At 43.0% G+C, this 72,089-nt stretch overlaps 1 protein-coding gene across 1 annotated transcript; it reads left to right on the top strand.

The window, feature by feature from the left end:
- Window positions 1-13,008: 13,008 nt before the first annotated feature.
- nek3 (NIMA related kinase 3) lies at window positions 13,009-43,670 on the top strand. Its single transcript, XM_080732150.1, has 13 exons — window positions 13,009-13,344; window positions 15,765-15,858; window positions 18,108-18,205; window positions 20,848-20,931; window positions 24,540-24,607; window positions 25,170-25,256; window positions 31,763-31,817; window positions 35,043-35,243; window positions 39,334-39,475; window positions 39,726-39,857; window positions 40,430-40,564; window positions 40,946-41,063; window positions 42,513-43,670. The coding sequence occupies exons 1-13, from the start codon at window positions 13,225-13,227 to the stop codon at window positions 42,577-42,579; spliced, it is 1,401 nt and encodes a 466-aa protein (XP_080588276.1). The 5' UTR covers window positions 13,009-13,224; the 3' UTR covers window positions 42,580-43,670.
- The last annotated feature ends 28,419 nt before the right edge of the window (window positions 43,671-72,089 follow it).

The following is a 72,089-nucleotide window of genomic DNA, read 5'->3' as shown; positions in this document are numbered from 1 at the left end:
AAAATTCAAACTTCAAACGGGCATAAGTCATGACTCGTTTTGTTTGAAGACATGCAACTTGTTACACGCGTGCTTTGACTCAAGCGGAAGACATCTGTGTCGTTGTTAAGTAAGCTCCGCCCTTAAATTTTCCGCCATTTTGAGCAGTTTGTAAAACTGCTCAAAATGGAATTTTCGCTCCACGTGCACAAAACTTTTTTTACGTGAACTTTGGACCAATCTCTAAAGATCTGTCAGATCGGATTTCTTTAAAATTGAAACATGCTTTTTTAATAAATTCAATGAATATTGCAGTTTTATGCAAATTATTCTTCTGCCTCTAAATCATACATGCAAAGTAACATGTTCATGGCATTTGGCAAAGATGTAGAGTGTTAGTCCAAATATCACTAAAACCAATCTTACCCCAATTGGCCAAACGGGGGCGCTATATCATTTTGAGCAGTTTGTGAAACGCTTAAACCTGTTAGGATTTCTTTAGCAATTTGCATGAAACATTCTACACACTATCTAAGGACCTTTATCTAATATGCCTATGAAGTGCACACACACACACACACACAAAAATATTATAATAATAAATATAGCTGCAAGCAGCGATAAAGTGGCCAAAGCCAAAAACACCTCAAATCATGAACACAGCCTGCAATGTGCGTGAAATCTTGCAAGCACATTCCCAATAGGTCAAGGAACAGATACCACCCTTCTCACATTGGCCTGTTATAGCGCCACCAGCGGGTCAACTTTTGCATAACAATTTTTTGGAACAAAATGGACCAATCTTTGACGTCAGTAACGTCAAAGTGAGCACTGCCTGCGATCTTGACATTTTGTGATTTTATAGCCATTGTTTTCTGGCTTGAAGCGAGCCCACAATTGTTTCGAAGGAACAATATTTGTCTAGTTTAGGCTAGTTCCTGACTCCCCCACCTGCATCGCGACTGCAGCAAGGGAGTGAGGGACAGATAGAGTAAACAGGAATTATCGATACTGTAAACACAAGCATAGTCCTATAGAAGGCTCTAAAATCTTAATGTTACAATAGTTTAAATTAATTTAGACATCAATAATTTGAGTTAGTTATTCTTAATCTTAAATCTTAACTTTAATTTCTCAGAGACATTTTAAAATGTCTTAAAAGTACTTAATATTACAGAAAACAGAACTGGTCAGTAACATAGTCAAAGATAAAAATATTGTTTCTCAATTTCCAATGGCTTGGCGCAAAGCCATGAAAGTGAGAGACCTAAATAAACACAGTATTATCGGTACAGTGAACATAACAGTAATAAACTGACAAATACTGACCCTTCATAGGGTCCAGCCATAACAAGCTATAACCACAAACTGACTATGAGCACGGTTTTAATCAGGCTGCCTAAAAAGCTCGCCCTAGGTTATAAGCCAAACAAATAATGACCATTCATAGGGTCCAAACAAACTGACAAAACTTGTGGAAGACGACGACAAAAAACTACGGTACCGAAAAAAGTTAAAGTATGGAACTCACTATTTATCTCTGCTTCCTCATGGCAATGAGAGGGAGAGAAACCAAACAGGAAATAGTTAAAAATAGATTTAAGGTGTTGATCACCACCTTGAAACGTTGTAAGATGAAACAAAAGAGTTTTACGACCATCTGTATCTATAGATAAGGGTTTATTTACGACGCGTGTCAAACCAAAACATTATTTAGGAGATTTCCGACTCCTCCGACGGAGGGAGAACACATAATTCAAAATCATCTCAATTATCATTACATTAACATCGTTAATTCAAAATTCAAAGACACGACACGTTACGGGGGTTAAGTAAATATGTACTTATCTTAATCACTTAGGAATTTGCCGAGCGTGGAGATCCCAAAGCACCGCACACGGAGAACATCGGTGGAGATATCCAACCCTTCGTCACACGGTCCGGTGCTGATGGATGTCCACGCGGGTCCACATTAATCCAAAACTCAGATAACACTGTTGTCTAAATAAAAACCTTTGTCTGAAAATACAGAAATGTAGGATTCCAGCTTTGGCTGGTTCTTTTAAAGCGTGTCGGAGCATTTTGGCCAGCCCTGGTGAGAGAAGGACCGTACCGGTCCTCAAGTCCCCCCCTGGCTGGTCAAACGCACCGCAGCTTTTCCAGTCGAGAAGGACCATTATTATTAGATAAATTAATTAAAGATAAATATGGATCTCTAAATCCATAGTGAAAATAAAACACAGAGACCAAAGGACGTATCTTAGATTGCTGTATTGAGGAGAGACAGACAAGGTAGACAGACAGTTCTAAATCTCTCCCCACCCTAACGGTAGGTCGAGCATTCTCTCTCTCCCAAAATGGAAGTTTAACATGTATATAAAGAGTACAGTTATGACAGTATAAGATCGTGGGACTTATTCATTGGTTCCCAGATCATAACAAGGAAGTAGTAGGAAGAAAGTGCCACGTAGTGTTTTCCACCACTAGTGACTTATATCAGACAGAGGAAGACAGTGAGTCTGGTGACATACAGTATAAACCAAAACATGATTCTATTCAGGGCATTCAAAGTTATTATGACCTTTAATCAGTTTGCCTGAACCTACAGTATGCGACCAAAATGTGGTCTCTTATATACTGTACGTTCAGTTCATATTATGCCTTTATATGGTCATATGAGACTCATACACAAACCAGAATTATGTATCATAATTCTTATCTTATCACTGCTACTCAAAGATTTGCCATTTCAGATCATGACAAGTGACAAGCCAGTGGGCCAATTACTGTACATGAGTTATATTTCGTCGTTGTCGGGTGGAAACCTTGTATGTCCAAAACCATTTAAAAAATGATTTAAACTAGTGAAAACGTATAGGTTCCGGACGGAACCATGTTTATTTAATACCGGAGGACAAGGTCCCCCTATGGGATAACAGCGCCATCTGGCGCTGCAACAGAGTAAAACTCATAAGCTCCCGTACGAGAAATATCATTTGTCGGGAGGGCTGTCAATCACAAACGAGGGCACCGCCCCCGAGTGTATATAAGCCCTGTGGGCTATCATAACTTCCTCTAAAGCCGCACCTCTGCGCCCGCAACTAGCGAACCGAGGGGCTTTATTCGGGGGACCTTGTCCTCCGGTATTAAATAAACATGGTTCCGTCCGGAACCTATACGTTTATTGTCATACCTCCAGACAAGGTCCCCCTATGGGACTCATACACTCCCCGAGAAGCCATGAACCGACAAGACTGTCGTGCACACCGACCACACCCGGAAGGAGGTCCCGTCAACCGACGTGACCCCTTTCAGGACTGATCCGACCCAGACCCACAGGGCCTGGGCGTGTTCAGACAGAAAAAGACCCTGACAGACCGAGGCCTGCCTTATGCACTAAGGGCAGACACAGGTCCACCTTATAAAATTGCAGTAATAAGGGAAAAACTCAGGGTCCCCCCCCACGTATCCTAGAGACAGCAGCATGCTATCTCAGGAAGGGGAGAGAGCCGCCCCACTACATAGTAGGAAGGGCAGCAGCACCCAGAACCGTATGCGCCATAGCAGAAGGCGCAACGTCCAGGTGATAGTAGGTCGCAAAGGTGGACGGCGAAGACCAATTCGCCGCTGCACAAATCTCCTCAATGGAGACACCTTTGGACAAAGCCCAAGAGGTAGACACACCCCTAGTACTGTGGGCCTTAAGTGCTTCCGGCACTTCAGACCCAGACCGGGTGTAAGCCAACCTAATTGCATCCACAAGCCATCTCGACAGAGTGGGCTTGGACACCGCTTTCCGTTGACGGGCATTCATGACCACGAAAAGCTGAGAAGTAGACCTGCTGTCCACCGTCCTATCACAGTAGGCCCTCAGGGCCCTAACTGGACAAAGACAATGAAGACGCCTATCCTCCTCTGATGCAAACGGAGGAGGATGGAAAGCCGTCAAAACAACAGGTTCCTTCGGGACCACACGGTTCTTAGGAATAAAACTCAAATGAGGTTTAAGAAGAACCTTGGAGTCATTATTGAGAAACCTCATACAATCAGGGCTCACAGAGAGCGCACGAAGGTCGCTCACACGCTTAGCCGTAGACAAGGCAAGCAAAAGAGCTGTTTTGAAACTTAAATGTTTCAAAGAGGTCCTCCCAATCGGTTCAAAGGGTGCCTTGCAAAGGCCCTCAAGAACCACTTGTAGATCCCACACAGGAAACAAGGCTCTAGTCACAGGTCTCAAATGGTCAACACCATGCATGAACTGGACCACCTCAGGGATTTTAGAAAGGCCTTTACCTGCCACCCCCAGGTGGCAGGCATCAATAGCCGCTAAATAGCCCCTCAGTGTAGAGAACGCCAGACCAAGGTCCAGGCGGTCCTGCAGGAAATCTAACACCCTCTGGGCCGAAGCTATATGAGCCACCACAGGTGGCTCCTGTAGCTCACACCAGTCCAAAAAGGCATTCCACCTTCCATCATACACAGCCCTAGTAGAGGGGGCTCTAGCACTCTGAATAGTGGCTACAACCGTCGGTGAGAAGCCTGCTGCGAGCAGGTTCTCCCTCTCCAAACCCACAGGTCTAGGCCCCGTGGGTCTGGATGGAAGATCTCGTCCCCTGCCTGGCGCAGCAGATCCCTGTGCAAGGGAAGCCGCCAAGGGGGTCGAGAGAGCAGTGGGGTGATCAGAGACCTCCACACTCCCCTGGATGGTGTCACCAGAAGAACCTCCTGGTTGGAACATCTGATCCTCTCCAGAGTGGGAAGGATCAGTTCCAGGGGTGGAAACGCGTAGAGAAGACCTTGTGGCCATTCGTAAGCAAACGCGTCCGTCCCCAGAGGAGAAGGTCCCCTCACTGAGAAGTAAAGGGGACACTTCGCGTTCTCCTGGGAGGCAAAGCGATCGACTCGAGGTCGACCGAACCTGGAGAAAATCTGCCTCACCACCGCAGGGTGGAGAGACCAATCCTCGTAACGAGGCTCCCCCCTGGACAACAGATCGGCGCCGCCGTTCTGAAGGCCCGGGACATGGGAGGCTCTGATGGACCTCAACCGAGGCAAGCACCAGAGGGTCATCTCGCGCGCCAGCTGATCCAGCGTACGCGAGGAGAGGCCGCCCTGTTTGTTGAGATAATACAGGGCCGCCGTGTTGTCCGTCCTGACCAGGACATGGCAACCCCGGAGAAATGGTTCGAAATGCTTGAGCGCCAAGTAGATCGCCATTAACTCCAGATAGTTGATGTGGTACTCCAACATGGCCTGGGTCCACAGGCCCCTGGCTGAGCGCCCCTCGTGGGTGGCGCCCCACCCCGAGCGGCTGGCGTCTGTGGTGATCACCTTGCGTGACACCACTTCGCCCATGGAGACCCCACTCGTCAACAACGCCTGGTCCCTCCATGGGACCAGAGCGTCCATGCAGGCCTGGCTGACTGTCACCTTCCTGTACCCTTGCAGGGAAGGAATCCTGAGCGCCAGTGACCACCGCTGGAAAGGTCTCATATGAAACCTGCCCAGACGCAGAAGTTGCACCGCTGACGCCATCAGCCCAGTCAACTTCATGCACTCCTTGTACCTGACCACCTGGTTCAGTCGGAAGGAGCCGAGACAAGTCAGAAACCTGTCCACCCTCTCCGGGGAGAGGCGAGCGGACATGGTGGCCGAGTCCAGAGATATTCCTATAAAGGAAATCTGCTGGGAGGGTGACAACATGCTTTTGCCAAAATTGACGTTGAAACCCAAGGCCTTCAGGTGTGACAACACCAGATTGGTATGGCGCGCCGCTTCTGAGCAGGAGGCGGCGGAAATCATCCAATCGTCTATGTAGTTCGCCAGCCTGACTCCCTGATGCCTCAGTGGAGCAATGGCTGCCTCGGTCACTTTCACGAAAACCCGAGGGCTCAGGGAAAGACCGAAAGGGAGGACCGTGTACTCGTACAGGCACCCCTCGAAGGCGAACCGCAGGAACTTCCTGTGTGGGGGATAAATGAGGATGTGCTGATAAGCGTCCTTCAGATCCACTGAACAGTGGAAATCCCCCTGTCTCACTGATTTCATCAGTGACTCTGACGTCAGCATCCTGAATTTGAACTTTTTCAAGTGCTTGTTCAGAGCACGTAAGTCCATAATCGGACGCAGCCCCCCTCCTTTTTTCTGAACCAGAAAATAACGGCTCCAGAAGCCTAAACGGCTCTGGTCGCGTGATAACTCCACTATAGCGCCCTTGCGCAATAGTGAGTCTATCTCCTCCCTCAAGGCATCCGCTTTCAAGCCGCGGGCTCGAGTATAAATAACCTTGCTGGATAGGGAGGGTATTTTCGCGAACTGTAGTCTGTAGCCCCGTGTCACCGTCCGAAACACCCAGTGATTCGGATTGCAACGCTTCCATTGCTCTGCACACTGTGCTAACGTGTTGCTGAGCAACGGAGAAGCCTTGGGGTTGTACCGCCTGAGCGGGACTACTGGGCCGGGAGGGAGAGGTTCCGTATCCGGGCACGTATCCGTATCCGCTAGACGCCGGGCCGGAAGGCGCGGAGACACCGGCGGAAAGAGCGTTTCCGTTTCCGGTACGCTTATTTCCGTATCCGGTGGGAGACGAACACGTGACCTCCAAGAAGCCTCGCTTGTTAAAAATACAGGCGGCACATAGCGTGGAGCCCGGGGGACAGGGTTCATCGCATAAGTAACATAATCCCCGGCTCGGGGAATTGTATTTACGTTTACAACCTGTGCTAAGGCCTTTATATGCTTCCTTGCGGGAAGACGAGGCCGACCCTGGGTGATATGTGTTGGCTTCTTCCCTGACGCTAAGACCAAACTCCTGTCCTGAACTAGAGTCGGCATAACAGTGCCGCTCGGTGGAGACAGAGGGGTATTGCACACTAGTGAGACCATACCATTGTGAATAGGAATTAGCTTGTCTGGGAACATTTTGCAAAGAGAAATATTCTGCTTGTAACCTGTCTGCGTGACTGGAGGAAGCGATATTTTCTGAGTGGAAAGAAATTCCAGCCTGGACTTCTCTACACTGGCTAAATTCATGCAAAATGGGGTCGTCTGTACTAAAGCAGGTGGGTTTGAAATAAACAGGCATTGTAAACGGGCTTTGTGGGAGCTGGCCGGTATCCCGTGCCTGGGAGGGTGGCGGGATTGAGAGCGGGCCTGAGCCCCCGCTGCAGTGCGAGGGGGTCCCGCGGAGGAAGAAGAGGGGGTCCTAGGGGGATTGTTCTGTTTCCCCTGCTTGGAGGAAGAGCGCCCCCTGTCAGCCTGACCAGGGGCCTTGCTCCGTCCCTGTCTCTTTTCCTTTCTGGGTACCTGGGGGTCCGTCGTGGCCTCCAGGAGCTCCAGAGTGATCTTCTTATCCGCCACCTCCTGGCGGAGAAGCTCCAGTCCACCGCCCATGAGGGAGGTAGGGTGGCCGGGGAGGTCTTGCAGGACCGTCTCGGTCTCCTCTCCGGAACTGCCAGGACACTTTACCTTATCCAGCCACCTGGCACGTTCCGCCTGGATGCAGTAATCCATGCCGTGTCCAAGCCACTCGATTGCGTGGACATTCAGGTCCATCAGCATGCGCAGCGACTTGTCCATTTCCTCCACCATCACGTCAGGCACCTCCCGCATCTCGCTAAGGAGGCGCCTGGTGGAGAAAAGCAGCAGCTGGGTGGCGTTCATCGTCCTGGCTGCCAGCGCGGAGGCTCTGTAAGAGTTCCTAACCCTGGAAGACTGCTTGTCGTCAAAGGGGATGGCAAACCCAGGAGGCTTCTTCCCCACGGCCAGATTGAGGGGAGGGCGGCCTCCAGGACCGGTCCGCTCATGACCTGGCTTGAGGCTCCCGACAAGGGACTGGGCCATCAGCTTGTCCATGGGAGGGCACAAGGGGATTCCCGCCTTCTCTGCGTCGCGGCAATCGACCAGGAAGGGGAGCTTGGGGGGGTCCTTGTGTGTAGTCCAGGTTGAATGCAGGGCCTCTGCAAAGCCTGGGACCAGTGGGAGCTTTTCCATTCGAAGCGGGGGAGAGGAATCCACATCCTGGCCAAGGAGGGGAACTCTAGCCCGTGGTCCGAGTGGCGCGTCTCCGAGCGGCAGCTCCAGGCCACAACGGATGGTAGCACGTTCCAGCACCGAGAGCTCGTCCATGGGGATGGAGTCTGGGTCTTGTGCCGCTGCCCCTCTCGCCCCAGCCGGCATGGAAGGGGGGAGAGAGGCAGAAGGGGCTTGGGAGGACGCGGCGGAGGTGGAAGCCTCGGCATGAGGAACCACCCTGGCCGCGCCTCCGCCCTGTCCGGAGGGGAAAGAGGACTCGTCCTCCTCCGAGTACTCACCCTCCGTGTCCACCTCATCCATGTCGTAGTCCTCTAGCTCCGGTTCGTCTCCGTCGCTAGCATGCCAGGAGACGGGGCTAGGTGGCCGCATAGCCCGTAGCTGGGGGACGGAGAAGGAGAGAGGAATGTCACCGACGACTAGAGGGTGGAATTCTTTGGGGGGGACGGTCCAGGTTGCAGCTGGCGGTGGAGCAACGTGGGCGGTCTTGCATGTTCTCTTCTTGGGCACGGCACCAGTCGAGCCCGTCGGAGAAACAGCAGTGGTAACAGGGGCCGCAGACCCGCTAGCAACGGGGCTACCGAAGCTAGCTGAGGGCGAGGCCGCTGGAGGCCTAACCACGTGGCGAGAAGCAGCGCTGTGGCGTGCAGCGCTGTCCGGCACACGAGGAGAGGTGTCTGGGAGGGATCCGGCGGAGACCGTGGTGTGAAGGCCGTAACCAGCGCCAGCGATCTCACAGCGGGCCTCGAGGGCTGGAACATCATACTGGAGGCAGTCAGTACAGTTCACCCCCGTGGCCGGGGCCGGAGGGGACAGAGAGGCCAAGGCGTGTCCTACCCCCATGCAGACAATGCAGAACGGATGAGTATCTTCATTGGCGATGAGGCCTTTGCAGCTGGGAAGGCCGCACTTCTTCGGTACCCTAGCTAGCAGGTTGCTAACTGTGGGCCGACGAGCTGCCATCGTGAGCTAACCGAAGCTAAGCGAAGCTAAGCTAGGGCAGGGAGACACGTGGCAGAACGTACAGAGAAGAAGTAAAGACTCAAAGCGAAAGTGAAGAAAAAGACCGAACTGTAGGAAGAATAGAAGTAGAAAACGTACGGGAGATAATCTATAAAGGCCAGTGGCCGACTTCCTAGCCGTCGCTTAGGCTAAACTTTACAGAATTATAACTTATATGGCTGAGTTCGCGACACTCTAGTTGCAGGTAAGCAGAGGTGCGGAAGAGGAAGTTATGATAGCCCACAGGGCTTATATACACTCGGGGGCGGTGCCCTCGTTTGTGATTGACAGCCCTCCCGACAAATGATATTTCTCGTACGGGAGCTTATGAGTTTTACTCTGTTGCAGCGCCAGATGGCGCTGTTATCCCATAGGGGGACCTTGTCTGGAGGTATGACAATAAACAGCCGATCTACAAGCACACAACGCCTCGCACCAACGGCCTTGTATGATGAAGCAGGGCTTTGCTTTGCGAAAAAATGTATACATTTGAAACTTGGAGATACAAGGTTTCTGCCCGACAGTGACGATTTACTTTGTTGGCCGCCCAGCCCCCAAAATGAAGGCTGACATTTTATTTTAAATATTTTCCCAATGGCCAGCACGTCCCTGGTGCTGTGCTTCAAAAATAGACCACGCTGCAGATGCTACCAGAAATATCTAGGGGCTTCTGATGGACTTAATTATTCTGTTTCTTTTAGATACCCCACTCTGTCAAGTGCTTTTTAGTGGCTTTGAATCTAGTTCAAGATCTTTGAAACTGAAAATAAATCCATAAATAAATAGAAAATGTATATTTAATGTTAAAGGGATATCTTTTATTGATGAGCTCATATAAGCGTTGATGCAACTCACAAATCAAATTTAGTATGACACTCTAATTTCTTTAAATAGAAGAAAAGCAAAACGTACGCAGCCCATAGAACCAGCCTTCATTGGACCTGAGTGAAAGGATGAGAGGGTGAAGAGCTTGTGCTGATTGGACATGGTAACATGGTTTAAACATCCAGTTTATTAACATAAATTAAAATGATTAGTATTGTGGTTTAGAATCCCCTGTTGTGATCCTAAAAGCTCTCCTCTATCAATGCTGGTGAGTTCATTCAGTTGAATTCCTAATTTGTAAGAAAGCCCGAGCTGTGAGATAAGAGATTAAAAAAATATATATGTTTTAAAGACACACAGATAATAAGACAGATAATATAATGTTCATTTGCACAAGCAACATTATGTGGCTGGAAGATATGAGAGTCATGACCGATATGTAGGAGGAGATAGGAGGATATATATATAGGAATAGATGGTAAAACATGACGTGACATTGTGTTTTCTTGGTCCTGCGGTATATCTTGGAAGAACGCCAGGTTGATTAAGACGTGATTAAATGTAATTATAAGATTACACGATTTTGTACCGACACTGGAATGCGTGTCACGCCTGCTGTGTGTATTACAATACCAAATGTGAGGTTCATACAATGATTTACAGCGTTGGTTGGTGGGTTGATGCAGTGACACGCAACACTGATTAATAAAGATTCATTATACTGTAACTGCATTCCAAAAATATGTAAAGTATTCCAGAAGTGAGGGTTGTGACATGTTCAGACATGGTGGCTAAGACTAAAAAGGTCTTTGGCAGAGGAATATTGTGACAATTAATAGGCTACAACACATGTGATCTGACATCACAGCCTGTGTGTAACATTCACATCCTTCTAGCCTAAAATAAACCAGTTTAAAACATGCCACACAGTCCAGTAAAACATGATCCGTCTTTATAACTAATCTCCCCATAAAATGAAATGTTGTGAAAGTGTGGTAAAAGCCTCCCTCAGACTCTCTACTCTGAAACGTTCTATGCTACTGTCTTGGCCAGGAGTCCCTTGTAAAAGAGATTATGAATCTCAATGTGAAACTATTTCGAAATAAAATACAATAAAATAAACGTGGATGGCTTTGTAACCCTCTAAATCAGGGGGCTTCAACAGGGGGTCCGGGACCATAGGGGGTCCTCAGAGTTACTACAGGGGGGGCCGCCAAATCTTCTGTGTGATAGATTTTTCTTTTTTTACATTAACCAACCCTATAGCATCCCTATTCTGAGGAGAACTATAGCCAAAAATAGCAGATCCACAAGCATCTTGCAATACAACGAGTAGTTAGCATGTAGATCTGCTATATCCGGCAAAGAGTTTATGAATCCAACACTGATGATAGTGCTGTCAAACAAGTCTATATGGAGCTCTAAGAAACCTATGAAAAAGTTGAATCTGCAACAGTATAAAGTTGAGGGCTAGACAGAACAGCAGGGTTCCCCAATTAGTTTTACCCAAGGGCCGAATTATGTCTAGGGTACCAAGCCGAGGGCCACACCATAGTATGTCCAAAACCGTTCGTTTTGAATTTATAATTTTTTTAATTATTCAACAGCCGATCTACAAGCACACAACCCCTCGCGGTGCGAGGCGTTGTGTGCTTGTAGATCTGCTGTTTTCACTACTTTTGTGCGACGGCCTTGTATCATTTGCGAAAGAACGTACAGATTTGGAGATACGAGATTTCCAGCCGACAACGACGATATACCAGTGTTGTTGCTGCTCTTATACCACCATTATTACTGGGATTGGTGTGGGCCAGACAGTAGCCCCCCGCGGGCCGCAAATGGCCCGCGGGCCGCCTATTGGGGAACCTTGCAGTACAGAGTAATTGAGGAATGAGGACAGGATGTGCTGGTAAGTGATCCTAAATAGATTCTAAATACTGTATTGTTACTGTATTGAGGGGGTTAACAAGTTAGTTCGTTATATTATAGAGTCTTAACAAAACTATGCCATTGATGACAATCTTGCTGTCTTGAATCAAAGTACGGTACGCGGCAGGGAGAGTCGCACCGCCAATCCAACAGATATGCCCATATATGGAGATCTTGGTATCCGTCTGTCCCGGTCCCTTTTATGCCCATATATGGAGATCCCTGATGTCATCAGTATATGCCCATATATGGGCATGGCGCATTTTGTGCCCATATATGGAGCTAATGCCACGACGACACATTGAGGTTAAAGTCAATGTGTTTTCCCCCAATGGATAGGCGTCATGTATGACAAATAGCATTCCTATGAGAGTGTGTACGAGATTCACTACTATCTGAAATGAGATTTCAGTTTCCCCCCCCGTCTGACAAGCATCATTGACTGCTTCCAAATACGAACAGAGTCCGAAGAGACGGGAAGCTCGGTTGGTAGACCAACATTTCAATCCACCACCATTCAGTCAGGAAAACTCACAAATGGAATTGAAATGTCTTTTTTTAATGAATATAAAATGAGCAATATATTTATTGCTCATTGCACACCGCATCTCCCCTACCAAACTCCCCTTCAGGAGGCCTCCTGAATCTCCCCAGCATAGTACATAAAAGTAGGTCCAAAACAAGCTGGTGCTGTGGAGGGCGGGTAGCAATGGGGCTCAGGAGGTAGAGCAGGTTGGCCAATGATCCGTGGATCAGCGGTTCAAGTCCCGGCTCCTCCTGTCCACATGTCGAAGTGTCCTTGGGCAAGACACTGAACTCCACATTGCCAACAATGAGTTGGTGGGTGCTGTGGGAGATATATAGCCTATATATATATATATATATATATATATATCTATATATATATATATATATAGGCCTGTATATGCATTTAATTTAAATGTATTAATTTATGACCCTCCATTGGAAATTACCTGACCTTCCCTTGGACTAAAATTAGAAAGGCATGACCCTCCCCTATTTTCCTCCAGTGGTCCCCTTTTGTAATAAATACCCACTGGGCTGGTCTCATATAGGCTGGTCCCTAGCCTACAGTATTGTGAACGTGTAGATCGCATGGTAACTCTGCACGACACCGCCGTACGGACGGAGTATAGAGCCAGGGCGTATTACGTAGTTACGCACGCGGCACGCCCACGTCATACAATAACAAGGAAGTAGCGCTCCTCGGACGACGACAACAACAACAATGGGAGGATAACCATGGGGACCACTCTGTTGTTGACTCTGTTTTATGCACTTTAATGCATTATAAATCGCGTATCTCCAATCTTAAAATAAGAAGTCAACAACATGTGAAAAGCCAGGGGCTTCCTGCATGCATGCATAAACACATAAACCCATGTGTTTGACTACTTGTTGTCCTCGCAGTACAGTGGTTTCCAGACAGAGTGTGTGATGATGGAAGGCTACTCGGTGCAACGTGTTCTTGGTGAAGGCTCTTTCGGCAGGGCTCTGAGGGTGCAGTGTAAGCGCTCTGGAGACCACTATGTGCTCAAACACATACGGCTTCCAACGGTAAGCACGTGTAACTGCCATGTATAAATACTCTGTTACTAAGTCCTGTCAGTATTAAAAATGTACTTGAGCAAAAGAAAGTACAAAAGTATTGGTACAAAAGCTACTTACACTACCAAAAGTAGAAAGCCCTCATTATGCAGAATGTTCCAGAGTTGTCCCTGAGTTTTTATTCTGGTTTATACAGTTTCTTGGGCTGGAATGGTTGATCAAGTGCAGCTAAACTTAGCATGGTAGTCGCTCTCTGCAGACAGACTCTGCCCTGCCCTGGCTGAACACTGCTGGGGTTATCATCTCCGGAAACTCCACGTCCTTCTGAGCCATGCAACAACTAAACCAGCGGTTCTCACACGGGGACTGCCCATTAGTCCGAAGGTTCATTAGTCCATCTCTGGCACCTCTCAAACAGGACCCCCAAATTGACACTTATTACATTAGCCCACAGACCCCCATTCGAAAAGATATGCCAGGGACCCCCATAAGAGAAGATATTTTACAGGCTCAGCTCTAGCAGTGATCCAGCCATTTTAATTTCAATTAATTCCTTAGTGCCCAGTCTGCCCACTCATCTTTATCACAATAAATAACCATGAATCACAATGTAGAAAATAATCTGTTGCAAGTAAAAGTCGTTCATTAAAGTTTAAACAGAACAAAAGTATTGGCAGCGAAATACTTACAATTAGTACCAAATTGAAGGTTAAAAGTAAGTTACTCATTAAGCAGCAGACATCGTATGGACATAGGATTGTAATTATTAGTGCATTTATGAGTACATCACTTTAAATTTGCAGCTGGTAAAAGGTGAGACTGATTTTAATTGTGCTGCTGCTGCTGCTGCAGTGGCTTAAATAATAATAATGGATAATAAATAATGTACAGTATCAGTTATATTAATGCAAAGTAGCTAGTAGTAACTAAAGCTGTCAAATTATTATAGTGGTTGTAAAAAGTCCAGTGGTTACTTTCCAGTTCCACCACTGCAAATGAAGAGCACAACTTTACTTTAATATCTGGCTGGCAATTTGTCATTAATCGTAATTGAGGCAAAAGTTTGAAATAATAGTGACATTGATTTGAAGTCTTATCGCTAGGGCTGTCACAATTATTACATAATCGTGTAATCGCAATTATTTTACATAATCACAAATATTTTTCAAAATCATTTCCATGTTGAAAAATGTTCATATAGGCCTATATTCTTTAAAGTAAAACATAGTGGAAATGGCAGATTTACAAGCTCATTACATGTCGCATCACGACGCGTTGTGAGCTTGTAGATCGGCTATTTCCACTATCAATGTTCTTTTTTTAATTATAAAGTTGTCAGATTTGTCAGTCATTTCTTTGTATATTTAAGTTATGTGTCATATCTACCATGTGTAACTTCAAAGCCTAAAAGCCAAACAGAAATGTAATTGTCCACGACAAAAACACAATTAAATCGTTAATCGCAATTATTTGAGTGACAATAATCGTTGTGTAAAATGTCATAATCGTGACAGCCCTACTTATCGCCCAGCCCTAGAGTGTAGTTCCAAACACTACTGTATTGTTCCTGTGTTGAACCCTCTCTGGGTGTTTTATGAAGCACCCTCTACATGAACCACGTGATCGCGTTGCGGGCGGCGAGATCAAAGAGTAACACAACTCTGTTCCTACGGGTCTGGGCCAGACCAGTAACCACCAGAATATAGGATGATTATCATGACATAATTTGAAACTGAAAGAAAAAGCTTCAAAGGGTTTGTAAAGCTTGCTCTAAGTTTTGATAGGCTGTACACTTTTCACATCTCTGCAAACAATGAAACAGTGGTGTAAAGTAACTAAGTACATTTACTCAAGTACTGTACTTACTTCTTTTTAGTACCTTTAATAAGTGGTTCTCAATCTGTGGGTCGGGACCCCCAGGGGGGTCCCTAAATTATTTTGGGGGGTCCCCAGATGATTAACTTAATGTGCAACATTGTTTTCTGACTCCACAGTAAAGAAACCAACATAACATTTAAGTGTATGGAGAGGCTATTTCTAAAGTAACAATTTAAGGACTTTTTAATACCTCTAAAATGACAAATTAAATTATCAAATATTAGAGGCAGAAATTGTGAAAATAGACGATCTACATGCTCACAACGCCTCGCAACGCGAGGCGTTGTGAGCATGTAGATCTGCTATTTTCACAATATAATCGTGTTGTACAAAATGTATTGCCTCAACTCTTAGTGCTCGTCAGGGTCCCCAGTTCAAATATGATTATTTTGGGGGTTGCGGCCTGAAAAGGTTGAGAACCATCACTGTAAAAGTGTAAATGATCACAGAGGATTTGGCTGTGTATGTACAGCTATTGCTGTCTATCTGCAGGGAGCAGAGTGTTAGCTTTACACGATGACAGACAAACAGCATGCATTGCATTTTGACAGGACCAGTCCAAACGGGGGAACTCACGGAAAGAGGCTGCACTGCTGTCCAGAATGAAGCATCCCAACGTCGTAGCCTTCAGGGAGGAGTTTGAAGGTAGTTTGATTGATTGATTGATTGAAGGCTTTATTAGAAGTTTGCATAGGAAAATGTACAGATTCATGACGGTACAGTTCACTGGTACAAGGTCTACTAAAAGGAGATCCATGAAAAGACTAAGCTTATTTCAACAGGAAACCATTTAAGTATCTCATATAACATTGAATGACAGACAAATAGAACACAGTACTATGCAGTAGATATAAAGAAAAGAAAAAGATAACAGTAAGTCTAAACAAACAGTAAGTATATACAAGGAAGGGGCAGGGGATATATAACATTGAATGACAGACAAATAGAACACAGTACTATGCAGTAGATATAAAGAAAAGAAAAAGATAACAGTAAGTCTAAACAAACAGTAAGTATATACAAGGAAGGGGCAGGGGAGGGTAGGGTTGGGCTAGGTTTTTACCAGTTGCGAACGGCTGCTGCCTGTAAGTGGTTTTTCAGGGCAATTTTAAAGGATGCTAGTGATCCACACTCCTTTATGGCCTTCGGTAAGGCATTCCACATTTTTGTGGTATAGCAGAAGAACGAGTTTGACCCTTTCTTTGAGTTGACTCTGGGTTGAACGTGATCTGTGGCACTGCCTCTGGTGTTGTAATTATGGACATCCTTAACGTTTATAAAGTATTTTGACAGGTACTTGGGTATCATAGTGGTGTAGTGTATCTTGTACACCAGGCCCATTGCAAGTTGCTGTACTCTGTCATCTACTCTGAGCCACCCCACTTTTAACTGGTGAGTAGCGGTGAGGTGAGTCTGATAGGGAAGGTTAAGCAGGACCCTAATTAGTTTATTTTGGGCTGTTTGGAGTTTAGTTTTTAGGGCTTGTGGGGCGTCACGATACCATATGTGGACTCCGTAGTCAAAGAGGGGCTGGATTATTGCACCAGCTATGGTCTTCAGTGTGTTGAAGTTGACCATTGGGGCGATCCTCTGTAGGAAACGAGTTCGTTGGTTGATTTTTTTTATTACTTTAGAAGTCATCTCTTCGCTGGAAAGATTAGCTTCAAGGATACATCCTAAGTAAGAGATTTCGTTTTTTCGTGTTATGACCTTGTCACCCACTTTGATTGTGAAGTCATCTACCTTTTTGAGGTTATGATTTGATCCAAAGAGGATGGACTCGGTTTTTCCCAGGTGAATTGATAATTTGTTGTCGTTAAACCATGTGCAGATCTTACTCAGTTCAGAGTTAAGTGTCTTTTCAACCTGCAAGTGGTCCTTGCCCGAGACTAGGAGAGCCGAGTCATCCGCGAACAGGAACAGGTTGCAGTCGCAAGCAGATGCCATGTCGTTCACGTATATTAGGAACAACAGAGGTCCCAGTATGCTACCTTGAGGAACACCACAGCTTACTGGGAGGGGGGGGACAGGGTACCGTTAATCTCCACCACCTGTTCCCTCCCCACCAGGTAAGATTGCATCCAGCTCACTGCTGCGCTGTCAAGACGATGGCTTTTAGTTTCTCAATCAGAATAGCATAATCCACGGTGTCAAATGCCTTCTGGAGGTCCATTTGACACACAGATGAAGCCACTCTCTTCAAATTATTGCAATTTATTCATTATTTTCTTAACGATTATTTTCTATTGATTACTTTTTTTGATTAACCGGTAAGCACACTTTATTATTCATTTTAAGGTTTTATATATCAATAAATCGACCAACCAATTACCGTATTTTCCGGACTATAAGGCGCACTTAAAAGCCTTTAATTTTCTCAAAAAACTACAGTGCGTTTTATAATCCAGTGCGCCTTATATATGGATCATTCATTGACATTGACATTCCCTTTAGCACAGCTCCATCTGTTGGATGCATAACGCAACGGTAGCGTCTATTATGTGCGCCTTATAGTCAGGTGCGCCTTATATATTAAAACAGTTTGAAAATAGACCATTCATTGACAGTGCGCCTTATAGTCAGGTGCGCCTTATAGTCCAGAAAATACTGTAAGTGTTATTTCATACTTCATTTATAACTATTTTTACATTTTCTTTGAGATTGTTCAATTATCAATATATATTTATTTCATCATCGATTAAATCAATAACTTCGATTAGCTGTTGCATCCTCACTTGAAGTGTGGTATTTGGAGTGTTTAGGCGTGTTGACTTTCGGTATTGGATGTGTGTGTGTGTGTGTGTGTGTGTGTGTGTGTGTGTGTGTGTGTGTGTGTGTGTGTGTGTGTGTGTGTGTGTGTGTGTGTGTGTGTGTGTGTGTGTGTGTGTGCTCAGATGATGGCCACCTGTGCATAGTGATGGAGTACTGCAGTGCTGGAGATCTGCTCCAGAAGATCCAACAGCAGAAAGACACACTCTTCTCCGTGGACCATGTAGGTGTTGATGACTGTCTTAGGCCTGTCGCAATTATCACATAATCGTCTAATCGCAATTATTTTGTCATAATCCTCCTAATCGCTTACATGTTGAAACATTTTCATACATTTTCGAACATTTTCCAAAATTGTGGAAATAGCAGTTTTGCTGTGTATATCGAATATCTTAAATACAATGAAATGAAGTTGACGTGTTTTTTTTAGGGTAAGAGATAGGGTTAGACATGTCGGAAAGGAGAGATGCACTCGGTTTGGGCGAGTGCCCATAGGCAGCGATGGTACAATAATTATGATACACCCACCCACACCCTCTCGTGTAATATTGCTTAATTGTTTGTCATTTGCCGCGTATAAGATAGATAGACAGATGTTCCACTGCAGTAAGCATTACAGTGTGTACAGACAGACGCTGCTTACTGACATGAGCGGACTATCAACAGTGGAGATGATGGGGGGCTGATATGCATGCAGTCTGCACAACAGCCTGCTACTCCAACACTTTCACTGTGAAATGGAGGCAGTTTAGCTCGTGTTTTAGTTTTTTAAGCACGGTAAAATTGTCAGAGCAGCAAGCTGTTGTGTGGACTTTTCCTTTTGATGTTTATTCTGTCCCGCATTGCATTACCGCTCTCAGGCAGCAAACCTCATATCTCCATATCGTCGTTGTCGGGTGGAAACCTCGTATTCCAAGTTTCAAATGTGTACGTTCTTTCGCAAAGTAAAGCCCTGCTTCACCATACAAGGCCGTCGCACAAAGGTAGTGAAAACAGCAGATCTACAAGCACACATTTCACTAGTTTAAATCATTTTTGAAATGATAAATGCAAAATGACCGGTTTTGGACATACAAGGTTTTCATCAGACAAACGACAATATTTAACTTTTTTATGTTTATGTCTTCGTAGAGAGTCACACAAAAAGTAGTGAAAATAGCGGATCTATTTCTTGCTACTTTTGCGTGATGCCCTTGCAGTGGTGTAAAGTGACTAAGTACTTTTGCTTAAGTACTGTACTCAAGTACAGTTTTGAGGTATTTGTACTTTACTTGAGTATTTCCAATTACTTTTACTTCTACTCCACTACATTCTAGATCCAAATATTGTACTTTTACTCCACTACATTTATTTGAAAACTTTAGTTACTAGTTACTTTGCAGATATACATTATGATATTAAAACATACATTAACCTCTTTAGCCCTATTTTATACCTACGTTATTTGAAAATAGCTGATCTACAAGCTCACAACACGTCGCGATGCGGCACGTTGTGAGCTTGTAGATCTGCTATTTTCAAACATTATTGTACTTGTACTTTTGGAACTTCAACTACATTCTGATGCCAATACTTTCATACTTTTACTCAAGTACATTTTGAATTCCGGACTTTTAGGGTGCCCTCACACCAAAGTACCTATGAGAGTGGAATCCGTGTTCCGCCAATGCATTTCAATGAGAGTGAAGCTGTTTCATGCTAGCAGAGGATTTCTGCAAAAAACGCTCCCTTCTCACTGAAATGCATTTAGTCTAGTAATTCTAGGAAAAAAATCCACTCAGGTTGGAAAAAATTGTGTTATTTAGTTTCTCAACTGATTCTGACAGGAAATTAGGTCTACTAGCCAGGATAAAAAATCTACCGTAATCTGCTCACTGCAAATACCCACAGTGGCCAAATCAAGTTGGGCTCCCATCGACTTTCTATACAGGAGGAAAATACCCAGAAAAAAATCTGCTTTAAGTAGGATGTGAGGGGTCTAACTAGGGGTTTGTCATGATGCTGAATCCATTGCAAGCATTTTTCTTGCACAAAAAACATTCCTTGGGCTAAAAATGGCCCCAGAAAATGATGCTTTAGTGATGAAAAGTGATGAGTCATCACTTTTCATCAGTTTTGTGGGCGTTTTCTGGGGCCAATGAATGTTTTTTGTGCAAAACAAATGCTTGCAATGGATTCAGCATCATGACAAACCCCTAGTTAGACCCCTCACATCCTACTTAAAGCAGATTTTTTTCTGGGTATTTTCCTCCTGTATAGAAAGTCGATGGGAGCCCAACTTGATTTGGCCACTGTGGGTATTTGCAGTGAGCAGATTATGGTAGATTTTTTATCCTGGCTAGTAGACCTAATTTCCTGCCAGAATCAGTTGAAAAACTAAATAACACAATTTTTTCCAACCTCAGCTTTATTTTTACTGGACTAATTGGCGGACCGCGGATTCCACTCTCATAGGTATTTTGGTGTGAGGGCACCCTTACTTGTAACAGAGTTTTTCTACTTTGCAGTATTGATCCTTTTACTTTACCTTTTTTACTTTTACTAAGTAAAACATTTGAGTACTTTTTCCACGACTGTTTGTATGACCAAGTACGGCATTCATCGTACCCCCCCCCAAAAAAAAATCAAATAAAAAGTTGAAATATGGGGTGGAGAAACAAGGTTTCTGCCCAACAGTGGCGATACAGATCAATGTGTGTAGCCTACTAACTGTACATTCAATCTACAATGAATAAAGTGAGCAATATACAATCTATCGACGATGGAACATCTACAGCCGTTAAAGCGTCAAGCTAAATGAGCTACAATGTGATTTGTTGGTTTATTTATTTGAAGTTTGCCATCTCCCCTTCCCCCCTCCTATAGATTCTGAGATGGTTTGCTCAGATGTGTGCAGGCACGAAGCACGTCCACGATCAAAAGGTTCTGCACAGGGATCTGAAATCCAAGGTAAACGTTACAATCCTGTCACACAGATAAAGTCAATTCAGCTCTATATCAGTGTTGTTTTTTCCACCCAACTTTGATTTAGTTTTAGTTAGGGGTGGGCGATATGGAAAAATACAATATCACAATATTTTTCCTAGCTGTATCACGATAAACGATTTTACATTGGTTTTTATGGTTAATTTTCAAGTTACTTGACAAAAACTAGACTCTCTGGGTTCCTTTTGGGAGGTCTAAATTGAACTTTACAAGTATGTAACTCTGACAGTATACAAATGAAACCAAATGGACCCTTTGGTTTCATTTGGTTTCCATTTGGTTTCATTTGTATACTGTCAGAGTTAAGTGGAGACCTTGACAAGTTTGAGAACCACTGATTTTTAGACCAAAATGCAGGTTTAAATTGAATTCGGCAATGAATCTCTGTATTAACGATTAAACAGGATTTTTAACAAGGCTCCCTCAATTGTATCACGATATATACGATACCTCTGAAAAGGCATATCTTGGAGACATTGTATCGTCTCAACGATAATTATCACCATATCGCTCACCCCTAGTTTTAGTCATACGTTTTTTGAATACAATTCCATTTAGTTTTAGTCATATTTTAGTCATCTGAAATGTTTTACTTTTAGTTGACTAAGATTGCCGTCGACTAAATCTGCAGTTGATTAAGTCGACTAAAATGTATCTTGGCCGGCTGTGATGGCGTTGAAATGCCTGATTTGACACTCAACCGTGTGCTGAAAATAGCCGATCTACAAGCTCACACGCAGTGAGCTTGTAGATCGGCTATTGACACCCGAGAGTGACACCTGCACTCAACTAAACATAAATGACTGGTCTTTTAGTTCTGCTGGATCTCTTCTCCACTAGTCCCTCTTTAGTGTTGACGAAATTGTCATTATATTTTAGTCATAGTTTTAGTCATCATAGTTTTTATTTAGTTTTCATCAGTGAAAAAAAAAAAGGTATTCGTCGAAGCACATTTTTCTTTGTTTTATTCAAAGGAAATGAACACTGATCTGCAATAGCGCATTAGCATGTTTAACATGCAGGCTCTACGTTATGCTTCCCAGTACATGCATATAAAATAAACAGCCCTGCATTTAGTAATAATAAATGAATTGATTTATGTTAACCACTTTAACCCTACAGTATATACTTCATTGAACCGGAGTTCCCCAGAGGTCTATCCTTGGCTCCCTCCTTTTTTTTAACCACTACACTGACTAAATAAATTATGTCTTGTTGTATGAAAGGCTATGTTCGTATGAACGTTTGCTTATTATGAACATTACCTTAATAATTAATTCTGTTTCTCAAGAGTAAATGCTACACAACAAACCACATTTTTCATTTGCTGCCAAATCCTCCATACAGTATGACATATATGACACATTTATAGTGTACATTTCTTTATTCCCAGCAATGTTGTTTTTATAAAATAGAAAATCCAATGTGAGGAAGAATCCTCCTGATGTTTTTGTACCCTCAGACAGAGCCATAACAGTAACCAGCACATCGTCACTGTAGGGCAGAAGAAAGCTTGTATATCCAAGTTTCACATTTTTAAGTTTTTATTTTTTGTAAAGTAAAATCCCTGCTTCATCATACAAGACTGTCGCACAAAACTAGTGAAAATAACAGATCTACAAGCACACAGTGCCTCGCGGTGCGAGGCGTTGCTTGTAGATCGTCTATTTTCACTATTACCCATTTAGACCTGAACCTAATTGGATTTGAGCCACTTTAACCCTTATGTTATGCTTTAACTATTAACAAAATAGCAGATATACAAGTTATTTTTGAAAATAGTGAACATTTGTCCAAGTCTTTGAACATGTTTGAACCGATTCTATAAATGTCTTTCTAAATCCTTCTTCTAAATCAGTGGTTCTCAAACTTTCTCATGTCTCAAGGACCCCCAAAATCATATGTATTCATCCGCAGACCCCCATCTCAAAATATGTTGTTCCAGGGACCGCCCAGAAGCAAATATTTGAGTTACAAATGTTTGCTTTTAAAAAGATATATTCAAAGACTTGTGTACAAGCTGTGAGCTTGTATATCTGCTATTTTTCAATAGTTAAAGCATTAAATAATTCTAGGACTAAACAGGTTAAATCGCTTTTAAAATGATACATACAAAGTTAACGGTTCTGGACATACAAGGTTTTTCCACACCGACAACAAGGAGATATTTTGGCACACAGTGTGCAGCCTGCGAGACAGTTGACAGAATCCCATCAGTAACTATGTGCACAACAGAACACAACAAAACAAGCCACAATAGAATTGCTGATGATGGAGATAAAGTTACTGCATTATCTCCACTTGGACACAATATCATCATTGTTTTCCGCGGCTGGCTGCCCTTTCTTTCTTTATACTGTATCGCCACCGTCGTTTAGAGCAGGGGCTTTCAAAGTGGGTGATGACGGGGCACCCTGGTGTGCCGTGACGGCAATCCAGAGGTGCCACGAGATAATTTGATAATATTTGGAATTTATTTGAACACTTGAAAAAAATATTTAGTATCATTTTAAACTTACAAAGTTATTTTCAGTCAGTTCTAACCAAAATGGCTATTATCTCAACGTTTTCCTCGCAACATAATCACTAAAATATTGTCACTGTCGGGCAGAAAGCCGTTTCAAATGTGTACGTCTTTTGGTAAAGCAAAGCCCTGCTTCATCATACAAGACTGTCGCACAAAACTAGTGAAAACAGCCGATCTACAAGCACACAACGCCTCGCAATTTAGTACATTTTATAGATGATAAATACAAAACCAATGGATTTGGACATACAAGGTTTCCACCCGACAACAACGATATGCTACAAATATAAGGTGCTGGGAGTGAAAATTATAATGTAGGGGTGCCTCGGATTATATTGTTTTAATCCGCTCTGAACGTTAAAACTAGATTAGTTTAGAGGACACTGTTCTATTCAATGCTAAGCTAACTCAACGACAAAGGACCGCACCGTTTGCGGAAGTAAAACACATACGTCACGAGTCGAAGCCAATCACAGGCGCCTCCAGGCAGGAAGCGGATAATTTTTTCCTCCAAAGCCCGAGAAGAAGAAAAGCGGAATAATAAATAAATAATAGATTAAATCATTATAACAACATTACGTGGTTAATAATTGTTCATTTGGAACATACGTGGCATTAAATGAACAGAATAAATACCGGAATAAATATCGCTAAGCAATGGAGTCTCGATATTACCGCATTTGGCTACAAAGGGCTAACACAGGCTGGCTAGGACTATCATTTTAGCCATATTCTGGGAGGACCAACTAAATTATGTCCCGATCTCTCACATTAATTAAAAAAAGTCTTATTTACATGCAGAGTTAATTTCTGGCGTTTAAGTAAAATGTAGCCTAGATATTATGAGATGCTGTTGTGGCATTATCTTTTTTAGAGAGAAAAAAAAAACGTCATAATGGCTGTAGGGAATAATGAATCCACCCGAGATGACTGGCTCCCAGCCGCGGTGGGACACATATGTATGGGGTGCCTTGAGTCAAAAAAGTTTGAAACCCCCTGTTTTAGAGTCATCATTTCTTGTCTTGTTTTCTTCTTTTTTGCCCAGAACATCTTCCTGACAGCTAGTGGAACGATTAAACTCGGGGACTTTGGCTCAGCGTGTGTTCTGAATAGGTAAAGAAAAACAATCACACCTTGAATCTTGTTAGAAAATCTGCCAAGCAATGTATAGACATCAAGAAGAGAAATAAGCATCCTTTTCTTCCCTTTATAAAGTTTGTAGACGTATGTTTCTGGTTCACTTTGTCATGTTATTGCATTTTTATGTCATAGACCCCTAGATTGTAAATTGCACCGAGTGCCACCCTGCAAGCTTGTAGATCTGCTATTTTGAGAAATCGATGTCAGTGTTGCTAACCCTAACCCTCATGTCAAGGACCCCCAGAATTATATGTATTTGGCCGCCGACCCCCATCTCAAAATGTTTAGTTCCAGGGACCCCCAGAAGCAAGATTTGAGTTGCAAATGTTCGCTTTAAAAATGCATATATTCAAAGATTTGCGTACATTTTCACGACTTTTCTAGAATAGCAGATCTACAAGCTCGCAGCTCCGCACTCTGTGCCGTGCTGTGAGCTGTAGACCTGCCAATTTTTCAATAGCTAAAGTATAAAATAATTCATGGGTTATACAAGAGACAGGACACTTATTTGTTCTTAATTGTGTGCTTTTTGCAGCTCAAGGGCCTATGCTAATACATATGTGGGAACGCCGTACTATGTATCTCCAGAGATCTGGGACAATAAGCCATACAACAATAAGAGGTACGATCACGTTCCCCATTTGCTTGCTTTGGGTAAATAACGTCCACGCATTCATCAGTGTAGTGATAACACAGCCATAATTGCTCGACTCGTACTTGGCCCTCATTGCTCACTTTTAATTTTGTGCTGATTCTTGTTAACCTGACTGCGCCAGATGATAGCAGCAGTGCGTTTGCCTGGCTGCATACCGCTCTGCTACTATCATCTGGGACTGCTCCGGCAGACTCGATGTAAGGGGCGGGCCATTTTTTCAAATTCTTTAGCAGGTGATTGGATGGGGCCGTCTCTCTATCACAGTCTGGGAGTGCCAACTCCAACCACTCATATTGGCTTGTCTGCATGACGTTACACCCAGAATCCGCCTCCTGGGTTTCCACGTGGTGTGCAATCAGACTCATGGGCCGCTCAGAGCCCGCCCATAGCTGCCGCTGATTGGTCCGGCCCGGGACTTTACGAGTGTTATCAACTCTCACCGAGAGATCTCAGATGGTAAAGTAGGGCGGTAGCCTACGCACTACTGCCACCATCTGGCTGGTCAGGTTAGATTCTTGTGATTTTTTGTCTCTTCTATCATGTGCTTTTTCTCTGCAAGCTTTGTTTTGTGTGGACCAAGTTTTCCAAATCTACAAGATCTACAGGCTCACAATGAGCTAATCTGATATTTTCTTATTTTTTCTTTTATTTTTTTCTTTATGCCTTTATTGATAGGACAGTAGACTGACAGGAATGGGGAGAGAGATAGGGATAAAAATCCACCCGTCCTAGACAATTCGCCCCCTTCCTGACCTGGCTCCCAAACCGTGGATTAAACTCCCTGTCACTCTTAGAACAGCAGACTCACTCCCTAGCTTCCGCCGTGGACTGAACACTCACCTCTTCAGACTCCACCTTAGCCCATAGCACTTACCGTAGCACTCGCCTACCCCAACAACCACACATGAAAGCTAAATAGCCTTTTTCTTAGTTCATATAAAGCTTTTTTACTGATTAGGTGCTTGTCTACCTACGTTATTTTTTGTCTAGATTGATATTTCTATGCATTTGATGTATTAATGTTGATGTATTACCTTGCTTATTGTAAGTCGCTCTGGATTAAGAGCGTCTGCTAAATGCCTAAATTCTAAATTGTACACGCAGTAGGATTGGGACTCATGCCAGCGGTTTCATGCCAGTAGAGGTGTGTGTGTTCTCTGCGTACAGTAAATGCCGGTTTCTTTTAGTCAGCTGCTCACAAAAAGAGTTTGATCAGCTGGCAACCTACTTTGGTGTGACCTGGCGTGCCCTAACAGAAGATTTCTACATTGCAGTATTGATACTTTTACTCTAGTGCAATGCATACTGTGAAGTTGAATATATTAATCTGTTGCACATAGAACACACTGTGAAGATGTTTACAAATTAAGTTAAGTACAGTACAGTAGCAACTACTGGAAAAATATGCTGTGGCGTATAGAATATGCCACACTTTTTGCACATGTACATCTGAGGATGCTCTTTTCTTTTCCTGTTGCTCTTTTTGCCTTTTGCACTTTATTTTATCTGTTTTTACTTTTTTTTACTTACTATTATTTACACCTTTTTAGATTATTATTATTATTATTTTTTGATGTGGTTTGCTGTTATTATATTGTTTTTTGATATACGACTGCATTGTGTGAAGGATGCCAAACAAAAACAAATTTTACTCTTATGTACCTGTACAAAAGACGTATCAATAAAGTACAACCTTGAACCTAGTAAATAATGAGAGTACCTTTCCTTTACAATTTAGGCATTTAGCAGATGCTCTTAATCCAGAGACTTAGAATAAGCAGGGTATTGAAGCCGCTAGTCCCGTCCTATACGGAGAGCTGCTGAGGGGTTGAGCCCGTAGTTAGACCTGGCTGACGCGCTGATGTTGTTTGGTCCAATTAATACCAAACATTTGCTGGTTGTCGATGTTCTAATGATACGATGTGGTCAGCTCTTGATGCAAAGCGTTTATATTTATTACTTCACCGTGCATAGTACAGCCACTTTCCAGGTTCCATAGACATATCAGAGATGAATTAATGTACAAACAACTCGCGCCTTATCATGTTTAACCCATTTAGAACGGGTTATTGTGTATCATTTTATGCTTTAACTATTGAAAAATAGCAGACATACAAGCTCACAGCGCGGCACCGAGTGCCGCGCTGCGAGCTTGTAGATCTGCTATTTTTGAAAAGTCGTGAAAATTAGAATTTTGACCTGATTCTAAGATTTTTTGAAAAACCCTATGTTTCTATGTCAGCAATCTGGCCAGCCATCGTCAAAGAAAAGGTCCTTTTCACTTAAATGGAGCTCAGTTAGTTTGTTCTTGAGAGACTATGTCAATGGTTCTCAAACCTTTTCATGTGAAGGACCCCCAAAAGGATATGTATTTGGCCACGGACCCGCATCTCAAAATATTTAGTTCCAGGGATCACCCAGAAGCAAAATTTGAGTTGCAAGCGTTCGCTTTGAAAATACATATATTCAAAGATTTGCACACATGTTTGCGGTCAAAAACCATTGCCCTTCCGGGTCAATCCTCCTAACGGTGCGGTGCCACTGAACTTGACACTTTTATAGCTAACATCGCCCCCTCATGGTCACATAAATTCACAGGTGCTTTTTGCCGATTTTGGCTCTTACACAGGGTAATACATCAATACATCAAATGCATAGAAATATTAATCTAGAGAAGAAGACCAAGCACCTATTCAGTGAAAACTTGATATAAAACCTAAAAATTCTATCTAGCTTTCATGTATGGTCATTGAGGGTAGGCGAGTGCTACGGTAAGTGTTATGGGCTTAGGTGGAGTCTGAGGAGGTGAGTCTTCAGGCCACGGCGGAAGCTATTGATTGATTGATTGAAGAATTTATTAGAAGATTGCAATAGAAACAAGTACAGTTTCATGACAGTACAAATCACTGGTACAAGGTCAACTAAAAGGAGAGCCTAGAAAGACGAAGCTTATTTCCACAGGAACCACACTTTAAGTATCTCATATAACATTGAAAGACAGACGGATAGAACATAGTACTTTATCTAGGATAATATCAATTTCAAAAGCAGAAAAAGCATAACATCAAATACAAAGGCAGAAAAAAGGGGTGGGGGGGAGCATGGGGGCTTAGTCTATTTACAAGTCACGGGTAGCAGCCGCCTGAAGGTGACTTTTCATACCAATTTTGAAGGAGGCTAGGGATTTGCTAGGGATTTGCTCTCCACATGCTAGGGAGTGAGTCTGTTGTCCTAAGTGCGACAGGGAGTTTTTATTCCACAATTTGGCGGCCAGGAGCGAGAATTGTCTAGGACGAGTGGATTTTTGTCATGGGGTACCTTTGTGAATGTAGAACAAGGACGCCAGCACTCACTTTAGAATGAATTCTTCTTGTTTATTAAAGGGTATCACCCCCAGCAGCCGTCAGAACATACGGACGTTTCGGCCAGCAGGCCTTCCTCAGCGTGTAAACTGAAGACATATACACATTGTGTCACTTATAAAGGGGACCTTGGTGTCACACACAGAACGGTCCGAGTGAAACAAATTTCATTTTCTTCAATGTACAAGTAGTTCCCAACATTTTCTTTCTTTATACATGTTTTTAAATATACCACGGGGTCATATTAAACAAGAGAAAAAAGAAAAAATATACAAGAAATAAGAAAAACATTAATTCCATTTTTAAAAAACAAGTTTTCAACCCAATACCATTGTCTGTGCAGGTCAGGGACCCCAATATAACGACAGACTCATACTGACTCAAAAACCTATAAAGGTCGAAAAATAGAAAACTTTAAAGACACACTTAAGTGTTACTCACACTTCCTTCAGAGAGAGGAACTGCATTCGAATATATCTGTTTCAGAGAGGCAAGCTTTGACTGAGTTAGCTAAAGATGATACTGTGGTTATACGAAATGCAGACAAAGGGGGAGCTATTGTGTTGTTGAATAAAACCTCTTACAGGGCTGAAATCATGAGACAGTTGGGTAATGATTTATTTTATACGCCTTTGAACTCTGATCCTACAGCGAAGTTCTCGCAAGAAATCCAGACCTTCTTGATGAAGGCGCTGGAGAATAAATTGATTTCTAAAAATGAATTTGACTTTATGGTCCAAAAGCATCCAGTTAGACCGATTTTCTACACTCTACCTAAAATACATAAAACTCTAGTGGAGCCTATCCCAGGGAGGCCCATAGTAGCTGGTACGCAATCCTTAACAGAACCTTTGTCGAAATATATAGATTTACACATAAAATAAATGGTTTTCAAGCTGCCGTCTTTTGTTAAAGACACAACAGATTTTTTAAATAAATTGGAAACTGTTCAAGATACTGGTAACTCAGATTATCTCTGCACTATGGATGTGACAAGTCTATATACAAATGTTCCACACAGAGAAGGCCTGGATGCTCTGGCTCATTTCTTAAGCCAGAGAGAGGCACAAACCCCTCCGACTGATTTTTTAATTGAACTGACTCAATTGGTGTTAAACAAAAATTACTTTAAATTTGAAAATGCCTATTATCTACAATGTCAAGGAGTGAGTATGGGGAGTCCATGTTCTCCTAACTATGCAAATCTGTTCATGGGAAAATTTGAGAGTGACTTTGTATATAACAACAACCCGTTTTTGCCTTGGTTAAAGTGTTGGTTCAGATATATTGACGATGTGTTTTTCATTTTCTCGGGGTCAGTTCAGCAGTTGGAGGAGTTTAAAGTGTACGTTAACTCTAGAATGGACTCTATTTCCTTTACCTTAGAGTATAGTAGAGAGTCTGTGTCATTTTTGGATGTATTGGTTCAAAGAGAGGTCCATGAACTAACCACATGTGTTTACAGGAAGCAAACTGACAGAAACAATTATTTACATTTTTCTAGTTATCATCCTTCGGGATTAAAGAAAAGCCTACCTTACAGCCAATTACTCAGAACTAAAAGAATCTGCAGCACAGATACTGCCTTTGAGAGGCAAGCGAAGGATTTGTGTGAGCGATTTCAAACTAAAGGGTATAGTAATAAAGTACTCAACTTGAATGTAGAAAAAGCTAGAGACAGAGAGAGAGCAAGCCTGCTGACTCCTAAGCCTGCCAGGCGAGGGGGCTCTAAGTTGGTTTTAGCAACCACATTCTCCCCTTTATGTAGTGACATGAAGAACTCAGTAAAGAAGCACTGGCATGTCCTCTCCAGTGACCCGAATGTTGGACATGTTTTTAGAGAGACTCCTATTTTTGCGCACAAACGTGCGAAAAGTGTTAGAGACTCCCTAGTAAGGGCAGATGTATACGTCCCACCTAAACACTTTTTATCTGATTTAACTACTGGGAATTTTCCCTGCTACAACTGTGTTCACTGCAACGCGATGATCAGAAGTGATCATATCCTACATCCTCATTCAGGGAAGAAAATTAATGTAAAGAGTGTGATCACTTGCAAAACGAAGTTTGTGGTATACTTATTAAAATGCCCCTGCGGCCTGTGCTATGTAGGAAAAACCAAAAGAGAACTTAAAATCAGGATATCAGAACATAAAAGTAATATTAGGAACAGTGATGTGAAATCGCCTGTAGCGAGGCATTTTAACTCGGTGGGACACAAAATCTGTGACTTAAGGTTCTAAGGTATAGAGGTGATTCTCCCTCTAAAAAGAGGAGGGGATCGTGATAAATTACTCCTTCAGAGAGAGGCATGGTGGATCCACACCCTCCAAACTGAGCATCCGAAGGGGCTCAATGAAGAGCTACTGTTGGGATGTTTTTTGTGAAATTTACAAGGCTTGATGCTTGAAATTCTTAATTTCTAAAAAATACTGAATTTTGTGGACTTTCTAGTTTACGTAGTTCCTCTCTCTGAAGGAAGTGTGAGTAACACTTAAGTGTGTCTTTAAAGTTTTCTATTTTTCTATTTTTCGACCTTTATAGGTTTTTGAGTCAGTATGAGTCTGTCGTTATATTGGGGTCCCTGACCTGCACAGACAATGGTATTGGGTTGAAAACTTGTTTTTTAAAAATGGAATTAATGTTTTTCTTATTTCTTGTATATTTTTTCTTTTTTCTCTTGTTTAATATGACCCCGTGGTATATTTAAAAACATGTATAAAGAAAGAAAATGTTGGGAACTACTTGTACATTGAAGAAAATGAAATTTGTTTCACTCGGACCGTTCTGTGTGTGACACCAAGGTCCCCTTTATAAGTGACACAATGTGTATATGTCTTCAGTTTACACGCTGAGGAAGGCCTGCTGGCCGAAACGTCCGTATGTTCTGACGGCTGCTGGGGGTGATACCCTTTAATAAACAAGAAGAATTCATTCTAAAGTGAGTGCTGGCGTCCTTGTTCTACGTTCAATATTTGCCTGAGCCGTGCACCCTAGACGAATGTTTATATGAACCACGTTGCTGACGAGTGCTCCTCTTCTCTCTTCCTAAAGTACCTTTGTGAATGACTAACCTGCTGTGTTTTCTCTCTCTCTCTGTGTGTTTTGTAGTGATGTGTGGTCTCTGGGATGTGTCCTCTACGAGCTCTGCACCCTGCGACACCCGGTACGAACTCCCCACCCACTCACCCTCCCCCAATCCATACCGCCACTGTCGGGCAGAAACCTCGTATCTCCAAGTTTCAAATGTGTACATGTTATCGCAAAGCGAAGCCCTGCTTCACCATACAAGGCCGTCGCACAAAAGTAGTGAAAACAGCAGATCTACAAGCACACAACGCCTCGCACCGCGAGGCGTGGTGTGCTTGTAGATCGGCTGTTTTCACTAGTTTGAATCATTTTTTAAAAGGATAAATGCAAAACGAACGGTTTTGGACATACAAGGTTTCCACCCGACAACGACGATATACCTTCCAACTAGGGGTGTAACGATAGAGTAACTGAATGGAAAAATCCATTTTAATTTGTATCATATCGTTTTACAATGCATATAATCGGTATCGAATCGTTTTGCAAATAATCGATTGTATGGAAACTAAGTATTTGTGCCTTGTATTTTGCAACTTTAAGAGGGAAAATAAAAAAGAGGGGTCTAATTAAACATTTTTACAAATTCCTTTCCATATAGCTACTCTTGGTCTATCGAGGTAAAAACATTTTTTGACACTACTGACACGTTTCACACAGATTCAATCGCTTTGATAAATAGTTAATATATCGATTTTAAATCAATTAATCGAATCGTATCGCCATGAATTAACCAATATCGTCAATGTATCGTATCGTTAACCTTGTATCGTGATGCGCGTGGTGTAAAGTACATTTACTTAACACATCTGGTGCCAACCCCGAGTTTCCCGAGTTTGTATTGATACCAACGCTGTGCCAACCCCGAGTTTCCCGAGTTTGGGCCGTTTTTGAAAAAAAATAATAATAATAAAAAAATCAAAATTTAAAAAAAAAAAAAAAGAAATTTTGGACCTCCAGAAATGTATTAGGCATGATCGCGATCGCGAAATTGCATGTTTAACCCCCATACCAACCCATTATTTCAAACATGGCAGCCATGTTTGTTTACATCTGAAGAAAACATAATGGCCCATAAATCATGAATGCCTGAACGGATTTGCGTGCGTGCGTGCGTGCGTGCGTGCGTGCGTGCGTGCGTGCGTGTGTGAGAGAGAGAGAGAATGTGCGTGCGTGTGAGATCTCTCTCTATAGCGCGCAATGAGGGCCTCTCCAACTCTTTTTCCGGGGCTGAATCAGGGGCCCAGCACGTCCCTGGCTGAGCACACCGTCCTCTCCCTCTCTCATTTCACAACAACAGGCTCACAGTATCTCTCGCTGTGCAGGGAGAGATGTCTTGTCAAGTCGTCTTGCGTCACAATGATTCATTGACAATATTTGGAGAAGGGCCTGCAGTGGCAGCCCAGGGCGTGTTGTGTTGGAGGTAGGGCTGTAACGATGTATTTTAATAGTGATACGCAGTGGTGGAAAGAGTACTCACATTTTGTACTTAAGTCAAAGTATCAATACTGCAATGGAGATGTACTCCGTTACAAGTAAAAGTCCATAATTCAAAATGTACTTAAGTAAAAGTATGAAAGTGTTGGCATCAAAAGTAAAAGTACAAAATGTTTGAAAATAGCTGATCTACAAGCTCAAAACGCGTCGCATCAGTCTAGGGATGAAATAGGGCTAAAGTGGTTTGTGTATTTTAAATATTATAATTCATACCTGCAAAGTAACTAGTAACTAAAGTTTTCAAATAATGTTAGTGGACTAAAAGTACAATATTTGGATCCGAGATGTAGTGGAGTAGAAGTTAAAGTATTGGAAATTGGAAATACTCAATTAAAGTACAAATATCTCAAAACTCAGCTGTGTAGAAAGAGCAGACTAAGTACAGTGAAAGGTCAAGTTTAAAGGAGTAGTTCACCCTCAAAATGACTTTTTTTCTATTGATTACTCATGCCATGGAGAGTAGAGTTCAATAATATTTTTTGGTTTTTGTCACATTCCTAAGACAAAAATTTGATTCGAGTAAATTTACCCCCATTGATTCCGGATGGGAACCCGTTTCAAAAAGGGTCCCCATCCGGAACGAATGGGGGTAAATTTATTGTTATCACATTTTTGTCTTAGGAATGCGACAAAAAACTAAAAATATTATTGAACTCTAGTCTCCATGGCGTGACTAATCAATAGAAAAAAAGTCATTTTGGGGGTGAACTACTCCTTTAATAAGTATTTACGTGGTTAAATATTTGAAAACACAAATTGACATGAATCCAAAATACACTGATGATTATGCTGTCAAACAACAAAACTATATGGAATCTATGAACAGGTTGTGGGGGACGGGGTCCCTGCTTCATTTCTATCTCAACTAAGGGGTCCTTGGCCTGAGTACAGTACTTAACACTTATGTTGCAATGATTTTTTCTCTTCAATGTCCCACGTTGCCATGGTTACCATAGACTTCCATGTAATTGCGCAATTGTGTAAAAAGTGCACGCCCATGCCTAGCTGATGCACCACGTGTGTGCCCACTGTTCACAGCTTTCAAACAAAAAAATCCGCTTGGAAATCGCGTGCGTGCGTGCGTGCGTGCGTGCGTGCGTGCGTGCGTGTGTGAGAGAGAGAGAGAATGTGCGTGCGTGTGTGTTTGCACGCTTGTTTTCTTTTGGCTCAGATGTTACGACCCGGGCCAGGTCCAGAGGAACCTTGTTATGTGTGTGGCTTGTGCTGCACATTTTTATACACAGGCTTCACTGATGAAGAGCATAGGTGTAAAATCTATGCCAAAAACCGTGCAAACCGGCCGTGTAGATGGAAGAATACATTATGATACTGTATATCGTTGTCGTCGGGTGGAAACCTTGTATGTCCAAAACCGTTCGTTTTGTATTGACAGTGCTGTTTTAGTCATAGTCTTTTGAATAAAATGTCATTTAGATTTAGTCATAATTTAGTCACCTGAAAAGTTTTAGTTTTAGTCTAATATTAGTCGACTAAATAAATCCTTCCAAGGTTTTTGAAAAACGCATGTTTCTATGTCAGCGGTTCTCAAATCTTTTCATGTCCAGGACGCCCAAAATTATATGTATTTGGCCACGAACCCCCATCTCAAAATATTTAGTACCAGGCAGGGTCCCCAAGAAGCAAAATTTGAGTTACAAAGGTTTGCTTTAAAAATACATGTATTCAAAGATTTTAACAAATCTTCACGACTTTTAAAAATTGCTAAAATATGAAATAATTCCAGGTCTTAGTACGGGTTAAGTGACAACTGTCCTCCTCCTCCACCACCACCGTTCTCCGTGTACAGTTCCAGGCGTCCAGCTGGAAGGCTCTCATCCTGAAGGTGTGCAGGGGCTCCTTCCCCCCCCTCCCGGCCCACCTGCCCTACGAGCTGCACTACCTGCTCAAGCAGATGTTCAAGACCAACCCCAAGGACCGGCCCTCCCTCAGCACCATCCTCAGCTCCCACCGGGTGGCGCGGCTGCTGCGCGCACATCTGCCTTCCCAGGTAATAAGAAGGAATACCAGAAAACTCGCCCTAAAACAAACTCGACCCAAACTCGTTTCCCAACGGGTCTGTGGCCTTAAGCTAGATGCAGATTAGACTAAAATCAAATCTGTGCTTCTGGGGGTCCCTGGAACAAAAAAGTTTGCGATAGGGGTACATCCGTGGAACAAAATATTTTGAGATGGGGGTCCACGGCCAAAAATACATTTTGGGGGTCCTTAACCACTGATAGGCACATTCTACAAATGTCTTCTAAATCATAACAATTTTCTGAAAAGAAACTTATGTTGCCATCAGTGTTTCTCAAACTTTGTCATGTGAAGGACCCCCAGAATGATATGTATTTGGCCACGGACCCCCATCACAAAATATTGTTCCAGGGACCCCCAGAAGCAAATATTTGATTTTAGTCTATTCTGCATCTAGCTTAAGGCCACAGACCCGTTGGGAAACGAGTTTGGGTTGAGTTTGTTTTAGGGCGAGTTTTCCGGTTACCAAAGAATGATGTTCTGGTAAAATCTCGATATTTCGACGTCCCAAGGGTTAGGGTTAGGTTTAGGCATAGTTTTACTGAGGTTTTGGGTTAGGGTTAGTAGTATTCACCAGGTTAACATTCCACCAGGCAGGGTTAGTATACCACAGGGGTCTTCAACAGGGGGTCCGGGACCCCTAGGGGGTCCTCAGAGTTACTACAGGGGGTCCTCCAAATCTTTGTGTGAGAGAAACTTTTTTCCTCCTTTTTTTATACTAACCACTTGAACCCTAGCGTCCATATTCAGAGAACTTTAGCAAAAAATAGTAGATCTACAAGCTCACAACGTGCGAGGCGTTGTGTAGAAAGAGCAGACTAAGTACAGTGAAAGGTCAAGTTTAATAAGTATTGACGGTTCAAGTGGTTAAATATTTGAAAACACAAATTGACATGAATCCAAAATACACTGATGATTATGCTGTCAACAAAACTATATGGAATCTATGAACAGGTTGTGGGGGACGGGGTCCCTGCTTCATTTCTATCTCAACTAAGGGGTCCTTGGCCTGAAAACGTTGGGTCTCAAAGGCACTTTCCCATCGAGCAAGTACAGGTCTCCTATGTTTTACTTTACCAAAAGGCCATGCCCACTTGCCCGAAAAGTAAATCTTTCATTTTAATTACCGCTCAATTTAACACTTATTTCTTTACTTTCTGGGGCTGTCTTACCTCAATACCTCCAAATCCAATTATCAAATACCTACATGGCTATGATTGAATATGTCTGTGGTTTCACACTTGTTATTTTATATTTTTAAGAGTAGCAACAGTAAAAACAGCACATAGGTAAACAGTGCCCTTATTTTCCTTTCCACAGATCAGAAGATAGAAGCGCTCTGGTCAAGTTCAGGTGTTTAAACAGATATCTTGTGTTGTGTTTATAGACAGTCGGGGACCCCCACAGAAGCAAAGATTTGATTTACAAAAGTTTGATGAGCTTGTATATCTGCTATTTTTTTAATAGCTAAAGTATGAAATAATGGTTAGAAAGGTTCCAGGTCTAAATGGGATAAAATGGCATTCCTTGCAGAACAGTGGCACCTTGTGGACAGAGAAATGAACTACATCAAGTCAAGCCAAACATTATGGTTGAATCAAGTCAATTTAATACACATGAACCCTAGCGTCCCAATTCATAATAGGCGAAAAATCTACAAACAATGCACAGGAATACATAAACATTTGGCGAAAATGGGCGAACAAAATCCGTTCAAAGTAGCACACAAACTCATGGCGTGCCATGAGTTTGTAGAGCGGCTGTTTGCTCTAATGATTCCCGAAGTTGAATAAACCAGTGGTTCTCCTGACCCTCCAAAATAATCCTATTTGAACTTCCCTGACAAGCACTTGAAATGTAGGAGTTAACTTGAGGCAATACATAGTTTGACTCTGTTCCACTGATAACGTTTTTTTAATTTTTTATTGTTGCCTCTTTCTTATATAATTTGACAATTTGGTCAAGGTTTTACCAGTTTTTATAGTACAGTTTGTTCCTAATTTTTAATTAAAAGGGTCTTAAAGGTCCTTAAATTATCACTTCACTGTCATCTGAGGACCCACCAAAAGAATCATGTGGTTGAGAACCACTGGATTAAACCAGCCACAAGAGGAGAGGTTCTCCACTCACTCACACACTCACTAAAGGAGTGGCTTTCAACCAGTGGTCCTTTCTTGAGGAGGTTCCAGGTGGTCCCCTAGCTAAATGAGGGAGAGTTGGTAACCAAATGGACCCTTATAGATCTTTAACTCAAGAGTTGCATTGTTAAATATCTGCATTACCTAGTTTACCAGAAGTCCACACAATTAGTAGAATGTAGAAAAATTGTTGTTTTGCTCAACGTTGGCCTCTCATCTCTCCTATGGCACCAACATCAATACAACATGGAATCGTGGACAAAATCGTACTATCCAACGAAAACAAAAATTTTGTTTTATACCAATATTTAATATTGGTAGGTTTTGGGTCTGAGAGGCTAAATCTCATCAAAATGGTGATCCGTGGATCAAATGGAGAATAAATGATGGACCTTGATGTAGGGCATTCACGAATAGGGATTTTTAGTATTCGAATTATTCTACCTCAAAGTATTCGAATAGTCGAATATTCGACAGGACTGGCCAAACTGTCAAATATTAACTGAGCAAGAGGAGAACATTGTGAAAATAGCCGATCTACATGCTCACAAGCATGTAGATCTGCTATTTTCACAATATTTATCTGCGGAACCGAGTCACATTAAATGTAATACTTACAATTCCAAGTGCTTGTCAGGGTGGGGGTCCCCAGTTCAAATATGTTTATTTTGGGGGGTCACAGCCTAAAAAGGTTTGAGAACCATTGACAACTCATTCGTATGACTTCCTATCTAGCCAAGCTTTATAAACTATATATTTTTTAAAGAGAAAACAATAAAAAAATAAAAATAAGCGAATATTCGACTTCGGTGAACAACGTCGAATAGTGATTTGGTGAATGCCCTACCTTGATGTGAAAAGGGGTTGACAGCCACTCATTCACTCACTTCTGTGCAGTGCTCCCACCAGCACACCTGTTGTTAGTCATGACGTAAAGCCAAAAAGGGAGAGTTTGAACTTTGCACTTGGCCTATGGGGTCGTGAGGGGGGGTGGGGGGTCTCTTACATAACACCAGTCCCAGCTGTGCTGGTGAGCCCGTGTGGGAGCTGACCCTGGACAAGCCCTGGCGGCTGTTAGTTCAGGTGTGGTTTGTATCGTGTGTGAACTGACGTGATGTTTCTTCTCCATTCACCACGCTGCGCTTAGTTTGATCCCTCCCCAGTGGTGTAAAGTAACATTTACTTAAGTGCAACTTTGAGGTATTTGTACTTTACTTGAGTGGTTCCAATTTTCAATACTTTTACTTGTTCTCCAATACATCTCAGATAAAATACTGTACTATTGCAGTTTACTCCACTACGTGTATTTGAAAACTTTAGTTACTAGTTACTTATAGATTTTGATTATTATTACAAAACAATACAGTAACCACTTAAGCCCTACAGTATATACATTTCCATTTGAAAAATAGACGATCTACAAGCTCACAATGCGTCGCATTGTACCTTTTGTTACCACTTTTTCATTTTTATGCCAAGTTTGCCAACACTTTTGTACTTTTACTCAAGTAAATTTTGAATTCCGGACTTTTACTTGTAAGGCTGCATGCACCCACACCAAAGTATGGTCGTGGCTGACTAAAAACGCTGAGAGCGCATTCTGTCCCAAAGCCAATGCCTCGCCTGTCAGTCACTTCCAGAACTCTCCCCATTCTGCCTTCGACTCACCCGATTAGACAGAGGGGGAAGACCGGAGAATTTATCTGCTCCAGCATAAACGCAAGGTCGGCGCGGCACGCATATATCCTCTACTGGCATGAAACCGCCCCCTTCCCATTGAAATGCATCGGCGGAATGGGAATTCCCCTCTCATAGGTACTTTGTTGTGGGTGCAGCCTAACAGTGTTTCTATATAGCAGTATTGATGCTTAGGGTAACGTTAGTACTGTGAGTACCTTTCCCACCACTGTCCCTCCACCGCAGGCGACGGAGGCGGAGGTGGGGGCGGGGTCGCCCCCGGCGCGGGGACAACGGCGGTCCGGTGGGTGGAGCAGAGAGGAGGGAGAGAAGGTGGTGGCCTTTCTGGCACAGAAGAGCTTAGTAACCACGTCCTCCACGTCTGGAGGTGAGCTAGCAACGAGGTGACACGCCTCTTTTAGTGCGCTGATTCTTAAACTCATTGAAGCTCTTATGACACACACAAAAAAGTAATAACAAATCACATATCGTGTTACTTATTTAAGTTTGTAATGGTGAATAATGCAGCCCTGCTATGGACTGACACCTTGTTCAATGCAAGCTGAGTTAGGCTGTGGCTAAGTCAATAAAATAAAAATAATGACTGATAAACAGAGTATCACATCTTCTTCCCCCAGGCATAGAGGCAGAGGAGCCCGGCGCTCGTAAGCAGTGGTCGGCCGTGCCCTCGGACACAGCGCTACGGGCGCTGGGCGATGCCAGTCTCCTGGCTGACAGCGTGCCATCTTCTACCAGACACGCACACACAGGTTCTCATAGCATGCCATCTTCTACCAGACACGCACACACAGGTTCTCACAGCATGCCATCTTCTACCATGCACGCACACACAGGTTCTGACAGCGTGCCATCTTTTACCACAGTGGTTCTCAACCTGTGGGTCAGGACCCCCAGAGGGGTCCCCAAATTATTTTGGGGGGCCCCCAGATGATTAACTTAATGTGGAACATTGTTTTCTCACTCCACAGTAAACAAACCAACATAACGTTTAAGTGTATAGAGGGCATCTGCACATTTCTTAAGTGACAATTTAAGGACTTTTCAATACCTCTAAAATGACAAATTAAAAATTGGCCAAATTGTCAAATATTAGAGGCACAAATTGTGAAAATAGCAGATCTACATGCTCACAACGTTGTTAGTTGTTTGAGTTGAAACGGCACATCTGTATAAGAGAAAAAAGAATATAGACTAAGATTGTTTATAATCATAAAGCGCTTTCCTAACGCAATGCTTTTCAGTCACATCAGAGACATTTTGGTAGTACTGTTCACAAATAAAATGGCTAAATATTGTACGTTGGACTGTTTAATGTGCTCAGGGGAGCAGCAACAGGAGGTCAGACAGAGGAGGAGGAGACAATGGGACAAGGATCCACCAGCTGATCTTCTGAGTCTACTGGAGAAGGTCCAGCTCAGCTCCGCCTTCAGAACCTACTCTATTCACAGAGGAGAAGGTCAGTGGAAGGTCCATGGAACATGCAATAGTGTGACAGAGACAGGGGTGGAAAAGGTCTCTGTTACAAGTAAAAGTCCGGAGTTCAAATTGTACTTGAGTAAAAGTTCAATATAATAGCAGTGTCTGTGCGCTTATGCTTGCACGTCCTGTGGGATTTGTGCGTTGTACTGTTTTAGGGCTCCCAGAAAACGTAGTGTGTGTGTTTAAGTTTACGACTACGAGTCACAATGATGTAATTTTGCCAGGTTTAGCCAACACGATAAGAATGCATGTCAATGTTATTCATTTTCAAAACATCAATCATTGCTGCATTCATATGGTCAGTCATATGCTATGGTTTATCTTCATCAGTATGTCACCGCTGTATCCCCACCCCTAGGTGACAACCCTCTGCTGGGGCCCCTGTCCCTGCCATGCATTGACCACACCGATGGCCCCGAGGAAGAAGTGTCCCTGGATGAGGACAGGCTGGAGCCGCGTTCCGATGACGAGGACACGTAAGCATTTTACACTACTGTACAACTCACACCTTCCTTTAAGCATAGCTTGTCTTTCCTTCCAATGGAATAAGCCCTTTTGCAAATCCCGCCCCATTCTGCCCTGTTACTATGATAGGACATTTGACACTGGGCAGATTGTTTTTATAGTGGCAGTGAATGGGATTTTTTTTCCCCTTCATAGCCTCATTACAGCTATATAAAGTACCAAAGGAAAAACATCTAGGTGATATTAATAAAAAGGGAAGACAAAGGTACAGTAGTTACATTGCAAAACAGGGGGTTTACCCGAAAATATATGTTTTAATTTGTTTAATCCCAGTGGGACAGAATCCTCTTTGCAGATTCTTTTATAGTGGTAGTGGATGGGATTTTTTTTCCCTTCATAGCCTCATTACAGCTATATAAAGTACCACAAAAACACATCTACGTGATATTAATAAAAAGGGAAGAAAAAGGTACAGTAATTACATAGCAAAACAGTAGTTTTCCCCCCGAAAATAAATGTTTTAATTAGTTTAATCCTCTGCATCAGAAAGAGAATAGACCGCGCATTGCATCCTGGGTAGGAAGAGGACAGAACTATAATCCTAACCTCACATAATAGGCTGGCTTTTCGTAATTCTGCCCATTTAAAATATATGTACCCAATCGTGACTCTTAGACCATTGATATGGTCCATGTGAACTAGTTTGTTGAAGCTTATTCATTATGATGAGCGAGATCACGGCCGAGATCGCGGCCGTACCGGGCGATCGCCGTGTCGCGCACTGCGGACAGTTTTGAAAGCCACATTTAACATTCTCCACTGCACAAACTCCACCCCCGATAGCAAAAAGTGAATGTTTTTTTCTGGTTGGCCAGTCAGGGAGTCTCAGGGACCAATCAGAAGGCTGACAAACGGTCTATTGAGATAATAGAGGGTATGCGCATGACATCATGTGACAGCCTACTAAGTGGCTAGGGCTGTCACAATTATTACATAATCGCCTAATCGCAATTATTTTACTTTTACATCGTCATGTAAAATGTCCTAATCGTGACAGCCCTATAAGTGGCACAAAACTACTTTCTGGCCTTGACAGCCCATACATCCAAACCGAAAAGTCCTATATGATTGGAATAAACAATGTTAAACAACGTTAAACTCACCTTTCCACTCGATATGCCATTCACTTTATGCATGTGCATACCTTCTACACGGAGAAAATACCGGTAGTCTTATCACTTACTTAGCTGAGAAAGTGAGACTTTCTTTACTCATATCCGTTGAGGAGTAACAATTTGTGTAACTTGATTTGTACAAAACATTTTTACACTAGATACAATACAATATATGCCTACAATATATGCCTACAATACTAATATAATAAGGGGAAAAAACAAGAAGGAAAAATAAAACACTTGCTGCAGTTAGGAAATAACAACAGTGGACCAATCTCTTCACAGGGACTTTGAGGATGAATGTCCTTGTGACTGGATAGAGGAACTCCACCAAATGTCTCTAGAACACTGACGTACATTCCGTACGCATGGAGGCCCCACATGGATCTACACTGCCTACATTCCCAAAAAAGCACACGTTTTCAGGAATTAAAAAACGAATTCAATGTTTTTTTTTATTTATTGTTTTGAAATTTCATGAAGAAAACTAAGAAAAATCAAAGCGATTCCATAAATTAGAAAACAAACGTTTGAGAAGTAATGAAAATAGCCGATTTACAAGCTCACACCGCGGCACAAAGCGACGCGTTGTGAGCTTGTAGACCTGCTGTCTTCACTAGTTTTGGGTCCCCAGGCAAATGTCTAATTTTGTTTTTGGGTCACAAGCTACAACGTTTGGGAAACACTGCTGGACAGCTCCCTGAGTGTATCACAATCTTTAGCAGTGGTCCTCAACCTTTTCAGGCCGTGACCCCCAAAATAATCATATTTATATCTATACTATCCCTCTGAAAAGCATATTGTGGAGCTATTGTATCGTCTCAACGATATTTATCATTCACCATATCGCCCACCCCGATAATATACAACCGGTCGTAATTAAGAGCAGTGATGGCTGAGTGGTTAGTGTCCATACCTAGGACTCCGGAGGCCCCAGAGGTCGCAGGTACGATTCCCCGCTCCAGCTATCACTGCTCCCCCCCTCGCGCTCCTTGTGGGCTGCACTGGGTTCAGCTGGGTTAAGCTGGAAAAAGCAGCTGGGTTGGGCTGCGATATCTGAATCTCCCTCGCGGGAGGAGTAGGTAACTATCATATCATTATCGTTATTGCTAAATAAACCACGAAGCAGACATTATCCAATGCCTTTACGTAGTTCCTAGTGACCCAAAACTTCTCCATCATAATAACAATAATATTACTGTCAGACACTACAATCTCTTAGCATGCCAATATCACTGTGTTTGATTTAACTGGGAGACATTTATTAATGTGTTGTTGTTTTTGGTGTTTAGAAAAGGCACAGTTTTGAAACTGCACTATTGATTACCTTTTTACAATGTGTACAATTTTTGCTAATATAATTACTGCACCGTCCTGCAGTGAAAATGCTTTTTTGTTAATTATTACTTGTATGGTATCAAACCGGAGCACATGTGTCAATACTTGGACAATAAAAAACAACTGCTACTGATGGTATCAGGATGTGTGGTGTTTGTGTGTACACGCTCCACGCCCCTCGTATTACACTGAACAGCTGCTGCGAGGTGTTTCAGGTTGCCTGGGTAACAACGTCCAGTCCACGGCAGATTGAAATCACTGGACATCTGGGCTTTGGCTTGGCTCTGGGAGGCAGGAAATCACGGAACGGCCCCGGCCGGAGCAGCTGTGCGTGTCTATTACAGGGTCACGTGGGTCCAAATCTCCCAGGCCTATCCCTAACTGCACCTTTTTGATGCTTATTATTTCCTGCGCACGCTATCCGTCTAAATCGGTGATTCTCAAGCGTTCACATTTCAAGGAAGGACCCACAGTTGGATACTGTTGTTGTCTTGGGTGGAAACCTCATATGTCCAAAAGAAAATGTACTTTTCAGGATCCAAATTCAAAAGCATTAAAAGTAGCAGACCTACAAGCTTGTAACGTGTTTGCAGTTGCACTGTGTTTAGTAACGTGTTTGCACTGTGTTTAGAGCTTGCAAAAAGACCCCTGGGCCTGGGGGTACCCCCAGACCCCACTTTGAGAAACACTGCTTTAAATAACTAAACAAACAAACAAACAGGTATTTTGTTCACCTGGTTGTTCGTTCAGTACCTTTTTATTCTCTGTGTGATCCAGAACCAGTACCACCATTACAGCCATAGTTTTGTACCTTTTCTAGTTTGTATGTGTCTAGGAGGTTGACAGTACTTCATTAGACCCCCTGGTGTGGTTATGACTTATGAGCGATCCAAAAATCCAATGCCGATCCAAAAACACAGGTAAAATGACATCATATAATCATCCCCTCCCCTTTTACCATTCACCCAACACTGTGGGTGTGGCCAACTTCAGCTGGGTCACCACCCACCATGACAACCAGCCTAAACGGCTAAACCTAACCTTATTCCTAACCTTAACCTCAGTAAAACGGTGCCAAAACCTAGCCCTATTCCTAATCTCAGTAAAACTATGTCTAACCCTAAACTTATTTCTAACCTTATCCTCAGTGAAACAAATACAAGAATAGAAGAACACCGAGTGGTCAGCGGAAATAAACGAGGGCTTGTGTGAATTTGAGCGAGCGATCTGGTTACGCCCCCCACAATAACTGTGTTCCAATCTTCCTCTCCACCCCAATAGTTCAGACTACTGAGAACCTGAGACTGTATAATGCAGGGGTCTTCAACAGGGGGGCCGGGACCCCCAGGGGGTCCTCAGAGTTACTACAGGGGGTCCTCCAAATCTTTGTGTGATAGAAACCTTTTTTCCTCCTATTTTATATTAACCACTTGAACCCTAACATCCATATTCTGATAACTTTAGCCAAAAATAGCAGATCTACAAGCTCACAACGCCTCGCAGTGTGGTGTTGGTGTAGAGGGGAAAAAGAGCAGACTAAGTACAGAGTGAAAGGTCACGTTTATTAGGTAATGACGGCTCAAGTCGTTAAATATCTGAAAACAAAACACAAATTGACATGAATCCAAAATACACTGACGATTGTGCTGTCAAATCTATGAAAAGGTTGTGTGGGGGTTCCTGCTTCATCTCTCTCTCAACTAAGGGGTCCTTGGCCTGAAAAGGTTGAAGACCCCTGGTATAAAGCATAAGAACTCTCTCTCTCCCTCAAAGCATTATGGTCCTCTGTCAGCCCTGGTCTTGTGTGATTACAGTATGTCCATCTGTGTCTGATTTGTTAATGTTTGTCTGGTAGATTCTTTATTTGATCATATTATGCTGCTGTAATGCCTAAATTTCCCTTCGGGGATTAATAAAGTATATCTCTCATCTCATCCCAGCCAGACATACAGTATGCGAAGGCTCCATCGAGGTGCCAGCAGAGGTGCATGATGTGATCCCTTTGATTTTGGGAGCCTCATCTCTGGGACCATGCTTGATGGCCCTTCTCTCCATTTTATTTGCCCTGTATTCCAGTCTCTCTCGACTCATAAAACCTGTCCTTTGATTGATCTGCATCAGATGTGACGTACACACTGCCCGAAGCAGTTTCATCACCTTAAAACAATGGTCTAATGGTCTCTTAAGTCATATTTTCAAGTTTCTTTGTTGTTGTTCTTTTAAAATGAATAAACAGAATATAGAAGATATAAGATGGTTATGTTTTGCATCCAACAAGGGTAAATGCAAAACAGTCCATCAGGTCTGTCCTTGGATCCCAGGGGCCCTATTTTCGTCCATGCTAAATGCTAAACCCTAACCCCTACACTTCTTTGTGTAAAAATGTTTTTCAAAATACTAAATAGTTAAAAAGGCAAATTAGGGTTTGGGTACCAGGAGTTTGTTGGTTTATTTTATTTTTTTCAGCCCATAACACACCACTAGGGGGGGTTGTCGAGGGCAAGCGATGTGAACCACTTGCACAGGTATGTAAAGTGCAGACTAAAGTCAAGAGTCCTCCTGGGAGAAGCATGGCCTCAGACTCAGACATAATTAAGACTTCATTCTTCAAACGCCAAGACCAAGAGATCCTTGTCATCCAGCTCTGCCCTCTTGGTCTTGATCCCCCCGGCTGTAAAAGCTTTTTGCTGGCAATTGTACTCGTCTGAACCGCACTGTATGACAACATGTCAGTTAAAATTACAGAGCATCCGTGTCTATGCTGTATGTAATGTACTTTAACTATATGCGTGTGATGAAGCAAGACAATGCCTTACCACACAGTGGGGTGTAGCCTGGCTACTGTGGGCTCAACAGGATGTTATATTTATAACCGTGGTTCTCAGCGTTCGGCCCAGGGGTCCTTGGGCAGGGGTTCTCACCCTGTGGGTTGGGACCCCCAGGAGGGTCCCCAAATTATTTTGGGGGGTCCCCCAGATGATTATCTTAATGTGAAACATTGTTTTCTCACTCAACAGTAAACAAACCAACATGAAGTTTAGGTGTATAGAGGGTTCATGCACATTTCTAAAGTGACAATTTAAGGACTTTTTAATACTTCTAAAATGACAAATTAAATATTAGCCAAATTGTCAAATTGGTAGAAATTGTGAAAATAGCAGATCTACACGCTCACAATGCGAGGTGTTGTGAGCATGAAGATGTGCTATTTTCCCCAGTTAAAATAAGATTATTTTGGGGGTCGTGGCCTGAAAAGGTTGAGAACCACTGTCCTAGGGGGGGGACCAGCGGGGTTGGGTCCCACACCCAGGGGGGTCCCTAGCCAGTGTTGATTTTGACAGGAAATTTTGAATTTCATTGCGTTTAGTCATCTGAAAAGTCGACTAAAATGTACAAGATTAAAGTATTTAAATGGTTGATTTAGTAATCAACATAACATAACATTCCCAATGTACCAATGTATACATTTTGTGTTGATGAGACTCAACAGACAAGAATACATTTTGAGGATTGAAAAAATATATTTATTTAAAATACCTTATATTTATACATCAATGAAACAAGCCAAAAATTATAAATAACATAATAGATTTCACAATTATTTATTCAGTCACCTCCCATATATCTATAGCTATCAGCCATCATCAACAATAGTAAACACATGTTCATAAACCTAATATTCAAGTTTTGTTTTCAGTATCCTATTGCATAATCTATTTCAGTTTAACTTACCAACATTCTAATACGGCTTTGAGAAATAAATGTAAAATTGTCACACAGGAACCGTCATTTAACCATACCATGACATCTCAGTTCTTCATCAAGATCACTGGCCGTGGGAGTTGCTCTGGTCCACTTTCACACGGTGCCAACAGTCTATATAATTCACTTACAGTAGTCGTTATATATTGGTAGTAATTTGAGTAAATAGCGCTGGTCAACATTCTGATGTCAATATTGTCTTTTGTCCAGCCTTAAGAATAAGCACTTGCTGCTGACCGATCATTCAAGGCCTCCGTGCGTGCTCCTTCCTTGGCCTCCCCTAATTTTCTTCAAAGCTGTAATTATGTATGCCATATTCAGGACATTGGATGAAACGGGAGGAATGGTATAGCTGGGGGAATGGTGGTGGTGGTGGTGGGTGCCGTCGTTCACCTGTGAATGGTGGGCGAAATGGTGCTGGTCTTGGGAACCGTTCATGAGCGAACGGCGGGCGTAATCTTTGTGCGGGGAACAACAGTTCATCTCGAACGAATCGTGGTGGGAGGAATGGCGGGAGGAACCGCTCGTGCGCGAACGGCGGGAGGAATGGCGGGACGAACGGCCCACGTGCGACTGGCGGGACGACTGGAGGTGTTCTGAGCAGCATGCGCGGCAGTGCATGTGGTCTGAAGGATGGTCGGCTGTGGGCACTGGCTAGAGCTGGGTACACAGGAGCCTCCAGGAGCGGCCTGTAAGAGGGCGGCTGTGGTTTGAAGTATGGGCGTCTGTAGGGAGGCCTACTCTCTAGACTCTCTGGCCTGATGCACACAGGGGACGAACCATTTATTGGTCCAACATAAGGAAACACAGATGGGTAGTTGCTGCGGTCATCTGTCTCCTGCAGTCTTCGCCGCCTGTGGCCGGCGGCGTCCTCCTTCACGGCCTCCTTGCCTTCATCAGGGCGACGTTTGAAGGCGTTTGAAGGGTGATGAGTGTCCCAACGCTGGGGACAACGATGAGTGTCCAAACGCGGCACGAGTGGTGAGTATTCAGCCCTGATCACCTCCTGCTCACCTCCCTGAATAAGAACTTTCTTTGTTGTAAGACTCATTTCAGGACTGTGAGAGCCTGCGTCGCTATAGAACACCTGAGTGCCCTCATCCTCACGCTTGTCAACCAGGAACTCCTGTGGAAAAGGACTCGTTTCAGGAATCTGTTGAAAGAGATCTGCTCCGTAGCTTGTGTTGCCCTTCTTCTCCTGCTTATTATTATCGATCATAAATTCCCTTGGAATTCCACAGAGAATGGCTCCGTAGGAGCTTCTGAACACCTCAGTGGCCTCATGCTCATCAATCTTAGATTTCTTTAGTTCGGCTCCATAGATTGCGAACACCTCATCTTTATCACACTTGTTGATAACAAATTCCTTGGGAAAAGGACTCATTTCAGCACCAAGTGCTTGGAAATGAGCTGAAAGTGAGACAGGGCCGTCATTAGTTTGTCCAGAGATGTTAGAGACCGTTGACTTACCTCCTAAGAAGACTTTTGGCCTCTTCTCTCCAAAGTAGGCTGACTGCTGCCTGCATGCTGTTGCACTTTCGTGATAAATATCAGAAAGTGGGCTGGGACGGTGAAAATCCATAGCTGTTTGCATCTTGAAGAAATTAAATTAGCCTAATGAATTAAGCTGCTCAAACAATTATTCACAATTCCTGTCTCTCGTTTTTAAAAGGAGTGTATATGTAGGCTATTCCCTCACAATATGAACACAACTCGCTCCGACAGACGTCAACAATGGACTGACATTAGCAGCTAAGCTAACGTGCAAACCGTTTGAATTATATAGCCCACGTCGGAGGAGGTCGATTCTGATTGGACGTGCAGAGCGCGCTGGCGTAGAGTGACGTCACGGTCAACGTCACACAGCACGCTCCGTTGTACACAGAGCGGGCTCATTGCCGTTGCCATGGTAACCACAGTGTGGAGGATGCAGTGTGCAGGTGCGTTTTAACAGCGGGCGACGGTCGGCCGTACCCGGCGGCAACATAGCAGGCGATGAGGCGACGTCGCCCAAAAAGATGGAAATAGTTAATCTTTTGGACAACATCGCCCTGCGTCGCCGGGTGTTCCCCGCTGTAGAGGAACGGGGAGGCGGGGCGCGGGGACTGCGACGTCAAGTGCTTTAGAAAAAAAGAGGCTCGCCTCGTTTGATTCCCGATACGGGAATAATGGTGGAAAAGGACCAAAGGTAGGTTTAATACTCAAACTTTGTAGGCTACTTAAAAGTATCAATACTGCAATAACGAAATAGGCTACACTGTTACAAGTAGAAGGCCAGAATTAAACAACATTTAGGCTACTTGAGTAAAAGTAAAAAAGTATTGGTATCAAAATGTACTCAATGTAGCATAAGTTTTGTAATAATAATCAAAATCTACAAAGTAAATCGTAACTAAAGTTTTCAAATAAATGTAGTGGAGTAAAAATATAATATTTGGAGTGGAGCAGAAGTAAAAGTTTTGGAAATAGGACATTTCGAGTAAAGTAGCCTACAAATGCCTCAACATTGTACAGTAATTAAGTAAATGTACTTTACCACTGATTGCCTGTGTGTATAAATACTGCAATGTAGAAATAGGCCTACTCTGTTACAAGTAGGCCTACGGGTGCCCTCACACCAAAATACCTAGAGTGGAATCCGCTAATGCATTTCAATGAGAATGTAGCATTGTTTTTTTTTTGCAGAAATCCTCTACTGGCAAAAAAAAAACGCTCCATTCTCATTGAAACGCATTGGCGGATTCCACTCTAGGTATTTTGGTGTGTGGGCACCCTATAAGGCCAGAATTAAAAACGTACTTGAGTAAAAGTAGGCTACAGTATATTGGGATCAAAATGTACTGTAAGTTTTGTAATAGGCTAATAATCAAAATCTAACTAAAGTTTTCAAATAAATGTAGTAAAAGTTTAATATTTGGAGTGGAGTAGAAGTAAAAGTATTGGAAATTGGAAATCTCAAGTACAAATACCTACAATGTTTACTTAAGTACAGTACAGTACTTAAAGGGGAAGACCACCCATTTTCAATATTGAAATATGTCATTAATATACCTTAGAGGAGTTGTGTGGAAATAGAAAAAAGTTCCCCCCCCCCCCCCCTTCTGTGTTGCCTAGAACTGGAGGATTGATTTGGGGTTTTGTTGTACTTTACAATACAAACCCCAAAATCAATCCTCCAGTTCTAGGCAACACAGAAGGGGGGGAACTTTTTTTTCTGTTTCCACACAACTCCTCTAAGGTATATTAATGATACAGTTCAATATTGAAGTAAATGTAGCCTACTTTCCACCACTGTTCGGCGCGCGTGTGTGTGTGTGTGTGTGTGTGTTTCACTGTTGTCATCATCAGTAGTGCTTTGGGGGCCGGACGGGACCGGACGCCGTGTGGCCGGAAATATTTCCCCACATGCACGCGCACGGACGGCGACGGTGCACGAGCGTGTAAACACGTGCATACCCCCCCGCGAGAGCCGCGACAACCCCCCACCCCGCGAATCCGCGATAACTACAAGCAATACTTTAATCAGTGGCTACTATTGCATAACAGGTTTCTAGTGGTGAATGTGTGAGCTCAAGCCTCTATTCATATGGATATATAGCCTACTTTAACACCTATAGGTTTCCAGCTGTGATGTGTGTCGATGTGTGAGTGTCCTCATACATGGCTCCATATTACTGTGGTATTTAGTGTTTGAGATTCGTTCAAGGCAAACTTTGTTTCTCTATCCTACTGCAGTATTTTCATTTTCTAAATGAATTAAAAGAAAGTAGAACATAAAATCTTAAGTAGCCTAACAATGCAAATGTAATTAAGACTAGAAAACTATTGTTTTCCCACCATTAGATCTGCTGACATCCTTTCTATCTAAATAGCCTCTAGAGGCACGTGCACGCGCGTGCACGTGACGTCAATAAATGACCGTCCGCCCGGGAAAAAAAATCCCAAAGCACCACTGGTCATCATGTCTGTTTAAGTGACTTTGGGCTTGTTTTCCTTTTAAACATTTGTAAGTTGGTGCTTGTGTTTTTGTGTATTATTATTGTTTTCTTCAGATTAATTAATCAAAAAACTATACTATAAAAACTGGTAGGCCTACAAGTACAAAATGTTTGAAAATAGCAGATCTACAAGCTCACAACGTGTCACAGTGCTTGTAGATTGGCTATTTTCAGTATTTTCGGTATAAAATAGGGCTAAAAAGGTTAATGTGTGATTTATGATATTATAATTTATATCTGCAAAGTAACTAAATAAATTTGAACTACTCAAAGTACAAATACCTTAAGTAAATGGTAAATTGTGCATTTATATGGGAGCAACTAGGGGCTCAGAGTCTTGCTCAAGGACACTAACTCTGGGGGAGCCCCGAGCCCGGGATCGAACCGGGAACCCTTCTGGAACCCTCCGTGTTCTAATTGTTTCTCTACCTCTGAGCCACTGCCGCCCCGTACAGTATATAAGTAAATGTAGGCATATGGTTACTTTACACCACTGGTATTATGATTGTTTTGGGGAGGTCACGGCCTGAGAAGGTTGAGAACCACTGCACTGAAGCGGGAGTGAGAGAGAGGGAGAGGGAGGGAGGGAGGCTGTTATCCATCTGGGAAGAAAAACGATGATCGAGCCTCCCTCCCTTGGAGAGATGGAGGCACTTGTTTGTCCTTCCAGGGAGATAAACTCCCTATGGCTGTGAGAACGAGGAAGCCTGGGACCGCTGTTTATCCTTTATCTGAAACACACATTGGACCCCCCCCCCACACACACACACACACACACACACACACACACACACACACTAGCCCCCCTGCCTGTGGTTTTCTCGACACTTCTCATAAAGGCGGGAAAAAGAAAAATGTCAATTGACGACGCGCCACTGTGGTTTCACCACCATGGTCTGCTGTTTCGTTATCCTCTGACGATGACTTGACTGACATCAGTGCTTGGTGCCTACAGTGTTATTGTGCAACTGACATGAGCAATACATGTGACGGTTTTGCGGGTCCTGGCAATTACTTTGGAATGGATGCAAGATACACACTTCCCATTGCAAATCCTTTGTGTATGTTTGCAAACAACTATTGTACAAATTACAGTAACCCTCCGCCTACAAAATAATGTAGAACTTTACCAATTACACTAGAAACGGGAAGTGTTTTGCAAATCCTTTGTGTATGTTTGCAAACAACAACTGTAAATTACAGTAACCCTCCACCTACGAAATAAGTAGAAGTATTCACTTACAAAACATTTAAGATGCAACGTTTTGGTCACTCAGTCTCAGACCTTCATCAGACATCCAGTTGTTACACCTTATTACATAGTTGACCACACACACACACACACACACACACACACACACACACACACACACACACACACACACACACACACACACACACACACACTAATCAGTCATGGTAAACAGAACAGACAATGGGGTAATTAAGTGGCCTGAGAAATGTAAGTGAACATTTGGGGAGCGGGCTGGGTGTTTTGGATTTTTCATTATTATCTCTCTGATCTTTTGTGACGCCACGTTCAGATCAAAAGTCTATACTGCATCTCCACGTGAGACCTGGAAGACCAAGAAATGTCAGCAAGCATTAGTGTTTCAGGCAAAATGACATCTAGTAAATAATATCCAGCTCTTCATATTGATATTATTGATATATACTTTAGGTAGTGGTTCTCACGTGCCCTTTTCAATTTCAAGAACCCCTCAGTTTGGTATGCATTAGGCCAGGGACCCCGATGAACTCTCTCAGAGTTACAGAACGGCAAGGGTCCATTCTCCATTTGTTTCCTCTAAAGGGATACCAGCCCTCACTTTGATCCATTTAGGATTTCTTGTTTATTTCCGTCATTCAACCCCAGCAGCAGATCACACCACGGGTGTTTCGGCCCACAGGCGTGAATGCACGCTGAGGAGCAACCATGCAGGGACGTGAGGAGAATGTTAGAGGCAGGGGCTGACATTTCTAAAGGGGCCTATTGGTGCAATTCTTTCAACATACTGTAAGATGCTGCATTCATGTTCAGGAGAGTTTGGACAAGGCAATTCTCTTGAATGCTGCCGTCAGGTATGGTATGGAAAGAGGGCATTTACCATAGTGAAAACTGCATTCATGGTCTGTACAGGGCACTTTTTACTATGTGTGCACGTGCCTGCATGTACACATGTACTCGTCTGATGAGTGCTTGCTTCTCTCTTTTTCAAGTTAGGCCTATATCCATTCATTGTTTCCTAACTATTAACAATTTTGCTCAAAGACCCTTGGTGAGAGAAACACTGATATAGCACCAGCTTCGACTGCTCTATTCGCATTCAATCGGACTTTTTCACCATTTCTCAGACGTTTGAATGCAGAGAGTATCCACAGGGTATCCACGGAGTATCCACGGGGTATCCTGTTTCCGTGCACTTTGATGTACGCATGCGCCGATATCTGTCGCCTTGAATATTATATTCCTCTCACGGGAATCGAACCCAAGCCGTGGGTTTGTTGCATCCGTGCTCTACTGACTGAGCTTATGAACGGATGATGTGACTCCTTTTTTGTGCATTTATCTTTGACGTGGATAGTGGGGTAGACGTGCAGTGGGGTAGACGTGGATAGTGAGGGACTGAATATTTACTATTCTGTCCATAACGGCACATATCTCGGTAACGCGGCTGAGTGGGATTGGTCGCCGTTCCCACAATACCGCAATACCGGTCATCGGCGCCCAATACCGCACCGCTCCGTCGGGGTCTGTGGCGTGGAGCATTACACCGGGGAACAGAGAATCCATGGCCTCTAGTTCGATACTGGGATTCAGCTCAGGGGCACCCCATAAATATATTTTTTTAATCTGAGGCACCCCTACATTAAAACTTTCACTCCCAGCACCTTATATTTATAGCATATCGTCGTTGTCGGGTGGAAACCATTCGTTTTGTATTTATCATCTAAAATATGTACTAAACTAATGAAAACAGCAGATCTACAAGCACACAACGCCTCGCATCGCAAGGCGTTGTGTGCTTGTAGATCGGCTGTTTTCACTAGTTTTGTGCGACGGTCTTGTAACTTGGAAATACAAGGTTTCTGCCCGACAGTGACGATATTTTAGTGATTATGTTGCGAGGAAAACGTTGAGATAATAGCCATTTTGGTTAGAACTGACTGAAAACAACTTTGTACTTTAAAATGATACTAAATATTTTTTCAAGTGTCCAAATAAATTCCAAATATTATCAAATTATCTCGCGGCACCCCTGGACATGCCGTCACAGCACCCCAGGGTGCCCCGTCACCCACTTTGAAGAAAACCCCTGGTCTAAACAGATTGGAAGCAGCTCTCAGCATTGTCATGGTCAAGGCCCTTTACAAGGATAATATGAACACTATGTACCGTACATACTGTAGCAAACTGTGGAAACCAGGGTGACATTTGACAAGATCTACACAATGGAGAACAAATGAAATGAAGTTCCGTTGTGAGAATTTCCAAGCGGCCAACACCTTGTTTGGCCCGGTTGGGTTTTGATGTCTTGGCTGCGGATAAAACGGTGGTCGAGGGGTGGGGAACCAGGGTTTACTGTTGATTATGAAATCAGAACTCAACGTTAAATAAACTCAATATTCTTGTTCTAAGCGAGGTGATCTCGTGGTCATTTTACGCATGCTCGCGGGCCCGCGGCCGACTGAGAAACTCTGGGACAGGTTCCAATCCAGTGGGAAGTTAGTTTAGAGTAGCCGTAGTGATGTATAGCTCTGCTTTTGTTATGGAGTTGTTCATCAGAACAGGACTCCTGCAATAACACACAGGCAGCTTAAGTAGATTAACAGCGACTTCCTCCTACAGGAAGTCATGTCTGTTGTAATCCAAGCACCAATAAATGAATCAAATAATGACTCATTCCTCTTTGAATGAATTGTTCCTTCGCTCTGGAATAAACGACGGGGGCCAAGAGCTGGCTGCCATTATGGGGGGGAATTTCTTTAAATCCCTTAGCAAGCAATGGTGGAAAGCAATGCACTCAAGATCAATTTTTATTGAGATGCTTTTACTTTTTTCTTTGCAGATTTTGATTATTATTACAAAACATCTCTATTTTCTTCTTTGGCTATTCGAAAATATCCGATCTACAAGCTCACAACCTGCAAATCAGATAATTTCTGAAACATTCGATGGGACATATTCCGCACAATGACTACTGTATAGTGTAAGTACTATTTTGGTGCAAATACTTTTGTACTTTCGCTCAAGGAAAAAAGTTTGAATGCAGCACTTTTTACTTTTACTTGTAACAGTATTTCTGTTATGGTAGGCTATATACTTACTAAAGTGAAAATAAATTATTGAGTAGTATTCCACCACTGTCTGGCACCAATAGCAAGTCAAGTCCACACTTCCACTGCAGCACCTTGCAATGCAAGCTGCAGTGCAACACTGTGGTCAAGGTGTCCAAATCTCTGTCACTCTGTGTTGTTGTTGTGTCGTGTTTTGGAGGGGGCGGATGGTGAGCAACAGTTGTGCACCGTGCTGTGCTGCTATAGCTCACGTGTAGCTCAACGCGCTTGCATGGGCCTCTCAGAACAGGGAACTTAAAAGAATCAGTCACACTGGGCTGAGTGTTAACAAACAACAGGCCAGGATTTCCGCTCTGCACGTTTTGTTTTTTGGTTTGCCTATACTACATGATCTATACCTCGGAGATTCTCTGAACTGCTAAGCGTGGTACAGTTTCTTGTAAACCCACACAGGGGTTTCGATATCAGTCATCATCACCGCCTCTTCATCGAGTTTGAAACTGTTTAATGTTACTGTTGTTTTATTTCATCCAATAACTTTATCTTTCTTTATCCAATAACCAAACATATCGTCGTTGTCGGGTGGAAACCTTGTATGTCCAAAACCGTTCCTTTTGCATTTATCATTTTAAAAATGATTTAAACTAGTGAAAACAGCCGATCTACAAGCACACAACGCCTCGCGGTGCGAGGCGTTGTGTGCTTGTAGATCTGCTGTTTTCACTACTTTCGTGCGACGGCCTTGTATTGTGAAGCAAGGCTTTACTTTGCAAAAGAACGTACACATGTGAAACTTGTAGATAGGAGGTTTCCGCCCGACAACGACGATATACACTTGTTCAATATCAAATATCAAAACATTTATTTATCATCATCATCATCGTCATTTATTTAACTCAAGATCACATGGTATGGAGCACAGATTCATGCATGCGGTATACAACACAATATTCGTACAAATATAGCCAAAGGAGCGGCAGTGGCTCAGTGGTAGAGAGGCAACCTGAAGGTGAATGTAATGAACAATCTCCGTAACGAGCCTTGTATAAAGGCACTATATAAATGCACCATTTATCACTTTAAAGGCATGGCATGGATTATTTGAACAGAGGAGAAAAGCACCCAACTTACAAATACTTTTTTGTTACTTACTGTAAACCCATTATACTTCATTGACTAAGATTAGGGCTCTATCCATGTCCCCTTCAGTATTTCCCTACAACCAAATATCCTTCCCAAAAATACTCTATTTACAAACAACGTTGCGACACGCTGTGAGCTTGTATAGATAATGGGTTATGGCCCAGAATGGGGACGCTATGGTTCAAGTGGTTAAACCACAGTGGCTTTCTGTTTCGCTCATGACTAAGCATCATGTTTCAACATGAATGATATGTTATTGTTTTCTCTCCTACCTCCTTATAGACTTGACATACAACTTACCAAACATATCCACCTATTAAATTATTTATCACTACGCCAGTGTACTGCATGTCACACGCATGCGGTACAGTAACCACATAACTGCTTGTGACTTTGGTGTGTGATCATGATGCATAGACTGAACGTTCTGGGATCAAACCTGACCTGAGCCTTTGTTATTTTCTGCGTGGAGTTTGAAAGTTCTCCCTAGCTGTGTTCACAGGGCTTTCACCTGTTGTGGTTTCCCACATAAAATACTCCTGCCAGTGAGCTGGAGATGTGGGCCCCAGGAGGCTGACAACATGTTTTTCAAGAGAGAGTCAACTGGTTTGGTATCTGTAAGCTGTAAGAGAATAAGAGAGGGGGGAAAGGGAGAAAAGATAATACTTTAAAGAGGCAAGATACCTATTGTACATACAGTATACATATAGCATAAGACCAATACACTATCAGTATGTACATGTCATGAGGTTAAACATAAGGTTGGAAAGGGCTAAACAGAAACACATCGGTAGGTCCACACAGCAGCAGAAACTTCACAGTTTAAGTTAAGTAAAGTCTGCATAGAGGAACAGATCGGGGACTGCCCCATAGGTCGAACTCCCGTTGGGTCGAACAGCGTCGGCAGGTTAGATAATCACCCGCGATTGTCGGCAGGTTAGATAATCACCCGCGTCACGATACTGAGGTTACTGTAGGGTTAGAGTTAGGCATAGTTTTACTGAGGTTAGGATTAGGGTTTGGGTTAGAGTTTGGTGGTCGATCCAAAGGGTGTTCGAATGACATGTTACCGAACAGATCCACATGAAGGGAGGAAAAACTCCCAAACCTCCAAGTAAAGTGTTCCAGGTGACAGCCTGGTGGTGATCAGGTCTTTGTTCAGCAGTCTGACGATGGTAGCCATGGCTGGGAGCACTGGGAGCTGTTCAGGTAAGAAAACAGGAGAATGCAAAGCAATAATATGCAAAATCACACATTAAGCACAATGTACGAAATGAAAAGAATATTACCATGTATCACATCATGCACAGGAAGGCCTTGTAAAAACCCAACCTGCTTGAAAATCCCTTACGGCTCCAGTTGTGTTCCATGTACACTCTTTAATTTACACGTATAGGATTTGACTTCGGTCCAAAATAATTGATATAATGTATTATATGTGTGTACTGTATTAGTATAGGCTATATATCATTTATTTTTATTTTCTTGTTCTTTGTCTTGTTCTTCTACAACTGCCTGGAAAACCGAGAATTTCTTTGTCCACACGACACAAGCAGTTTGCCAGCAAAACCTTTGCTGCTGCAGCGTTCTCCAAATGACCTGAAGTCAGTGGTGACCGCGCAGATCTTATAGGAGTTCCAAGGAAAATGGCTCCAAAACAGCTTGTGCGGCATAAAAACCACTGAACAATCAAACTGTGAGAGCAAAAATATTCACCACAGCTGTTGTTTTCTGAAACCTTCTGTGATTGCACACACACACACACACACACCCAGGCCTGGCAGAGCTCTTATAAGGTTTGCGTGACATGGCCTAGAAGTGCAAACATATGGGGGAGATTTAGCGTTCTTTTCCAGAAGAACATGAATGTGCGATCGTTTGGCTTTGTGAGGTATGTGTGCTTTGTTTTTCTTTTGTGCACTAAAGGCCTTGCACTCCAAGTTCATATTGATACATTTGAACAAGGTTAGGAGGTGTTAAGGATGGAGCTCAAAACAAGGGTCCGCTACAGACTCGATAACAAATATATTGAGTCCCCAGTATCAATAAGCTTTGGGCTTAGCAAGCTTGTTATCGAGCATAGCGGCCCAATCAAGGCAATTGGCAGTCGAGAAATGATTACAGTACTATTCATAAAGCCATTTAACACTTATTGTACACTAATGAATGATTGCTTTAATGATATGTAATGATAATATTTGTTACTTTTGTCAATTATCTTCAAAGATGGTGGTCAGCCAGAATTTGTCTCACGTCTTTCCACAAAATATTAGAAAACGCTCAATAGAGGGCTCGATAAAAGCCCGGCTCAATAAGCAGGATCGATAAGGTGCTCATTATCAATGAAAAGTAACGAGCTCCATCCCTAGGAGGTATGCTCAGATGTTCTACTTAAACCAGTTGCACACTATACAAGGTTAAAAGACCATACCAGAAGTAAGTCATTTACCATGAGAGGGAGTGGGTTGTTGGCTGATTTACCACTGTTTCAGGGTTGTGTTACCAGGCGAAGTCAACAACCCACAACCCTCGAATGGTAAATTGCTTTTCTACCACTTCTACAATATGAATGAAAGAAAACACAGTTGTAACTTGCATTGATCTTGGAAATGTTACAACTGCAACACAACAGTGGGCGGGGTCCATGAGCCAACTCAAGGTTGTTGACTGATTTACCACTTTTTTTAAGCCAATCAGAATCCAGTATCTGAACATGTGACCACAAAAAGTGGTAGAATGGTAATTCTTTAGTCAATTAATTGCACATACTGCACTGAACAACTAACATCAGGAGCACATACTGTTGTAGATAGTGATTTATGGATGGAGGAGCGCGTCATGTCCAAACAGCACACACAAACAGCGTTTATTTGATGCCCTCAACCTTGGAACCTATATCGAGCGCAGCTGTGCTCGACCCGTCATTTCATCATCTGCATTATTAGCACAAATACGGCCTTGTTGAAACAAGGATTCAACCAGAAGCACACTGTGATCTGAAATAGGCGTTGACGGGGCCAGGGCTTCTCAAGGTGAGGGGACCCTCTCAGGGTCAGGGGTCCCCTGAGGGGATTCCAGGGAGTCCCTGGCAGAATTAGTTAATAAAGCATCAAAATCAGTTTAACCACTATATACCCTATACATCGGCTATTAGAAAATAGCCAATGTAGATCTGCTATTTTCAAAGAATCTTATTATTTAAATATTTTAACCACTCAAATCTTCTATGCGGGAGGGGGCACGGCGGTGCAGTGGTTAGCGCTTCGCCTCACAGCTAGAAGTTCCTGGGTTCGATTCCCGCCGGGGGAAGCTGTGGGCGCGCTGGGGGCGTGTTCCTCCCTCCGCGTCATCAGCGCCCACACCCTAGGTGGGGTTGGCGATAGGGCCTTTCTGTGTGGAGTTTGCATGTTCTCCCTGTATCTCCTAGGGTAGATGCCTCACAAAAACATGCAGTAGTCCTGGTTTCTATACTCCCCCTGGTGTGGCAGGGGGAGAGCGGAAACCAGGACTACAGGTTAGGTAGTTGGCACTGGGTGAGAAAATGGGTTAAAAAAAAACGTGGGATAAAAATGTAAAAAAAAAAAAAATCTTCTATGCGGGGGTCCCTGGCTCAACATATTTACCCACCACTTGCGATGGACAGAAATAGTCTCTTGTTGGGGGTGTGTTTTCTTTTGCCACCAACGCCATAAAACACTTATCTTTGGAAGAATCTAAGTGCTCCTTTCACCCCCGAGAGCCTCCATCCGGTCAACGGTCAACCGCTGTCTGTTATTGATCTATTATTGGCTGAAGGGAAGGAAGGAAGGCACCGACAGGGACGACAGGGTCAACACAGAGACAGTGGCTGCACACAGGGGCGTCACAAGGGGGGGAAATGAGTTACTAGGGCCCAAGGTGGAGGGGCCTTAATTATATTGAAAAATAGCAGATATACAAGCTCACAGCGCGGCACCGAGTGCCACGCTGCGAGCTTGTAGATCTGCTATTTTTGAAAAGTCGTGAAAATGTATGCAAATCTTTGTATATATGTATTTTTTTAAGGGAACGTTTGTAACTCAAATTCTACTTCTGGGGGGTCCCTGGAACGAAATATTTTGAGGTGGGGGTCCGTGGCCAAATACATATCATTTTGGGGGTCCTTCACATGAAAAAGTTTGAGCACCACTGACATAGAAAAACAAGAAACAAGTTTTTCAAAGACTTTTTCAAATACTTTTTCCACGATTTTTCAAAAATGGCAGATCTACAAGCTTATAGATCTGCTATTTTTCAATAGTTCACAGCAAAAAATAATGCGTGAATAATGCGCTCCCAGTCTAAATGGGAACGCATTTGAAGAACATTCATGGGGGGCCCGCAGTGAATCCTTATACCCAGCAGGACCCAGAATTTGGTGCAACACCCCTGGATGCACAAGACAACACACACGTGACACAGCTCTGCTTCCAAGGGTGGACGCGTTGTGCTGGCTGGCTGGCCCCATTAGGAGTCAACAGGCGTGCGAGACACAGACAATGGCAGTGCATTATCTATCTGCCTGTGACCCTGAGAGCCAGCATGTGGGCCAGCCCTGTCCCACTTCTCATAGCTCACTGTCAACACTTTAGTGTCTGATGAGTAAGTACTGTACTTAGGTACAATTTTGAGGTACTTTTACTTCTACTCCACTGCATCTCAGAGGCAAATATTGTACTTTTACTCCACTACACCGAATAGAAAACCTAGTTGCTATAGTTATTTTGTAGATTTAGATTATTATTACAAAATATGCATTATCGAGTCCCCATTTATATGCCCACTCATAAATTTCGGCCATTGGAAAATAGCTGATCTACTGGCTCACGATGCATCGTGATGTAACGCATTGTGAGCTTGTTGATCTGTTATTTTCAAAATATTTCTTGAGACATTTTAAAACATGTGAAATGGGACATTCTGCATAATGAGTACGAAATACTTTTGGTACTTTAAGTACCCTGCAAGCCAAATGAAGTCATGATGACGTTATGATAACGTCCTCCGGTGACTCCGGTGACGTTCAGAACTAGGCCAGATCACAGCCCATATGGGGTTGATCTTGATGTCATTACCAGGACGTCATATGGATTTATGGATTATTGTTATTGTTTGTTATGTTAGTTGAAATATGATATGGTTATATTCTGGGACATATCTGACTAGTTATGATATTTATCTGGCCTCGATCGGACCCTCTCTGATTAATCCTGGACGTCCGTTTTCGTGGGCAGGATTTATGTTGGTTGAAATCAGGTGATATTCTAGGCCAGATCTGACTAGTCGTGGTTTGACTTGATCTGGCTCCAATCCAGACGCCACTGATTGGTCCAGGTCCTGACCGTGCTTGCTGGGTACCACGTAAATTTTACTTGTAACAGAGCATTTCTACATTGTAGTATCGATACTTTTACTAAAGTAAAACATGTGACGTGAGTAACCTTTCCACCACTGCTTCTCATATCTCAGTGTCCACATTTAAACCCCGTCGACAAAACTCCTTTCTTTCTCCCGCGAAGCGCCTGATGAATTACACCCATTTCTAAATGACGACCACACCAAAGTCTCTCTATTGTCTATAAAGGACAGGAGCAACAATAAACCCTGGCGGTAGCCAGACAAGACAGAACAATGCAGGGTCGACACATTACAACGGAGAGAGAGGGGGGGGGGGACTGGGGACTGGAAATAATCATAACAATGACAGTGGAGATGGTTATTTACAGTATCCCTCCACACTCGCTATAGGCTTCAGAGCTGTAAGTGGTGTGTTATTAAAGGGAAGGGCGGCTCCCACGAGGGCCCCGCTAGCCACTGCACTGCCGGCTGAGTCACCAGCAGGGGTGTCACATGCACCAAATTTTGGGCCCTGATGGGTACAAGGATTCACTGCGGGACCCCCATGAATGTTCTTCATAGGGGGAGGGGGTTTAACCCATTTAGACTGGGAACGCGTTATCACACATTATTTTGTGCGTTAACTATTGAAAAATAGCAGATCTGCGATCTGCTCAAACCTTTACATGTGAAGGACCCCCAAAATGATATGTATTTGGCCACGGACCCCTATCTCAAAATATTTAGTTCCAAGGAGGGAGCCCCCCAGAAGCAAAATTTGAGTTACAAATGTTCCCTTAAAAAATACATATATTTTTCATGACTTTTCAAAAATAGCAGATCTACAAGCTTGCAGCGCAGCACTCGGTGCCACGCTGTGAGCTTGTATATCTGCTATTTTTCAATAGCTAAAGTAATAAATAATTCCAGGCCCCATCACCTTGGGCCCTAGTAACTCAGTCCCATTTTCCCTCCCCTTGTGACGCCCCTGGGCTGAGTCACCAGGGCCCCGGCCGGGAGCCACATTTCATTGTTGTGTCGCGCTCTCTGTGCGGAGAAGACAGATCAGTGCCGTGGGTTCCCAACCTCCGGTTTACTGTGGGGAACAACCCAGAGACGACCGCTGTTGATTGATTGAAGACTTCATTAGAAGTTTGCATAGGAAAAGGTACAGTTCACTGGTACAAACAAGGTCAACTAGAAGAATAAACGCCACAAGAAAGCTTTGGGCTTGTTTCAATTGGGGGCTTTTTTAACAACTCATATGCAGTAATATTGAATGACAGACAAATAAAACACAGTACTATGCAGAAAAACATAAATGCAAATTAAATGGTATTTACAATAGAAAGGTCATAGGGAGGTAAGGATAGTCTTTCTTTAACCAATTTCAGGTAGCAGCCGCCAGACACTGAGCTGGCCATGTTTTTTCCGATAACCTTTTACATTTATTATTATAATTTTTTTATTGTATTACATTTTTTCCATTTTCCCAAAGATTATAAAAAAAAGAAATGAAAAAAGTTATCCAAAAAACACGACCAGCTCAGTATTAGGAGGGTAGTATGAGTCACCACTGAGCGTTGGTTCTCGTACAAGCCGTCCCATCATTATAGGTGATTTAGTAAGTCTGAACTCTGAAGTCCTTCCATGGAACAGTCTCTCAGACCCATTGTGATATATCCCCCCTCTGGTCATCATTTTCTTTTATCACCGCTGGGGAAATGTTTATCTCTGCTTCTGGACAGATTGAATTAAAACCACGCATTTCCTTTTGGGAAATGCATGGCTTCATAAAAAAAAAAGAAAAAAGAAAATTGGAGCAGATGTGCTATCTTTGCTATTTTCACACACAAATACTATACTGTAATAGAGCTTGAGTGGTTAAGAAAATGTCCCCACCTCTGTGTATTTTTCTCAAATCGAACGTAAATAATAAATGAACAAATGGCTCAAACTGAAATCCCAGAAGGAAGCACTGGCCCGGGGTGCAAGTAGTCGAACAGGCAGACGAAAGAGAAAGATAAAAAACAGACAGAAGACAAACTAAGACAAGACTAAGAAACCTGCAGTGCAGTGTTGATTTCGTCGACTAAAACTATGACGAAAAATGTTTGTCGACTGTGTTTTTTTCACTGACGAAAACGAAATAAAAACGAAATAAAAACTAAGCTGTGATGACTAAAACTAAGACTAAATACATTGACAATTTTGTCAACAAAATAAAAACTAGACTAAAACGTTAGGGAGGGACTAGGGGAGAAGAGAGTCATTTTAAGTTTGGTTGCTCTCGGGTATTGCGTGCTGAAAATAGCAGATCTACAAGCTCACAACGCGTCGCGCTTGAGCTTGTAGATCGGCTACAATCATCGGCTAAAATCAGTCATCGGCTAAAATCAGTCATTATGATGCCATCAAGGCCTGCCAAAATAAATTTCAGTTGACTAAATCAACTGTAGATTTACTGTAGTCGCCTAAAATCTTATGATATTTAGTCGACTAAAATTAGACTAAAACTAAAACTTTTCAGGTGACTAAATTATGACTAAAACTAAATGACATTTTATTCAAAAGACTATGACTAAAACTAAATCAAAAATCATTTGCTGTCAAAAACAACACTGCTGCAGTCACACTGTCAGTCAGTCAGTCAGTCAGTCAGTCAGTCACAGAACAGTGATATACAAATGTAATTTTCTCTCGGCGAGACGCCATGTTATAATAGGATAAACCGACCAATAATAACAAAATAAAACTAAATGATGGGCTGCACAACGTCTTCCTGTGCATCATGGGTAGCCAGACAGAGATCAGCAGGTCAGCCTGCAGCTGCGCAGGCTTCCTGACACAGAGGCTGAGGATGACAGTCACAGAGCACCATGATGGATGGATGCTCCACACATACACCACACACCACCCCAGGACAACCCAGTGCTCCAGATCAGGGGTCTTCAACGTTTTCAGGCCAAGCAAATTAAAGTGAGATTTTTTTTTTCTTTTTCAAAATAAAGGCTTTTTAACTGTCCCTCAAGAGTGCCTTGGTCTAACTTTTTTTGCTTGTAGATAAGCTATTTGAAATATTTAAAAAATGTTTTTCAAAATAGGGGGGTAAGGCTTGGACAAAAATAGAGACCATTATCTCTCAAGACCGATCTGTCAAATGTTTTAAATTACATCCTGATTGGCTAAGATTGGCATCTGAAATCTGCAGGAGTGGCCTCCCTCAAATCATGAACGCAGCTTTAGACTGAAATCTGAGAGGGAATTCAATCCCAGACACAGCAGCTGGTGCCCAAGAGAGACGGAGACCAAGGTCTTAGCCACGTTCATCCTGGCATCCCTATTCTGGACATGTCACAATAGGCAACAGTTTCAACAAACAAAAGAAATCCCCAAAACTCAAACGTTTTCAAAATATATATTTATATATCGTCGTTGTCGGATGGAAACCTTGTATGTCCTAGACTGTTCGTTTTGTATTTATCATTTTAAAAATGAACTAAACTATATCTGACGGTGGTAGAGAGACCTGAGTCCATATTAATCCCAGTCGTCTCTGCTTGGTGAGGAAGAAGGCTGGTTCATGCTGTGGACACATTGAAAAAAAAAAAAAAAAAAAAAAAACTAGTGAAAATAGCAGATCTACAAGCACACAACGCCTCGCGGTGCGAGGCGTTGTGTGCATGTAGATCGGCTGTTTTCACTACTTTTGTGTGACAGCCTTGTATGATGAAGCAGGGGCCAGGGCTTTACTTGGTGAAAAAAACGTACAAATTTGAAACTTGGAGATACAAGGTTTCTGCCCGACAGTGACGATGTATATATTTGTATTTTGTATAGCCAAATTGACATTCCTACAAGCTATATTTGAATCGTGATTAAAAAATGATAATACTGGCAGCTGTTGGGTTTTATGCTCTGACTGTAATCCAATAGAAGAAGATACATTTGGATTCTCTGGTTGTAATCAGAGAAGGGTTTTTCGGTAGCACATTTGGTTTCCTGTTTTTGCTGAACTGTGCATATTCAATGGGTTCTGGGTGTGGCAACGGAACGGTTGCGGTTTGATATCGAAGTTGTATCCTCCTCATAACTCAAATGTGTGCCAAAATGTCACATGGGCCGTCCTGGCAGCTTAAAGTACAAAAGACTGCCAATTTGACTTCATTACACTGAGTTACTTTATTGACTTACTTTTTAAATTCTGTCATCACTCCACTATTGTATTAAATATGGGGTGCCATGATTTTTTTCGCCCCTAAAACATGACGATCAGGTATTATGATTATACTAGGAGTACGTTAAAGTTATGTTTATACTGTATGTCATAATACAGCGTCACACAAAAAGCATCAAAAGTAGCTCCACAAGCTCGAAACATTTGCTGTTTTTGAGTTTGAATCCTGAAAAGTCTGTTTTGGTTTCCACCCGACAAGAGACAATAAAGCAGAAAAAAGCGTAAAATGAAACCAAATGGACCCTTACAAGTTATAGCTCTATGCAGTATATCCTGATAGCAAACATTGCAATAGACTATTCTGAACTAACACTCTATTGATAGAGTGTTAGTTCAGAATCAGAAACAAGGGGGTTTCCCTGTACCGTCTCTATCCGTCTCTTTAGTAAAACAGAAAAAAACATTTTCAGGTTGGGATTTTATCCGCAGTCAGGAGAGAGAACTCCAAAATTCCTCCGCTTCAATTTTTTTGAAATATAGTCTGCTCGTGTTTGGGTTTCATCACTTTAGTTTGTCCTAGTTTCCTTTAATTTATTAGTGTGGGGTGCCGACGCTCATAAATAAAACTAGTTTACAGAAGTTGTCAAGAGGAGAAAAAAGGGGAAGAAGGGAAGACAATATGATTAATTTAAAGGCTTACTTACACCAGAGACTCTCAAAGAGGGGTCCAGGTTGTGTAACTCTGAGTGTGAGAATGGAACCAAATGAACCCATGTGTACCCTACAATTTACAATTTAGGCATTCAGCAGATGCTCTTAATCAAGAGCGACTTACAATAAGCAAGGTAATACATCAATGCAATAAGCAAGGTCAACATCAACATCAATACATAAAATGCATAGAAATATCAATCTAGACAAAAATAACGTAGGTAGACCGAGCCCCTAATCAGTAAAAAAGCTACATATAAAAACCTAAAAAATGCTATCTAGCTTTCATGTATGGTCATTGGGGAGTATGCGAGTGCCACAGTTAGTGTTAGGGTTTAGGTGGAGTATGAAGACAAAGCGGTGAGTCTTCAGGCCACACCAGAAGCTATGGAGTGAGTCTGTTGGTCTAAGTGCGACAGGGAGTTAATTCCACAGTTTGGGGGCCAAGAGGGCAAATTGGGGTTTTTAGCGAGGGTTCTGTCAGCATCCCTGTGTTGTAGGGGTTGATCAGGTTGTAACACTAAAAGTTTGAGAACCACTGGGTTACACAATATAACTTCAACAACACTGAGGATTTGACAGTGCAGTTAATCTGTTCTTCTCACTGTAGCCTCGGGGTTGGAGGGGTTGACCTGGTACCATCCTACAGGTTATCTCCACCTATATCCACCCTCCCCCCCCCCCCCCCCCCCCACACACACACACACACAATTAGCCAAGCGTAACTGGGCTAATAGTTTACTTACGCAATGTATATTGTGTAAGTAAAAGGCCTGTATCAAAAATGCCTCTTGCATAAGTAGGCCTATTACTTACACCAGTAAGACTACCAAGGGCTCTTACAGCCATAATTCCATGCCATACCTGAAGGCAGATAGATTCCTTGTCCAAACTCTCCTGAACTTGAATACAGCATCTTATGTTGACAGAATTGCCCTCTCTGTGTAGAAATCCATGCTGTTAGGCCACATCTCCATGCATTGACTTGATTATGCTTATTAGTTCAGTGCGGTATCACTCACCGAAAATAGCCGACCTCCAAGCTCACAACGCGTCGCAGCGCGGCGCGTTGTGAGCCTGTAGGTCTGCTATTTTCTATATTTCCACGAAAAGGCCCTTTTAGAAATCTCAGCACCTGCCTCTCTAACATTCTCTGCATGTCCCTGCTCCTGATATTGCAGTTCTGTTGTCAGGTTGAGCCATCAGGGCGGCCTGGGTTTGACGATAGACCACCGTGATTCTATCTGGCTTGTGATAGGAGGTATTTGACCGACTGAGTCACAGAGACTATCTGCAACGGGAAAGGCAGCCAAACTCTGTGAGTGTTTATTTTCGCAGCAATTCTAACAGATACCAATCACTACAATAAATCAAAACTCCATCTGAGACTGCAGACTCTGGGAATGCTGCTGGGAACCGGCTTTCTTTTTTCCCCCCAGGTATGCTGAGATAAGAGCGCTCTAGAGGCAACATGTCAGTTAGAGCAAGAGTTCATCCCAAATAGTGTCAATTAAAACTATGATGGAAAGTGTTTGTTTGTCAAATACTTTTTCTCACTGACTAATCTAAATCTCTCATCTCTCTCTCAGCTAAGGGGTCCTTGGCCTGAAAACGTTGAAGACTCCTGATCTAGAGCAGTGGTTCTCAACATTTTCAGACCGTAACCCCCAAAATAATCATATTTGAACTGGGGACCCCCCACTCTGATGAGCACTAAGAGTTGAGGCATTACATTTTGTATAACACGCTTCCATTTAGCCGATTGCTCACAACGCCTCGTGCTGCGACGCGTGGTGAGCATCTAGATCGTCTATTTTCACAATTTCTGCCTCTAATATTTGACAATTTGGACAATGTTTAATTGCGACCGTAAGGTCGCAGTTTAGTTGCCGACCGTAGGTCGCAGTTTAGTATCAAAACCTCCACCGGCCGTCCGTCGGTCGGTCGGTAGTGTACGTTAGCAACCACCTTAGCAACCATGGTTTTACCCTAGCAACCAACTGTTTACCCTAGCAACCAACTGTTTACCATAGCAACCATGTTTTTTTACCCTAGCAACCAACTGTTTACCATAGCAACCATTTTTTTACCCTAGCAACCAACTGTTTACCATAGCAACCATGTTTTTTTACCTTAGCAACCAACTGTTTACCATAGCAACCATGTTTTTTACCCTACATCCCTCCATATATGGAGATAACCGACGAATCTCACTAAGTCTGACCTCACAAGCCCCATATTTGGACACGAACAACATATAACTCCATATATAGAGACATAGCTGCCAACTGTTTACCATAGCAACCATTTTTTTACCCTAGCAACCAACTGTTTACCATAGCAACCATGTTTTTTTTACCTTAGCAACCAACTGTTTACCATAGCAACCATGTTTTTTACCCTACATCCCTCCATATATGGAGATAACCGACGAATCTCACTAAGTCTGACCTCACAAGCCCCATATTTGGACACAAACAACAAATAACTCCATATATAGAGACATAGCTGCTGACATCAGTATGACATCACACTGCTGACATCAGTATGACATCACACCGTACACAAATGACCCTTATATAAGACCGGCATTATCTACCGACAGATTGTGGAGATAAGCGACCAACGGTCGCTTATTGCGACCGTCAGGGAGCAGTTTACTATGAAAACCTCCACCGGCCGTCCGTCGGTCGGTCGGTCGGTCGGTCGGTCACACGTCACACGTCACACCTTTGCCCTGCTCATATCTCCGCATCAGTATATAGGGCTTGTTTGTTTATTGTATGACATCACGCCACATCATCAGCTGTGGACTCTGTGATGTCATCGTATCGCATCAGTATATAGGGCTTGTTTGTTTATTGTATGACATTACGCCACATCATCAGCTGTGGACTCTGTGATGTCATCGTATCTCCATATATGGCCATCTCCGTATATGGAGATATAAGTCGTCCATGCCCAAGTATGGGCTGGTGAGGTCAGACTTTGTGTGATGCGTAGGTTATCTCCATATATGGAGATTCAACATTCCAGGCAATGCTCTCTTCCCTGGTGAGAATTGCCCCTTTATATAGGGCTTGTTTGTGTATTGTATGACATCACGCCACATCATCAGCTGTGGACTCTGTGATGTCATCGTATCTCCATATATGGCCATCTCCGTATATGGAGATATAAGTCGTCCATGCCCAAGTATGGGCTGGTGAGGTCAGACTTTGTGTGATGCGTAGGTTATCTCCATATATGGAGATTCAACATTCCAGGTGTAACTATGGCTACCCGTATGACGTGAGAGGTGGAGGTTGTGATATTTGTGGAGATAAGCGACCAACGGTCGCTTATTGCGACCGTCAGGGAGCAGTTTACTATGAAAACCTCCACCGGCCGTCCGTCGGTCGGTCGGTCGGTCGGTCGGTCGGTCGGTCGGTCGGTCACACGTCACACGTCACACCTTTGCCCTGCTCATATCTCCGCATCAGTATATAGGGCTTGTTTGTTTATTGTATGACATCACGCCACATCATCAGCTGTGGACTCTGTGATATATAGGGCTTGTTTGTTTATTGTATGACATCACGCCACATCATCAGCTGTGGACTCTGTGATGTCATCGTATCTCCATATATGGCCATCTCCGTATATGGAGATATAAGTCGTCCATGCCCAAGTATGGGCTGGTGAGGTCAGACTTTGTGTGATGCGTAGGTTATCTCCATATATGGAGATTCAACATTCCAGGCAATGCTCTCTTCCCTGGTGAGAATTGCCCCTTTATATAGGGCTTGTTTGTGTATTGTATGACATCACGCCACATCATCAGCTGTGGACTCTGTGATGTCATCGTATCTCCATATATGGCCATCTCCGTATATGGAGATATAAGTCGTCCATGCCCAAGTATGGGCTGGTGAGGTCAGACTTTGTGTGATGCGTAGGTTATCTCCATATATGGAGATTCAACATTCCAGGTGTAACTATGGCTACCCGTATGACGTGAGAGGTGGAGGTTGTGATATTTGTGGAGATAAGCGACCAACGGTCGCTTATCTCCCGATTAGGGAGTCTTACTGGTCTCCCGATTAGGGAGTCTTACTGGTATCAAAACCTCCACCGGCCGTCCGTCGGTCGGTCGGTCGGTCGGTCGGTCGGTCACACGTCACACGTCACACCTTTGCCCTGCTCATATCTGGGCTCGTTTGTGTATTGTATGACATCACGCCACATCATCGGCTGAGGACTGTGTGATGTCATCATATCTCCATATATGGAGACATAAGTTGCTCATGCCCAAATATGGGCTGGTGAGGTCAGACTTAGTGTGATGCGTAGGTTATCTCCATATATGGAGATTCAACTTCAATGAGTAACCATGGCAAATCACACCGTACACAAATGACCCTTATATAAGACCGGCATTATCTACCGACAGCTGCTATAAGCCAACCCTGGCGATAAGGTCTGAGTCGAAGAAATGCTTCTTTCCTGGTATAAGACCGGCATTGTCTGTCGTACATTTCGGTCAATTCCGGTGGGGATGCCATTGAAAAGTTAATCTAGTTGTACAAAGTAATCAAAGAATGGGTTGACTGGTAGGCTGGTTGACTGCTTTATCTGTGGAGAGTGTATGTCACTGAGAGTCCTTTTATAGCGATTGAAATCATGATGAGGTCACGATGAGTCATCTATGCCCAAATATAGATTTCTAGGTCAGATGGCCCATGGAGTTTGTGATGTCAAACCTAGCAACCCAATATAAACAAACCTGATGTCAGACCTGAAGTATCCTTTTATACCCATATATGGAGATACAGAGATCTCCATATATGGGCATATTAGAAAGCCCATATATGGGCATATACGGATGACATCAGGGATATCCATATATGGGCATAAAAGGGACAAGGGCTTACAGTTAAGAGATCTCCATATATGGGCATATCAGAAAGCCCATATATGTTCATATACTGATGACATCAGGAATATCCATATATGGGCATAAAAGGGACAAGGACTTACAGTTAAGAGATCTCCGGGCATAAAGGGACAAGGACTGTTACAGTAGATATAGAGATGTCC

This window comes from Nannobrachium achirus (assembly GCF_963921795.1).
Source record: "Nannobrachium achirus genome assembly, chromosome: 8".
NCBI classification, from domain to species: Eukaryota; Metazoa; Chordata; class Actinopteri; order Myctophiformes; family Myctophidae; genus Nannobrachium; species Nannobrachium achirus.
Note: the sequence above shows the minus strand (reverse complement) of the source record. Positions and strands in the feature narration are given on the sequence as shown.

What these genes read in the sequence shown, in the direction of transcription:
- nek3 (XM_080732150.1), top strand. Translation starts at nt 13,225, where the DNA reads ATGATGGAAGGCTACTCGGTGCAACGTGTTCTTGGTGAAGGCTCTTTC. An exon ending in CACTCTTCTCCGTGGACCAT is followed by an intron (nt 18,206 to 20,847) that starts GTAGGTGTTGAT and finishes CCCCTCCTATAG; the next exon opens with ATTCTGAGATGGTTTGCTCA. An exon ending in GCGCACATCTGCCTTCCCAG is followed by an intron (nt 35,244 to 39,333) that starts GTAATAAGAAGG and finishes CCTCCACCGCAG; the next exon opens with GCGACGGAGGCGGAGGTGGG.